The sequence below is a fragment of the Monodelphis domestica genome, chromosome 2 (assembly GCF_027887165.1).
Source record: "Monodelphis domestica isolate mMonDom1 chromosome 2, mMonDom1.pri, whole genome shotgun sequence".
Lineage (NCBI taxonomy): Eukaryota > Metazoa > Chordata > Mammalia > Didelphimorphia > Didelphidae > Monodelphis > Monodelphis domestica.
The window spans coordinates 337,462,595-337,534,683 of NC_077228.1; the positions used below are offsets into that span (position 1 = coordinate 337,462,595).

The window sequence follows — 72,089 nt, forward strand, 5'->3', positions numbered from 1 at the left end:
ATTCAGGGATGGCTCTTATTTGTATAAATTTGACCAAGTTCTCTATATATTTTAGATATGAGATAGCTATCTGAGAGGCTGCCTATAAACTTTTCCCTCAGTTTTCTGCTTTCCTTCCTGGCAAAATCCTGGCAAAATTTGTTTTATTAGTACAAAAACTTTTCAATTTAATTTCCTCAAAATTATCCACTTTACATTTGACAATCCTCTCCTTGAAATTTTTTTTTGTATAAAGCCTTTCTTAAGTTTTAAGGGTCTTTCAAGATAGTGACTCACTCCTAACCCTAAAGGCATCTCACTGGGTTGGTGTAAATAAGAACTGTCTTATGTAGAAGAAGTCAGCAAGTTCTAGCCACCATTTTGGATTATAGTGACCCAGTCTTGTGGCAAGGAGAAAGGGGATCTATTGGCATCTTCCAGGTCTTAACATGGACATTCCCCTTTCTATAACGAAGTCATAAGGTAGGGACTGAGGTCTCTAGGTCCATCTCCTCAGTGATTCTTTACTAATCAGAAATGTCTTAAGATCTCTAGGGAAGGGACTGAGTGATGAGGTCAGTATAAATTGATAATAGCAGTATACATTGGTCTGCACCACAGGAACTCTCTCTCTTCTCCCCTTCTTGAGCCTCTATCCCCCAGACCAAGTACTGTGCCTACCATCCCACCAAGTACTGGGCATGCCATGCCTCCCCTTTACCCCACACAGGGGAGGAGAGAGTACTCCCATTGGGCTGCTGGGAGGAGGGGTAGGTGAAGTAAGGAACATCCTTAGCAAGTGTAGAGAGGTGGGGGGGGAGTGGTCCAAGCACTCCTCCCCTCCAGCTCTGCCACCTATGCCCACCTTACCCTCTGTGCACTCCCATTGGTTACTGGACAGAGGAGCAGAGGAGGTGAAAAAATGTTATCAGGCACAGTGAAGAGGGGGAAGGGCGCAGCTCTGCATGAGTCCCTCTGCCTTTCTAGTAAGGAACTGGGGGGGGGGGGGAGGGTTAGCCATCTTTGGCGTCCATCCCATAGGTTCACCATCACTGCCCTAATCATTTATTTGGATGATAGAGGGAGTCTGCTGGATAGTTTAGATTTTCGTGAGCAGTCAGTTAATAAATAACTCTAATATTAAGAAATATTCACTCACAAGAATTTCAATTGTTACAGAAGTGGTATTGGGCTTGAATTATAGTTATCTGCTCACGTAAATATTAGTATAAGGAATGTAGTTTTCTTGTTCAAGTTCATTTATGATCCCTGTTGCATTAATTGGAGGGGAAGCAGGACCCCAGGCTTTTTATGCAAATATTGACTTCTTTCCCACCAAATTTTAGTTCCATAATGAACACGCATAGCCCTTAGCCAAGAAACATATTTATCCAAATTAGTAGCAAAAGAGAAGTCAGAGAAAGTATACATATTAGAATATATACCAGACAATACAAAGCAAAGGACCTTTCCTATTGGGAGTGAAGACACTCAGCACAAGCAAGAAAGAGAAGGTCCTAGATCTCACCCAAGTGGAAGTTCTCCAAAGTCTCAGGTGTGACAAGGTTAGGGACATGATGGAAACAGTTCCTCACCTGCCAGCTTTTTTCCCAGGTTCTTTTCCTTCCATAATCTGAAGTGCAGTTGCCAACTTCCACCTTCTCTCTCAAATCTGGGAGCCAGAAACACCGACAGAACTTGAAGAGACTCTCAAAGGAAACTCAAAGAAACTCAAAGAAAGTGTGAGGATAACTGAAGAGAGTGTGGGGCTCGCTCCTACTCTTACCAACTCTGCCCTGCCCCTGACACAGGCATATGGCATTGACTTCACCAATAGGGAGAAAGTTCTATAATAATAGGATTTGTGCCTGGAATTACATACTCACTTGAAATCAAAGGTGAATATCCATATATATACATTTGTCTTCTTCATTACAATGCATAATCTTTGAGAAAAGGAATTGTTGCATTCTTTTAATTTTTTATATAATAGTAGATATCACAATACCTTGTACTTAAATTCTTTTTTCCCACTGTTTGTTTATTGATTATTAAAAGCATTTGATAACAATCAAGAAAAAGGTGGCCTTTGTTCTTTCTTTTTTTTTTTTAAATTTTATTTAACTAGTCCATTTAGAACATCATTCCTTGGTTATGCAAATATTGACTTCTTTCCCTCCCCTTCCCCACCCCTTCCCATAGCTGATGTGCAATTCCACAGGGTTTTACATGTGTTCTTGATCAGAACCTATTTCCATGTTGTTGATGTTTGTAGTAGGATGATCATTTAAAGTCTACATCCCCAATCATATCCCCCTTGACCCATGTAATCAAATAGTTGTTTTTCTTCTGTGTTTCTACTCCCACAAATCTTCCTCTGAATGTGGATAGCTTTCTTTATCATAAGTCCTTCAGGATTGTCCTGGATCACTGCATTGCCACAAGTGGAGAAGTCCATTACATTCGATTATACCACAGTGTATCAGTCTCTGTATACAATGTTCTCCTGGTTCTGCTCCTTTCACTTTGCCACAGTTCCTGGAGGTCATTCCAGTTCACATGGAATTCCTCCAGTTTATTATTCCTTTGAGCACAATAGTATTCCACCCCCAACATATACCACAATTTGTTCAGTCATTCCCCAATTGAAGGGCATCCCCTCAATTTCCAATTTTTTGCCATCACAAAGAGCACAGCTATTAATATTATTGTGCAAGTCTTTTTCCTTATTATCTCTTTGGGGTATAATGGCATTGCTATGGCTGGATCAAAGGGCAGGCAGTCTTTTAGTTCCAGATTGCCCTCCAGAATGGCTGGATCAATTCACAACTCCACCAGCAATGCATTAATGTCCCAACTTTGCCACATCCCATTCAGCATTCATTACTTTCTATTGCTGTCATGTTACCCCAATATCTTCCTGTGAATGATTCTTCTAGTTACTATAATAATGAATATAATTTTTGAGAGTTATGAATAACATTTTCCCCATATGTTAATATAAACAATTTGATCTTATTGAAGCACTTAAAGAAGAAAGTTTGAATTAAAAAACCATTTTCCCACTTTCCACTCTCTTTCTCATTTTCCTTTTCATGTTTCTCTTGATTTTTGTGTTTTGATATCAAACTTTCCGCTTAGTTCTGGTCTTTTCTTCACAAACACTTGGAAATCTTCTATTTTGTTGAATGCCCATACTTTCCCCTGGAAGTATATAGTGAGTTTTGATGGGTAGGTAATCCTTGTTGAAGATCCAATTTTCTTAGTTTTCTGAACATCATATTCCAAGGCTTGTGGTCCTTTAGTGTGGAAGTTGTCAGATCTTCTGTAATCCTGTTTGGTGCTCCTTGATATCTGAATTGTCTCTTTTTGGCTTCTTGTAAAATTTTCTCCTTAGCTTGGAAGCTTTTGAATTGGCTAATTGCATTCCGGGGAGTTGTCTTTTGAGGATTTAATGTAAAGGGAGTTCTATAAACTCTTTCAATGTCTATTTTGCCCCCTTGTTCATGTATCGTGGCAGTTTTCTTGAATAATTTCTTGTAGTATGATGTCAAGATATCTGTTTATTTCTGGGTTTTCAGGTAGACCAATAATTCTCAAATTGTTTCTTTGTGATTGGTTTTCCTCATTCGTCACCTTGTCAGTGAGATATTTTATGTTTTCTTCTATTTTGTCAGTCTTTTGACTTTGCTTTATTAATTCTTGCTGTTTGGCAAAATCATTGGTTTCCAATTGTCCAGCTCTGGTCCTTAAGGCCTGGATTTCTGTTATAATCTTTTGATTTTCTGCTATAATCTTTTGATTTTTCCTTTTCAGTTTGGTCTATTCTATTTTTCATGGCTTCCAGCTGTTTCTCCAATTGAGAGTTCTTGTCCTTTAAACTGTTATTTTCTTTTTCAACTATTTCCCACTTTTCTTGCCAGAAGGCTTCCATCTTTATGATAAGCTCCAATTTAAATTCTTCAAGAGCTTATGGACAATTTCCATTTTTTTGGAAGGTTTTGGCTCATTTATTTGTATTTACTTCTGCTATTTCCTGTCTAGCCTGGAATTTTCCTCCATAAAAATTATTCAGGGTCAACTCCTTCTTTTTGTTTTTCTTGGTATTGGGAAGTTGTTCCTGGGCACTGTTTGTCATCACTATGGTGGTGTTTCCTTCCCTTTCCAGTCAAAAATCTGAGTGAGGAGGGCAGGCTCTCTGTGTATGTAGCTAACAAACAAGGATTTTGCCTGAGGCCAACTCTCTAGTCTCTGCAGCTTCTGTTTGCTGCCCTTCTCTGTGCTATCTCCCTGCACACGGGAGCCTACAGTCTGCACTCTTCAGACTGCTGGGGTTTTAGGTTTATTTGCTTTCAGGGGTAGGTCTTTGGTGGTCTTAGTCAGCTGCCCAGGACCTAGAGATGCCCCTCACTCACTCTAGTGCCCCTTGTGCACTCACTGATTCTAGTGCAAGTTAGCTCTGACTCTGGCTCCATAGGTAGGGTGGTAGGTAGGTAGGATCAGCTCACATTTTGGTAGAAGCTTTTTCAGCCCTTTATGGTGTGGAAATGCCCAAATCCCACATACCTTCAATGCTGAGTCCTACTGGAGGGTCTCTTTGTTCATATGAAATTTGGATTTTTGGCTTTTTGAGGTAGTCTGTATCAGTAGGTGTTAAAGAGAGGAAGAGTCCTGCATCTAGATTGCCACCATGTTTACCCAGAAAAACTGTACTTAAATTCTTTTTTTTTTAATATATTTTATTTGATCATTTCCAAGCATTATTCATTAAAGACATAGATCATTTTCTTTTCCTCCCCCCACCCCCCATAGCCGACGCGTAAGTCCACTGGGCATTAGATGTTTTCTTGATTTGAACCCATTGCTTTGTTGATAATATTTGCATTAGAGTGTTCATTTAAAGTCTATCCTCTGTCATGTCCCCTCAACCTCTGTATTCAGGCAGTTGCTTTTTCTCGGTGTTTCCACTCCCATAGTTTATCCTTTGCTTATGAATGGTGTTTTTTTCTCCTGGATCCCTGCAAGTTGTTCAGGGACATTACACCGCCCCTAATGTAGAAGTCCATTACATTCGATTATACCACAGTGTATTAGTCTCTGTGTACAATGTTCTCCTGGTTCTGCTCCTCTCGCTCTGCATCACTTCCTGGAGGTTGTTCCAGTCTCCATGGAACTTCTCCACTTTATTATTCCTTTGAGCACAATAGTATTCCATCACCAACATATACCACAGTTTGTTCAGCCATTCCCCAATTGATGGGCATCCCCTCGTTTTCCAGTTTTGGGCCACCACAAAGAGCGCAGCTATGAATATTTTTGTACAAGTCTTTGTGTCCATTATCTCTTTGGGGTACAGACCCAGCAGTGCTATGGCTGGGTCAAAGGGTAGATATTCTTTTGTCGCCCTTTGGGCATAGTTCCAAATTGCCCTCCAGAATGGTTGGATCAGTTCACAGCTCCACCAGCAATGAATTAATGTCCCTACTTTGCCACATCCCCTCCAGCATTCATTACTTTCCTTTGCTGTTATGTTAGCCAATCTGCTAGGTGTGAGGTGATACCTCAGAGTTGTTTTGATTTGCATCTCTCTGATTATAAGAGATGTAGAACACTTCTTCATGTGCTTGTTAATAGTTTTGATTTCTTTATCTGAGAACTGCCTATCCATTTCCCTTGCCCATTTATCAATTGGAGAATGGCTTGATTTTTTGTACCATTGATTTAGCTCATTATAAATATGAGTAATTAAACCTTTGTCAGAGGTTTCTATGAAGATTTTTTCCCAATTTGTTGTTTTCCTTCTGATTTTAGTTATATTGGTTTTGTTTGTACAAAAGCTTTTTAGTTTGATGTAGTCAAAATTATTTATTTTACATTTTGTGATTCTTTCTATATCTTGCTTGGTTTTAAAGCCTTTTCCCTCCCAAAGGTCTGACATGTATACTATTCTGTGTTTACCCAATTTACTTATGGTTTCCTTCTTTATGTTTAAGTCACTCACCCATTTTGAATTTATCTTGGTGTAGGGTGTGAGGTGTTGATCTATTCCTAGTCTCTCCCACACTGTCTTCCAATTTTCCCAGCAGTTTTTATCGAATAGTGGATTTTTGTCCCAAAAGCTGGGATCTTTGGGTTTATCGTATACTGTCTTGCTGAGGTCGTTTTCCCCCAGTCTATTCCACTGATCTTCCTTTCTGTTTCTTAGCCAGTACCAAATTGTTTTGATGACTGCTGCTTTGTAATATAGTTTGAGGTCTGGGACTGCAAGGCCCCCATCATATGTGTTTTTTTTCATTATTTCCCTGGATATCCTTGATCTTTTGTTCTTCCAAATGAACTTTGTTATGGTTTTTTCTAAATCAGTGAAGAAGTATTTTGGTAGTTCAATGGGTATGGCACTAAATAGATAAATAAGTTTGGGTAGGATGGTCATTTTTATTATATTGGCTCGTCCTATCCATGAGCAGTTAATGTTTTTCCAATTGTTCAAGTCTAGTTTTAGTTGTGTGGCGAGTGTTTTGTAGTTGTGTTCATATAGTTCCTGTGTTTGTCTTGGGAGATAGATTCCTAGGTATTTTATTTTGTCTAAGGTGATTTTGAATGGGATTTCTCTTTCTAGTTCTTGCTGCTGAGCTGTGTTGGAGATATATAGAAAAGCTGATGATTTATGTGGGTTTATTTTGTATCCTGCAACTTTGCTAAAGTTGTTGATTATTTCAATTAGCTTTTTGGTTGAATCTCTAGGATTCTTTAAGTAGACCATCATGTCATCCGCAAAGAGTGATAACTTGGTCTCCTCCTTGCCTATTCTGATGCCTTCAATTTCTTTATCTTCTCTAATTGCTACTGCTAGTGTTTCTAGTACAATGTCAAATAGTAGAGGTGATAATGGGCATCCTTGTTTCACTCCTGATCTTATTGGGAATGCATCTAGTTTATCCCCATTGCAGATGATATTAGCTGTTGGTTTTAGATATATACTGTTTATTATTTTTAGGAATGACCCTTCTATTCCTATGCTTTCTAGTGTTTTTAATAGGAATGGGTGTTGTATTTTATCAAAGGCTTTTTCTGCATCTATTGAGATAATCATGTGGTTCTTGCTAGTTTGCTTGTTGATGTGGTCAATTATGTGGATGGTTTTCCTAATGTTGAACCAGCCCTGCATCCCTGGTATGAATCCTACTTGATCATGGTGAATGATCCTTCTGATCACTTGCTGGAGTCTTTTTGCTAGTATCCTATTTAAAATTTTTGCATCTATATTCATTAGGGAGATTGGTCTATAGTTTTCTTTCTCTGTTTTTGACCTGCCTGGTTTTGGAATCAGTACCATGTTTGTGTCGTAAAAGGAGTTTGGTAGAACTCCCTCTTCGCTTATTATGTCAAATAGTTTGTATAGTATTGGGGTTAACTGTTCTCTGAATGTTTGATAGAATTCACAGGTGAATCCATCAGGCCCTGGGGATTTTTTCTTAGGAAGTTCTTTGATGGCTTGATGGATTTCAATTTCTGATATGGGATTATTTAAGAATTCTATTTCCTCTTCTGTTAGTCTAGGCAGTTTGTATTTTTGTATATATTCATCCATTTCTCCTAAATTGGTGTATTTATTGCCATATAATTGGGCAAAGTAATTTCTAATGATTGCCTTAATTTCCTCCTCATTGGAGGTGCTGTCCCCCTTTTCATCTTTAATGCTGTGAATTTGCTTTTCTTCCTTCCTTTTTTTAATTAGATTGACCAGTACTTTGTCTATTTTGTTTGTTTTTTCAAAGTACCAGCTTCTTGTCTTATTTATTAAATCAATAGTTCTATCACTTTCGATTTTATTAATTTCTCCCTTAATTTTTAGGATTTCTAATTTGGTTTTCTGCTGGGGGTTTTTAATTTGATCGCTTTCGAGTTTTTTCAATTGCATTTCCAATTGATTGATCTCTGCTCTCCCTTGTTTGTTAATATGAGCTTTCAGGGATATGAATTTGCCTCTGATTACCGCTTTGGCTGCATCCCAAAAGGTTTGAAAGGATGTTTCGCCATTGTCATTTTCCTTGATGAAATTATTAATTGTTTCTATGATTTCTTCTTTAGCTAAACGGTTTTGGAGTATCATATTGTTTAATTTCCAATTGGTTTTAGATTTGGTTTTCCATGTACCATTACTAATCATTATTTTTATTGCCTTGTGATCTGAGAAGGCTGCATTCATTATTTCTGCTTTTTTGCATTTGTGTGCTATGTTTCTGTGACCTAATGTATGGTCAATTTTTGTGAATGTGCCATGTGGTGCTGAGAAGAAGGTGTATTCCTTTTTATCCCTATTTATTTTTCTCCATATGTCTATTAATTCTAATTTTTCTAAGATTTCATTCACTTCTTTTACCTCTTTCTTATTTATTTTTTGATTTGATTTATCTAAATTTGATAATGGTTGGTTTAAGTCTCCCACTAGTATGGTTTTATTGTCTATTTCTTCCTTCAATTCTCCTAGTTTCTCCATTAGAAATTTGGGTGCTATATTATTTGGTGCATACATGTTGATTAATGATATTTCCTCATTGTCTAGAGTCCCTTTTAACAAAATATAATTACCTTCCCTATCCCTTTTGATCAGGTCTATTTTTGCATTGGCTTTATCAGATATCATGATTACCACACCTGCCTTCTTTCTATCAGTTGAGGCCCAGAAGGTCTTACTCCATCCTTTAATTCTGACCTTGTGGGTGTCAACCCGCCTCATGTGTGTTTCTTGAAGACAACATATGGTAGGGTTTTGGATTCTAATCCATTCAGCTATTCGTCTACGTTTTATGGGTGAGTTCATCCCATTCACGTTCAAAGTTATGATTGTCATTTGTGGACTCCCTGGCATTTTGATTGCCTTCCCTAATTCTAACCTTTTCTTCTTCGGCTCTACCTTTTAGTCCAGTGATTTACTTTGAATCAGTCCCCCTTGTCCCCTCCCTTGATGTTTCCCTTTTTAGTCCCTCCCTTTTTGTTCCCTCCCCCTCCCCCCTCTCTTTCCCTCCCTTTTTGTTCTCCCTCTCCCCCTCCCCCCCTTGGTTTTCCCTTCTCCTTACCCTTGTTGGGTAAGATAGAATTCAAGATCCCAATGGATCTGGATGTTTTTCCCTCTCAGAGTTGATTTCCCTGAGATTGAGGTTTAAGTAAACCCCCCCCCCTCTCTTCCTCTCCTTCTTATAGGAGTTTTCTTCCCCTCCCCTTCCCCTGTGAATCTTTGTGTGAGAACCATTATTCTATTTGGTCTTTCTTTACCCCCTATTTATACCTTACATTTTCCCCACATATTAGTATACATAGGTTGATATAAATGTAGTCCTTATAGAAGAGAGTTTGAGTAAAAGAAGATAACATTTTTCCCCTTTCCTTAATATTTACCTTTTCAGGTATTCCTTGCTCTTTGATTTTCGGTATCAAACTTTCCACAGAGCTCTGGTCTTTTCTTTGCAAAAAGTTGGAAGTCTTCTATTTTGTTGAATGCCCATACTTTCCCTTGGAAGTATATAGTCAGTTTTGCTGGGTAGCTGATTCTTGGTTGGAGACCCAGCTCTCTTGCCTTTCTGAAGATCATGTTCCATGCCTTACGATCATTCAGCGTAGAACTTGCAAGGTCTTGTGTGACCCTGATTGGCATTCCTTTATATCTAAATTGTCTTTTTCTGGCTTCCTGTAGAATTTTTTCTTTTGTTTGATAGCTTTGGAATTTGGCAATTACATTCCTGGGAGTTGTCTTTTGGGGGTTTAGTGTAGAAGGTGTTCTGTGAGCTCTGTCAGTGGCTGTATTGCCCCCTTGTTCTAGAATCTCTGGGCAATTTTCTTTGATTATATCTTGTATCACCATGTCCAGTTTGGTGTTTATTTCTGGCTTTTCTGGGAGTCCAATTATTCTTAAATTTTCTCTTCTCCCCCTGTTTTCCAGATCTATCACCTTGTCGGTGAGATATTTTATGTTCTCTTCTAATTTCTTGGTGTTTTGGCTTTGCTTTATTAGTTCTTGCTTTAAAGCCTGGTTTTCTTTTACAGTTTGGTCAAACTGGTTTTGTAGATGCGTGAATTTCTTTTGCATCATTTCCCACTTTTCCTCCCAGAGGGCTTCCATCTTTTTGGTCCTTTCTGATTCAAATTCTTCATGGGTTTGTGGAGAGTTTCTATTTCCTTTGGAAGATTTTGGAGAATTTTCTTGTATATCTTCTTCTATCTGCTCTGTATTTTGTATTTTGGCTCCATAGAATGTGTCCAGAGTCGCCCCTTTCTTCTTATTTTTCTTGGTATTTTGGGGCTTCTGTGCTTCTGTGGAGTTTGTCATCTCTGAACGTGGAGGATTGGCTTTTCTTGTCTTTGTCTGGTGATCAGAGGCTTTAGTCCTGGGCAGATGTTGGTTCTATGAGCGTTCCCTGGGTTAAACTGAATATGCCTCACTGGAACTGGAATGGAAGGGTCGGACCACGAGGCCACACTCTCCCCCTGGCTCGATTTCCGGAAGTTGCCTTCAGAATCCCTGGCCGTGAGGCTGTTTCGTCGGCCTGCGGGGGGATGGGCTGCCGCTTCCCCAAGCTCCGAGAGCACAGACTTTCACTGAGACTTGGATAGCAGGATCCAGCCGGTGAGGCTGTCTTGCCCGCCCTGAGGGTTGCTGTTGTTTTGACCAGCTCTTTGCAGCGGAGGCCCCAGGCAGTAACTTTCACCCAGACCGACCGGCTCTCTGCAGCGGAAGCCCCAGGCAGTAACTTTCACCCGGACTGGGACTTGGGTAGAAGACCCTGAGGGTTGTTGTTCCTCAGACCCTGCTCTCTGAGCCCGGCGCGGCTGCCGCTTCCGGGAGCCTTGGACTCTGCGCTCCTACCCCTGAGGTCCGAGGGATCTCGGGTTCTGGCTTTTAAGGGGAGCCGTACCTTTTGAACCGGGTCCAGGTCCAGGAGGAGGGTTCCCAGGGTCTGTGCTGTTGATCGTTTTGAATTTCGGCGCCTTAGGAGCTTCTAGTTTGAGATCGGTCGGGAAGGGTTTTCCGGAGATCTGAACTTCAGCTTTCTCTAAGCCGCCATCTTAACCGGAAGTAAGTGTACTTAAATTCTTGATGATTGATTGGTTGATTTATGTGCAAAAGCATTTTTCTAGGTTCTTGATTTATAAAGGCAAAACCCTATCAGTTTCTGCCCTCAAGGAATTTAAATTTCATGGGTTGATACAAGAGGAAGTCAAGTAAATACAAAGTAATTTTGAGAGAGAGAGAGAGAGAGAGAGAGAGAGAGAGAGAGAGAGAGAGAGAGAGAGACAGAGAGAGAGAGAGAGAGAGAGAACTAATAACTGGGGAGATTAGGGAAAGCTTCATGAGAAATCACTCTCCTTATTTGAAACCTCGAAGGAATCTGAGGGTTCTATAGAACTGGGGTAAGGAGGTAATGTTTTACTTACACAAAAGACTTCATATGTACATCACTGAAATAGAAGACAGAATATGATGTACAAGGAACAGCTAACATACTAGTGTAGATAGAAGTAGAGGGCATGAAGGAGAATATTAGGAAATACAGCTGAAGAGGTAAGTGGGAGCCAGTGTGACTGCCTTTAAATATCAAGCTAGAGATTGTATATTTTATCCTAGAGGTAAGGGAAGATGTTTAAGATCTTTGTGAAAGGATACAAGATTGACATGATCAATTCTATTTATTTTTAAAGAATATCAATTTGCCAGGAAGGAAGGAAACAAGCCTTTAGTAAGTACCTACTATATTTCAGACACTATGCTAAGTACTTTACAAATATTATCTCATTTGATCATTACAACAATACTGGGAAGTAGGTGTTTTTGTGATTTCCATTGCACAGTTCAGGAAGTTTAGGTAAAAGATAAGCAGAAGTCAAGTGACTTGCCCATGAATCATAAAGTTAAGTAAGTGTCTAAGGCCAGATTTGAACTCAAGAAGATGGGCATGAATCCAGGCCCAGCACTCTATGCCACTCTATATGGCCTTAGATAAATCATTTCATCTTTCAAAGTCTCAGTTTCCTCATCTGTAAAATGGCAGGAATAATATATGTGCACAGAATGGTTGGTAGCAAAGTGAGCTATACATCTATTATTATAATGCATTATATAAATATGAATTGTTACCTTTCAATATCTACAGTTCTCTATAATGAAAACCAGTATTTTTATAATATTTTATTTCCCCCCAGGTACACATAAAAACAATTTTAATTTGTTTTAACCTTTTTTTACATTTTGAGTTCCAAATTCTCTTTCCCTCTCTTCACTCCTTCCCTTTCTTCCTCCCCTTCTCCCTCCCTGAGACAATAAGCGATCTGATATAGATTTTATATGTGAAACCATGTTAAGCATTTTTCCATATTAGCCATCTTATAGAAGAGATCACCAAAAATAAATTAAGAAAGTGAAATAGAGTTATGTTTGGATCTCCATTCAGATTTCATCAGGAGAACTGGTATTCTCAATGAGGTCAGTGAGGCACTTCAAAATAGTGAAATGCCTTCTGACTCATCAGGTATTATTTGTTGCTAATTTTTGTAGATTTATAATCAACATGTAGTATAAATGGTAATTTACGAATTACCAGATTATTTCATTCCTCTAAACACTCCTGTCCCCTAACCAGTCATCATAAATTAAATGAGATGACTTGAAATGGCTTTAAAAAACCACTATAATATATCTTTTAACATTCTATGTCTATATAATGGTATTATCATAAATGCAACTTTTTATCACCGTTGTTACATTTAGCATAAAGCTGAGTACTCTAGTTGCTGGTAACCTTATCCCCTGAGCTTCTGATTCAAACAGATCTCAAGAGCCGAACAAGATAGAATCAGATGACACCGCCCCCACACCTTCAAGTAGGCCAACTGGATATCTCAGAAATCAGTACTGAAGACTTAGCAATTGGCCACCGACCAGCTGGTTCTCCATTGAGCCAATGCCCAGGCCTGCTGTTCGTGCTTGATTTCTCTTGCCAGTGAAAAGCAAAACCCAAAGTTCGTGACACTGACAGTCATGAAAGATTCCATGATAACTCTTCTCAACAGAAGAGGATTAATGCTGACTAAATTCCACCTCCACTCTTTTCATTGCATTCATTTAGATTTCAATTCAACAAAGGCCACCACCCAGATTTGCAAGCATCTTCATGTTCTAAGGTGCAAGAAAGTGAAGCTATGTATTCTCTGAGTTCTTCCATGCTCCACCAGGAAGTTGCTAACATGCTCTCTTTGGTATTAAGAATGATAACTCATCTCTCTTGGCATCAAATTCCTCCTCTAAAACTCAAGGGATGTTTACTAAATGGCCTCTGGGGTCCCTGCTAGTTTTGTGCTTTCAACAAATTATTGTGCCCATCTTATATATATATATATATATATATATATATATATATATATATATATATATATATATATATATATATATATAATGTAATATATATATATATATAATGTAATATATATATATATACATATATATATATATGTAATATATATATATATAATGTAATATATATATATATAATGTAGCAATTGAGGCTAAGACTGATCCAGGAGCTTAGAGTAAGTATTGAAGCCACTGACTTCAGATTCAGGGCTCCTTCTACAAACCATAATGACTCTAGTAATTAAAATTATAACAGTAATTATAATTAATATAATATAAAATTAATATAGTATTATATTAGTAGTGTAATTATAATATATTAATAGAATTGGTATAATTATATTAATATATTATAATTGTTATAATATAAATAAAAATAATATTAATTATAATAGGATCATAGATCTATTCCTGGAAAGGACCCCAGAGACCATCTGGTCCACTCCATTTCATTTTAGAGGTGAAAAAACTGAGGAAGAGAAAGTGACTTGCACAAGTCCCACAGAAAATAAACATAAGAAAATTATTTGAATCCAAGTCATTACTCTTTCTACTTTACCATGGCACTTTCCATGTGTGTATATGTGTGTGTGTGTGTGTGTGTGTGTGTGTGTGTGTGTGTTGGCCATAAAAGCATTTACTCCCTTGTCCTGATTAAAGACATGTTTTTTGTAACTGCTTTGGAGGTTCTGTGTATTCACAGATTAACAAGAAGGTATGGAAGATGCTCCCAGATGTTCACTACCTTTCATCCTCTCCAACCCAAGGGAGGAAGGTATCCAAGGAGCAGGGAGTGCTGAGGAGGTATAAAGTAGTTAGCACAGTGCCTGGCACATGATAGGGGCATAATAAATGCTGGTTCCCTTCCTTTTGTTCTCCTTATCTGGAAGTAAAGGCAGTGTCCAGTCTATCTGAATGAACTTCTGGGAATTATAGTCCAAGTTCCATTTGTTTGGAGAGGGAAGGACTTCATAAAAGTCTGGAAAAGAAAAGCCTAGAGTGAGAAGTGAGCATCAGCAGAATAATAATAGACTATGGACTGGCAGTTGGATGGAGATACACAGACTCTGGTGCTGAGTTCATTTGAACTCTTTCTCACCTTGCCTCTTCTACCTCCTCAATTTCACTGAGATCTGTGGAAAGATTGTAAGGTACTTCATTTCCTTCTTCGTCTTCTGACAAATAGCAGACATTTACTTACTCTAAGATTTTTTTGTTCTTTAAATTGTTCATTTGAAAGTTGCATTACCTTAGATATTAAACTATGGTAGGTCACAATTGGTTTATGACTTATGTATGTTCTCATTTTCAAGCCAATTATGTAAAAGATTTAAAATTTAGGGTTTTATGCTAATATGAAAGTTCCAAAGTAATATTGTGGTTGCCAATTTAAAAATATTATAGCTTAAATCAAAATGACTTTTAGTAGCTTTATTTACAAAGAGGTAGAAAAAGAAGTGGAAAAATGTAAGAAGAGAGAAAAGTAATGTCTAGCCTATCACCCAAAGTGTTGTTTGGGTGTCCAGCTCAGCCCTGAAAGGGCTCAGTAACCTTTAGCAAGGGGGGAAGTCTTGTGAGTATGGATTGTAGTGTTGCCTGAAAAAAAAAGGAGAAGGAAACAGGCACTCACTCTAGATTGCTGGATTGGTAGGGAGACAATTCTCCCTAGACCTCAATATTGGGGCTTAGAACTTTATGAAATAGATTCTTGTGAGTTTCAATTTGATATTTAAAAGATTCCTAATAAGATCCCCAATAATAGAGAAAATTTAACTGTCCTTAAATTTTCCCCTCCTTTCTAGATTAACTCCTCTAGGCAGGCTTAGGTGACAAAAGGAGGCTTAATAAAAAGCATGATATTTTCTCTTTGTTAAACTGCTTTGAGCAAGTTCTCCTCCTTTCATACAGAGTTCCTTTTCTTCTGAAAAGGTGCACTTCTAGTGTGCACTTGATAATTAAGCAGTGGAAATAGGGACAGCTCTGGGTCCTTTGCTATGGGGGAAGAGAGATCCTCATTCAGGAAGAGTCTACACCTAAGGCACCCCAATAAATTTAAAGAGATTTATTATTGAGATTGATGGCCAGGAGGCAGCTCCAGGGTAGAAGTCTGTTTCCCAGAAGTACAAAAGAAAGGCGCTTATAAGTGTTTCACAGGAGAGATGGTTACCTATATTAATAATATTTCTATATGAAGCATTATTTAAACCTTGCTGAAGGTCAGCCAGTTTTCAAGATGACTAATTCACCCCCAGGCCTGGAAGTATATAACTGGGCTGGATCCATTTGTCTTTTGTTAAAGGCAGGGTAGAGACCTACCTCTTATTTATCCTCAAGTTAGAACTCTCTGAAGCATTTGAAAGCAAAAGCCCTCTTTGTTCTAGGGGCAACCAAGTGCCATTTGGTTGAGGAAAACTTGTGCTAGTGGCTTCTTTGTATGGACAAAGACCTGCTTGCCCTGTGCAGAAGTAATAGGAGAGAAGTAGAGTCCCTAAATTCACCTCCTCTTTTGGAATATCCACCAAGGGGAACTGTCAAGGGAGGTCCTAAGATTGAGCTGTCAGGACAGCCTAAACGAGGATACAATTCCCTTTATTTAAAAAAAGAAGCAAAACTCACTTGAATTCTTTTTCATGGAAGGAAGCTAGACAAAGAGATCCATTCTTTGTTAGTGGGGATCACATGCCCCTATTAATAAACAATGTTATTCTTGGAGAAATAGCCTCATATTTGTTGGTTTAAATCCCATTGTTATACTTTCCTTTAGAGAGGGCAAAAACTGGACTCACTCTATTTTGATCTGCTCCTTGGAATGATTTCAACTCCACTGAATAAGATAACCCCCAGCCAGGTATCCTCTGCATACCCATCCTTACTTTCTTGCCTCCTTTTGTATGCTGTCCCTCCTTTAGATTGTAGGATCCTTGGGAACAGGAACTGTCTGTCTTTCTTTTTTTAATTGAATCCCCAGCACTTAGTACAATGTCTAGCATTAGTTTGGACTGAAGTTCTAGTCTTTCTTCTCACACACAACTATCTGGGTTACATTAAGCAAGTCAGCTAATTCCTCAATATCCCTGGCAACTTTCTTAAAATGATAAATTGCAGATTAAGTGCAGACAAAGTACAATGGAAAGGGAATTTTCTCACCCAGGAATTCTCTTTGCCACAGAAATCACAAGTCCACTCTCTCATCTATCCCTATACGAATTCCAGTTTTCTATATTTTTAGATTTTACTTACTCAATAAACACCACCTATCCAAAAAACTGGATCTTAAAAACAGTTCTTGAATTGTATCCACAGATCCCCAATAAGCTCATGTATAGATTTCAGTGGGGTATATAAACATGAATGGGGGAGGACAGCACATCTATTTTTTTTTCTTTTTCATTAACTTTTGGTTTCTTTTCTAATCCAATGTACTTGATTTCATTCTCATAAAAATATTATTCTAAGAGATACAAATGGACAAAGGAATCTAAAGGGAAGACACACACACATAATTTGAAAATTCCTGGCTTAGAAGGAAAGACATTCTAAATCTTAAAACTTTAGAAACAATAATCCAAATGCCTTCATTTTATAGATGAAGCCCTAGAAGCTTGTGACTTGCCCTGGTTCACGCAAATTGTAGTGAGTTAACATAATCAGATTTTGAACCTAGATCTTGGAATTCCAAATCTAATACTTGGCCTCCAACGGTTTCTCCCAGTAACATTCCAAAAAAAAATTCCAAATTCATTTGACTAACATGTCACCACTCAGCCACTGCTTCTGCCTCTTTCCATGCTTCCCAATTCCTCTCTTCAATAATTCCATACCTTGTTTCTTGTTTGTATATAAAATGGCATTTCTTTTTTTAAAAAAATATGATTTTTCCCTCAATTACATGAAAAAAACATTTATAACCTTCATTTTTTGTTAAAGTTTGAGCCAAATTCCATCCATCCCCTCCCATCTCCATGAAGTAGCAATATTAAATGTATAATAGTGTAAAGCATCTTTCCATATTAGTCATTTTGTGGGAAAGAATGTAAACAAGCAAAAGAAAAGTGAAGAAATAAAATGAAATACAAGATGTTTTGGTCTGCATTCAGAGTCCATCAGTTGTTTCTCTAGAGGAAGAAGACATTTTTCATCATGAATCCTTGAGGATTGTCCTGGATCGTTGTAGTGCTAAGAATAGCTAAATCATCCATAAATGTTCATCACATAATATTGCTGTTTCTGTGCACACTTTTCTCCAAGTTCTACTCATTCCATTTTACATCAGTTCATATAGGTTTTTCCAGATTTTTTAAAATCTTCATCCTCAAATCATTTTTAAAATCACCCTTCTTATAACACAATCATATACACAACTTTTTCAGTCACTTCCCAATTGATGGGCAACCCCTCCTTTTCCAATTCTTTGCCAACACAAAAAAGAGCTGCTATAAATATTTTTGTACAAATAGGTCCTTTCTCCCTTGGTAAAACTCTCTTTCAGATACAGACCTAGAAATGATATTGGATCAAAGGGTATATGAACAGTTTTAAAGCCCTTTAGGCATATTTCCAAATCACTCTCCAGAATGGTTGGATCAGTTCACAACTCCACTAGCAGTTCATTTTCCCACATCCCCACCCCCTAGCACTTACTATTTTCCTTTTCTGTCATATTATCCAATTAGGTAAGTATGAGGTGGTACCTCCGTCATTTTAATAAATTCTATTTCTTTTTTTTTAAACCCTTACCTTCTGTCTTGGAACCAATATTGGTTCCGAGACAGAAGAGTGGTAAGGGCTAGGCAATAGAGGTTAAGTGACTTGTCCAGGGTCATACAGCTGGGAAGTGTCAAGGTCAGATTTGAACCCAGGACCTCCCATCTCTAGGCCTGGCTCTCAATCGACTGAGCTACCCAGCTGCCCCCCAATAAATTCTATTTCTTGATGAATATTCTATCATTCATATTCCCCTCCTTCTGCCTTCCACACTGGAACAGAACTCTTGCCTAACACTCCCATATAGAACCAGGCTAAACCAGAGCTTTCTTTTTACAGCCTACCACCAAGCCTGGTTATGGGGCAGTGAAGGCTAATTCTAGAGATAGGGCACAATGTATAGGTCTAAATTAGCCTTTCTCCAGTCCCAGATCTCCCAGGAAATCATAATGTGAATCTTCTGTGTAGGATCTGGAAGTTTCTTTTCACGTATAGCTGGAACAGTCAGAAAGCATTCCTGCAGTGGCCAGAAGAGAATACCAAGAATTGTCTTCCCTGTTCTGTACACTGGGTACCTCAGCTTTTTTTTTTTTTGGTACAGCTTTCCATCTTATTCCTCCATCTCATACCCCAGGAGTAAACAACAGTCTAATCACAAACTGCAAGTGTTAATGAGGAAGAAATGGGAACACAAAGGCACAAGAGAGAAGAGTGATGGAAAGAGTTGAGACACAAAGCAATGATTGCCAAGGAGAAGGAAAGAATTTTTCATACTGTAAAGAACTCTTCCCACAGAAGTAAACTAATTCTGGCTGTATAATAAGCCTCCCACTGGCAAGCTGTTTAACTATATCCAACCTCCAGGGGGTCCCATCCAAATGAATTTCATTCCTTTGCCAGGATCCTCCCCTCTTACTAGTTATGCTATCTCCATCTGTCCTCTTCCAAGGGTCATTGCTGCACTCGGATTCAGTGGCATCCTTTCCAGCTGCCAAGGGCTCCTGAGTCCAATTTCTCATGTAGAAGCAGCTCAGCAAGTGACTTAGAAACAGAACTAATTGGCGAGGGCTGCATGCAACATGATCAAGAGAACCCCAAACAAATGGAAATATCTCCCTTTTTTTTAAATAAGAAGCTCTTTCTATAAGGCATCACTAATTCCATGATGGCTGTGTTCTGGAGCACTGACAATGCATCTTCAAAATTGTTTTATCTTCTCAAAAATTCTATTTTTAAGGAAGTGTTTAGACATATCCAAATGGCTTAGTAAATTAAACTCTATGAAATATTTTGGACTTCTTGCCTGCATTTTTCTGACATCCTTTTAAAAATCATTGCAAAATGACTTGTGACCTACCTCCACATCAATCTACAATTAGAAGGAAAAGAAGAACACATATTTCATTTGCAGTAAAAATTTGGTCATGAGATAGAGGCATAATTTTATCATAGAAATAGACTTGGATCAAAGAAGACCTCGGTTCAAATCCTTTCACCAGCATTTATTAGCAACGTGATCTTGGGTTTTTTGTTGCTGAGTTGTTTCAGTCTTGGTCAACTCTTGATGACTCCATTTGGGGTTTTCTTGACAAAGATACTGAAGTTATTTGACTTTTCTTTCTCCAACTCTATTTATAGATGAGGAAACTAAGGAACACACAGACAGTAAGTATCTGAGTCCAGATTTGGACTCCAGAAGATGAGTCTTCATCCAGCACTCTATTCATTTTACCACCTAACTGCCCTAGACCTTAGGCTAGTCACTCTGAGCAAATAATTTAACTTCTCAGACACTCAGACATTCCCCAAGACTAAAGTGTAGAGGGATAACAATCTGCATCAGTGAAGGAAGCTTATTCGCTGATGAATTTGCAGTTAAGTGACATTTATTTGTGGTCACACATCAAATTTTGAATTTTGAAATGACTCTCATGGAAATTTCTATAGCCCAAAAGATGCAGCTTAATTTTTCTATTAATTTTAGCAAAAATGTAATTAAGAATTAAATATACTACCAAAATAAACCATATAGGATGTCCTTCATATTCATTTTTAAATGAGTTTGGGATTATTCACATATTTCTAACCTATTAGCATGATCAAACAAGAGTTGATTATGATTTTAAAGAAAACTATGGCAGCTTATCCAAAGTCAATGTTTTTTTTTCATTCTAGATTTAGGAATGTTTTACTGGTAGCAATACTGGACTCTCCTGGTTCTTCTCCTGCATCTCTGAACATTCTTCCTCTTTCTTCTTGTTTCTCTTCCCTTCCTTCTCTATAAATCTATATTCCTCTGAAGACTCTGTCCTTAGTCCTTTCTTCTCTTGCAACACTTTTATTTATAGATATTTCATCTACTCTTAGTTAAACTCAAGTGCCAGCTCTGTTGATGTGTCCTTTGACAAGTCACTTTTTGACTTTTGGGGGGCTCAATTTCTGCATCTATAAAGAGACAGATTTAGATAAACTAATCTCTAATGTCCCTTCTAACACTAAGTCTTATAATCCTATATCTCTATCTTCTAAGCCACAGCCTTAAATCTCCAAATGAATGAAAGAAAAATTTATTAAAGATTTACTAATTCCAAGCATTCTACTAAGAATTGGAAACAGAAGAAAATAAAGTCCCTGCTCTCAAGAAACTGATACTCTAATTAGGGAGACAACACATAGAATGCAACTCAGCATCAAGTCAAAAAGAAAGACTCAGAAGTCTTAAAAGTACAATACTGATGAGCAGGGGAAAATCTTGGGTCCTTTTGGGGTATATCAACAGGTTATCTGGCAGAGGATGCTGTAGAGGCAGTCAGATAATAAAACCCAAAGAAACTTGGGACAATGGCATAGATTATAGTAGACATTCCCCACCAGACAGAATCTAAGTACCCATTGGCCAAGGTGGAACAGGAGGAAAAGAAAAGCCTAGGGAACTTCTGCTAGTTATTCTTCTAGCAAATGTCAAGTAGATATTTTCATTTAGATATTAAGATTAAGTTGTGGCAGTAAGAGAAAGAAGTCACTAACTCAGACGATTTGGAATACAGGATGCTTTAGAAAATAAGAAAAAACTCATATAGATTTCTAATCATAATAACTCATTTACATGATTTGACAATTTACAAAACACTTTAAAAACATTGTTCTATTTGACCCAAACAATAGCCCTGTGATACAAGCAATCAAAATATCCATTGTAAGAAAAAAAGATACCAAGCTTCAGGAATGAAGGAAATCATGTGTCTCGCATTTTGTGAAGCACTAGAAAAACAAATATAAGCAAAAATAAAGACAGGTTTTCTCTTTGACAAGCTTCTATTCTCATAAAGGAAGACAACAAACAAAAGTGAGCTGAAGTGGTTGGGGAGGGGATAGGCAGGTGTGGGTAGGAACTGGTATATGGTTTTAAAGTTCAGAAAGTCAGGAATTGGGCCAAGAAGAAAATGAAGGCTGGATGGCTTGTATTATTCCACAGAATGGTGGTTCCATGAAGAATTTACCAAAGGGAGAAGAGGGAGGTGGGTCTTGTGGAGCAATATTCCAGGATGTGCAGAGCAGAGGGGATAGACTGGTCCAAAGTGAGTCACCAGTAGAGAAGGGATAATTCTGAAAGTCAGGGACAGAGCCAAGAGGAATAAAGTAATTTATCAAAAGTGAATGGCTTTGACACTTCAAAAGATCTATGTGATTTTGTTAATATGGTTACTCCCTCCAAAGATGTGTGGGTGACAATTCATCTATATCTTCTCATTCTCTTCAACTCTATCTATGGTCCCCCACAAATCTTCCACAGGAGTTTCAAACATTTTGAAGTCTTTCCTATATTTCATTTGAAATTGGATTGTGTTAGATGTATTGATTGAAAGAAATGTCATCCTTTGCTCTCACCATATGATCAGTCCTTTTCATTTTCTAATCGTAAAACCCTCTGACAATATCCTTTATATCACTTCTCCCATGCTATTCTTATTTGCAAAATGTTGCAGTCAAGTCATGCTCAATAGGCACCTCTCCATTACTGTATGGATAACTCATACCTTTGATTCTTTGGAGCCTATAGCATAGCACTAAGACTAACTAACTAAAAAGACATTTGAGTCCATAATGAGTCCATAATCCACACCCACCAAAAGTTTCACAGAAAAGCTAGAGATTATTATCTTTCTTGATATAATTATTCTGTCATTAATTATATTAATGGTATGCGATCTTCCTGTTTCCTAGCTGATACAACTTGTGTTTGTATGTTGGACTTCTTTTCCACATATATAATGAGAAATTTTCTACATCCTTCTTCAAGGGTTGTCTCTATCCTCTAATGTCTCTGCTTCTTGAGATTCTATAATGTAGGGATTTTGTTGTTTTTTTATTTAATGGAGCTATTTATTTTATTTATTGTGAAGTTTTTAATAAATGATATCATCTTGACTTCTTGAGTTTTACTTTTTTGAGTTTTAATTATTGAATAATAATAAAAAGAAGAAATGATATACTTTTGTTTTCAGAATTCTTTGCTGCATGCTTCTTTTTCAGTGCTTTTAGAGTATTCCAGTTTTTAATTTCTCAAACCTGCTCGATATTGATAAAATCTTCTAATGTCTTTTCATATCTATCTTCAGTAATTTTCCTAAGTCATTTTGCCATGTTAGTATTTAATATCTGTGCTTAGGAGAATTCCTGGATAAGATTTTGTTCCTATGATCTTTGCTCTGACAAGAGTCACAACATGTACTGTCATGTCCAGTTGAAGAAAGAAGATATTCTCCATGATTTTGTGGAGAGCAACTTTTTAAAATTACTTTGTTTTATTATAGATTATTAGGTTCATGCCATTGAATTCAAATGGGTCTTTCCTTTCATTCATTTATTCCTACCCTGCATGAAGTCTTTTCTGGTTCATACTACCTCTAGTTGGAAGGTACTTCTCCTTTCCTTAAGTTCCCTTACATGATTATCAGAGTCCATCATATTTTACTTATTAATTTAATCATGTCCCTTATTAAATGTCAAGCTTCTTCTAGCCTTGAGTCTTAAGCATTATAAGAGGTTGTGTTTGATTCATCTTTATATACTCCTCTAAAGCCTAATATAGTACTTTATACATAGTGGGTGATTTGTATAACATTTGAAAAGGAATATTTAATTGACAGCCATATATTCTACTCTTTTACCAAGGCCATTCAAAATGGCACTTAAAGAACTATTTAACTATCTGAGTGTTGACTTGTAGATTGTATAAAGTGTTCAAGAAAATGCAGATGATTTTCAACTATTTATATTTCCTCCAGGAGGTGTCATAATCTAGTGGAGAAAGGGCAAGCTTAGAGATCAGGAAGGCCTGTCCTGCCTCTGACACATACTAGCTGTGTGACCCTGGACAAGTCACTTAACATCACTAAAGCCAATCAACTCTCTAAGATGATAAGTAATGAGTTGCAGATCTCTATCAAGGTTGAGAGCTTCTACTCAGCAGTCTGGACTCCTCAAAAATAGATAGAGAAATACCCACCACCATGTGGAGTCCAAATGCAGATTGAAACATACTAGTCTTCCTTTTATTATTACTCATTTCAATTCATTTTATTATTCATTTATTTCTGCCATTAATTTTTCTTTAGAGTAAGCAATCTGTCTTATTTCACAAATGATGAACTGGGAAATCTGTATTATATGATAATATATGTATGATAATATATGTACAACCTATATCATATTACCTGTAGAGAAAAAAAGAACAAGACAGATTCTTGGACATAGCTAATATGAGAATTTGTCTCTCTTGGATAAATATATGTATTATCACATAATACATATTAACAATAAATTATATGTATTATATTATTATGCTATATGCGATAAAGAAAAACAAAAATAAATTATAAGTTTAAAAAATTGATAGCTAAAGGGGACAGCTAGCCAGCACAATGGATAGAGTGCCAGACATAGAGTCAGAAGGACCTGAGTTCAAATCTGAACTCAGACACTTCCTTGCTGCCTGACCCTGGATAAGTCACTTAACCCCAATTGCTTAGTTCTTACTGCTCTACTGTCTTAAAATTGATAGTAAGACTGAAGGTAATATTTGTTTGTTTTTAAATAGATAGTTAAAGTAGGTCCTGGGATTTCATTGGTAGAGAGAACTGGCATGGAAAACTTCCTCTATTAATGCTGTTGGACAATTCCTTCACGAATTAGTTCCTCCGAATATTGCCCAGCATATTGAGAGTTTATATAACCTGCCCAGCATCCCACAGAAATTAATGCTTGAATCTAGTTCTTAAAAACCAGCTCTCTATCCCCAGATCATATTGCCTCTCCAACTATCCATCAATAAATTAACATTTAGTTAAGTACTTCCTCTTTGCAAGGCGTTGTGCGAAGTTTTAGGGATAGAAAAAAGAGGCAACTACATACCATTCCTACATATGCACTCATCTTCATTCACCTTCTCTATTTAAACTCTCCCCAATTTTTCTCTTGGGCAACATTTCTCCTCCATGTTTTCAGGATGAAAACCTAACAGCTTAGCCTTTCTTCAAGAAGATTCTTGTCTACACTAAGTGAAGGAAAGCATCTCAACAAAGCTCTTGGTGATTCAAGTAAATAAACTTAATGAGAGATAAAAGCCCAGTCCCTTGGCCCAGATCTGAATTATTTAGCTTAGTTGTCTACATTGATCGCATTCCCCAGATTACTGCTGGGCTCTTCAGTCTGTACACCCAGCTTTGTGGAGCTCCTGGCATTGTCCCTGTTAAGTACCATGCACCTGCTCCCTGGAAAGTGATAACAGCTGCAAAGCCTGACTCATTTCATGCTTCAGTTGGATAACGACAGAACCTCTTGTAAGCAACAAGCTGGAAATTCCTTTTACACTCTGCTTGGGGACAACACTGAACAGTGCAGGACAGAACCACAGGGGTGTATGTGGACACACATTGAGCCTTGTGAAAGGAAAGCAGTTCAAAAGTTTCAGAGCCAGAGAGCCCCAAAGAGGAACTGGATGATTCATTTGATGCCAAAACCATGAGCTACTAGCCCTCACCCTGCTTCCACCAAATCAAACAGTTTTCTTGGAGTTTCCTAAAGCAAATGACCTGCCTAAGATTCTCTTAGAAGTCTGGATTTGGGTGATCCTGGGCAAGTCATTTAATCATTTTCAGCCTCAGTTTCCTCATCTGTAAAACCTGGGTCATAATAGCACCCACCTCCCAGGGTCTCCTATTTCTCAAGAAGGAGATGACTAGGGAATTTTTATGTTTCTTTAGCTTCAAAAGTAACCACCAATAAGTCCTGAGCTCATGTGTTCCCTAGGTGTGTGTCCTCCATACATAGACACTGCCCACATGAGTTTCTGGCTCATGCTCCTTTTGGAATGTTCCCTGACCACACATATTTATTAGTTGTGTCTACTCTGGTCATTCATGGTCTCTCCCAAATCTACCTTTCTCCAGTTAGTGGCCCATGAGAGAGTGAACTCCATACAGGAAGAGGAGCATTTTAATGTTATTATGTTTAATTAAATATCCCTTATTTTGTATAATTATGTCCCTTGCTGGGCTGGTAAAAGTAAGCACCCCAGTGGGCACTCATGAGTCAGGATCCTAAGTGGGAGCCAACCTATAAAGTACCTCAGTGATACATTTTTTTCAGCCAGTCCCAAAGGCCACTTAGTAAGTTTTAGAGGGGAGGAGATCTATATTGGGGGGTAGAAGGAGGTAGAAAAATAGCTCACATATTTGGTCAGTCAATGGGCATCTGTTAAAATGCTGGTATATGATGGTGATGGAATAGTATTATGCTATAAGGAATGGTGAATTACTTGATTTCTATATTAATTGGAAAGACCACCATGAACTGATATGGAGCAAAATAACCAGAACCAAGATAATATTATACACAGTAACTGAAACTTTGTGGGATGATCAAATGTAATAGTCTTTGCTATTAGTAGCAATGCAATGATCCAGGACAATTCTGAGAGACTTAAGAGAAAGAATGTAATCCACATCTAGAAAAAGAACTGTGGGAGTAAAAATACAGAAGAAAAATATATGATTCATCACTTGTTTATATGGGTATGTGATGTGGGGTTTGGGTTTTAAAAGATTATGGAAAAAATGGATAATATGGAAACAGGTTTTGAATGATAATATATGAATAACCTACATGAATTACTTGTCAACTCTGGGAGGGAAGAGGGAAGAAGGGAAGGAGATAGCATGAATCATGTAACCATGGAAAAATATTTTTTTTAATTTAAACATTATTTTATTTGGTCGTTTTCATACATTGTTCATTGGAAACAAAGATCGTTTTCTTTTCCTCCCCTCCCCCCCCCCCCCCCCCCCCGCCTTTCCCTCTCCCATAGCCGACCGCACGATTCCACTGGTTATCACATGTGTTCTTGACTCGAACCCATTTCCCTGTTGTTGGAATTTGCATTATAGTGTTCATTTAGAGTCTCTCCTCAGTCTTATCTCCTCCAACCCTGTAGTCAAGCAGTTGTTTTTCATCGGTGTTTTTACTCCCACAGTTTATCCTCTGCTTGTGGGTAGTATTTTTTTTAGATCCCTGCGGATTGTTCAGGGAAATTGCATTGATACTAATGGAGAAGTCTATCACCTTCGATTGTACCACAATGTATCAGTCTCTGTGTACAATGTTTTCCTGGTTCTGCTCCTTTCGCTCTGCATCACTTCGTGGAGGTTGTTCCAGTCTCCATGGAATTCCTCCACTTTATTATTCCTTTGAGCACAATAGTATTCCATCACCAACATATACCACAATTTGTTCAGCCATTCCCCAATTGATGGGCATCCCCTCATTTTCCAATTTTTGGACACCACAAAGAGCGCAGCTATGAATATTCTTGTACAAGTCTTTTTGTCCATTATCTCTTTGGGGTACAGACCCAGCAGTGCTATGGCTGGATCAAAGGGCAAACAATCTTTTATCACCCTTTGGACATAGTTCCAAATTGCCCTCCAGAATGGTTGGATCAATTCACAACTCCACCAGCAATGAATTAATGTCCCCACTTTGCCACATCCCCTCCAGCATTCATTACTTTGCATAGCTGTCATGTTAGCCAATCTGCTAGGTGTGAGGTGATACCTCAGAGTTGTTTTGATTTGCATCTCTCTGATTATAAGAGATGTAGAGCACTTTTTCATGTGCTTATTAATAGTTTTGATTTCTTTGGCTGAGAACTGCCTGTTCATGTCCCTTGCCCATTTGTCAATTGGAGAATGGCTTGATTTTTTGTACAATTGATTTAGTTCTTTATAAATTTGAGTAATTAAACCTTTGTCAGAGGTTTTTATGAAGATTGTTTCCCAATTTGTTGCTACCCTTCTGATTTTAGTTACATTGGTTTTGTTTGTACAAAAACTTTTCAATTTGATGTAATCCAGATTATTTATTTTGCATTTCGTTACTCTTTCTAATTCTTGCTTGGTTTTGAAGTATTTCCCTTCCCAAAGGTCTGACATGTATACTATTCTGTGTTCGCCTAATTTTCTTATAGTTTCCTTCTTTATGTTCAAGTCATTCACCCATTTTGAATTTATCATGGTGTAGGGTGTGAGGTGTTGATCTAAGCCTAATCTTTCCCACACTGTCCTCCAATGGAAAAATATTTTTTAAATGAAATTGTATTTTTAAAATGCATTTGTTAAGCACCAACTATATGCCAGGCATAGTGCTAAGCAGTGACTACTAAAGAGGCACATGCTAAAATATGAGAATCCCCAAAACCCTGTGACTTTTTTCAGTGAAGAGAACACCTCTTGACTGAGCCACCTAGCTGCCTCAAGCTATCATTCTAAATTTGGAAAGGAAATATAAAAACACACAATAGGCTCTATAGATTGCCTAGCTCCCTCATTCATCTCAGAAGGTGGATAACATTTGCTTCCCAATAATATAGAAATAGGAATGGCATCCCTTAGAGTGTTATGCAAATTGCTGCCTCATTGCCAGTGTAACACTCAAAACCTTAAGTATCCCATTTGTTCTCCATTGGGTATGTTGAAGGACAATAGCAAAGTTCTCACTCCCATAGTCTAATGGCTAACACATGATTTCTGAAATCTACTGGGGCACCCTGAATTTGCTGAAGCACAGTAAAAAAGCTGGATTCAGCATTTCTCAAGGAATGATGCTGAAATGTGAATGCAACACTTTGGTGATCACTATCCTAGGTTGTCGGGTCTAACTCAACTAGAAGTCACTCATGAAAACAACATTTAATAGTCTGGAAAAAGGGAACTTCACTTCATTTGCATTTGAAAGTTAATATAAGATGAATCTATAATCAAAACTGTAGCTAAAGGTTTATTATTTCAGAAATCTAACCTACTCAAAAAGACAGAATTTAAGGAAAAAAGATTTTACTTAGAGAATTCAAATTTGTAGATGATACTGATGAGGAAAATTTTTATCTTCTTCAATGAAGAGGAATTCTGATAAATATTTGTCCTAAAACATTATTTCTCTATGAGATAGAAGTGGAGAGGCAAGATGGTTTACCAAAAAAAAAAAAAATCTCTGTGCCTATAATGGGAAAGAACATGCATCTGACACTTAGTAGTTATGTGGTCTGGGGCAACTTGCTATTTACCTTTTTTGTTTTTTGTTAAAAAATAAAAAGGAATTAATGATACCTTTAGTCATTATCCCATGGGGTCATTATGAAGCCCAAATGAGTTAATGTATGTAAATTGCTATGCCTATGTCAGCTAGTGTTATTAGGATTATATAAAACCTCTGTATACTTTATATAGCTTAGTATAAACCAGAACCCTAAAGGATATTCCTTTAAATCACTTATTTATTCTGTTAATCTTTACATTAAAACATTTATTAACCATATACTATGTGTAATGCATTGTTATAGGTGCTAAAAGATATATAAAATAAATAACATAAGTTTGGGGATCCATTACTCCCTGAAGAAAAATAAAAGGCTCAGATTTCTCAATTGAATCAATCAATCTAAGGTACAAAATAGGTGTAAACAAATACTTAATCTGTAGGGTTGGATTAGGTTTGCAGAGAACAAATCTAAGAATAAGAGATGTTAAGTGATTTTTCCAGGCATTTTAGGAGAAGTGAAGTACTTGGATCATTTAAGAGAAAAAATCAGATGATAGTATATTTAACAAATGTTAGGATTGGTTGAAAGAATCAGGTTTACCTCTCGACCTGTGTATAGTATATAACAAGCCAGTTCAGAATTAAGGATTCCATCAATAAGCCAGGTTAATGGTAATCAAGGAATTTTCTCTATAGAGGGAGTATAAGCAAATTTTTCTTCTCCTCCTTACTGAATAGGTGATGCCCTTGCAAATTTCTAGAATTCCATTTTCTGAGTTTCCCCTCAGAGCCAAATAATAGCCATACCAGAAACCAAAAGAAACATCAAGCAAAAGGCAGTTTTAGGATTCTGCAATGGCACCTTGAAACCTCCCAGAAAGCCATATCTTAAGTGAAATCCATAAGGATTCCTTAAAGGGAAAGAAATACTTCCATTAATTAGGAGCTCTGATCTTACCCATGAATTCTCTGAGTTTGAGATCACTTTCCCTAGGAATCTGTTATGTGAATCAAACAGAATCATGTCTCTGGTTTGAAAGGATTGTTTCTTTAACAACTGATTTTTATAATACTAATTTAATAAATATTAGTAATTTACTATTTATTTGATTTAAAAAATATTAAGTGCCTTGCTTGCTATTCAATTCTTAAGTACCTTAATAGCTTTTGTTGAAATTATATTATATTATATTATATTATATTATATTATATTATATTATATTATATTATATTATATTATATTATATTATATTATATTATATTATATTATATTATATTATATTATGCTATATTATGCTATGTTATGTTATGTTATGTTATGTTGTTATGTTATGTTATATTGTATTATATTGTATTATATTATGTTATGTCATGTCATATCATATCATATCATATTATATCATATCATGTCATGTCATGTCATATTATATTGTATTATATTATATTACATTACATTGTATTATATTATATTATATTATATTATATTATATTATATTATATTATATTATATTATATTATATTATATTATATTATATTTTATTTTATTTTATTTTATTTTATTTTATTTTATTTTATTTTATTTTATTTTATTTTATTATATTATATTAATCTCACTGTCTGATAATAAATTTGGAACACACCAGATAGGGGTTCAGGAGCAGTACCATAGAAACCTCAGCCTCTCAAGTTTTCTGGTAGAACTTTGAGGGGATAGAGACCCAACTTGTCAGTGCTAGTGGAAGTAGAGGAAGTAGCCAAATGGGGTAAAGTTACAATAAGGTAAGGTCCATGCCTTTAAAAAGTTTAAAATCTAGTTGTAGAATTTGTATATATACCTCAATAAGTATAATACCAATTAGAATGTGATACATGCATAACAGAAATACAAAAGTTATGTGTCCAGATAAGGAAATAATGTGAAGATGTTAATGGATATTTTTACTTTTAAAAATTATTTTCTAGGGGGCAGCTGGGTAGCTCAGTGGATTGAGAGTCAAGCATAGAGACGGGAGATCCTAGGTTCAAATGTGACTTCAGACACTTCCCAGCTGTGTGACCCTGGGCAAGTCACTTAACCCCCATTGCCTAGCTCTTCTGCCTTGGAATCAATACACAGTATTGTTAAGATTAAAATTTAGTGGGGAAACTGATAGATAGAAATTAGTTTCTCTCTGCAAGGAGTATTATATTTTTAGAGGTTTATTAAAGGTTAAAGATGAAAGAAAATACAGAATAAGAAAGCACGTGTCTAGGCCTCTGGCATAGACAACCTCACCTACATTATGAAAAGAGCCGCATCTGCTTGCAAGCAGAAACAGGAAAGAAAAAAAGACCCAAAAACTTTTCCAATCAGGTTTAATACCCCATCTCCATCTCAGCCCAGGTGAGGATACAAGGCATTCTGGGAAGTGAGCAAGGACTCCTGGGGATTGAAGTCCTGGATTCAAGTCTCCATTTTTTTTTTTACAGTACTGACTCCAAGACAGAAGGTAAGGGTTTAAAAAAAAAAACAACAATGGCAGCTGAGAAAAAGGCTAAAGCTGAGTTGGAAGATCTGAGGCAGAGGCTCAAAGACTTAGAGGATAAGGAGAAAAAGGAAAGCAAGAAAATGGCCGATGAGGATGCCCTGCGGAAGATCAAGGCAGTGGAGGAGCAGATAGAATACTTACAGAAGAAACTAGCTGTGGCTAAGCAGGAAGAAGATGCTCTACTCTCAGAGATGGATGTCACAGGGCAGGCCTTTGAAGACATGCAGGAACAGAATATTCGCTTAATGCAGCAATTGAGAGAAAAAGATGATGCCAATTTCAAGTTGATGTCAGAGCGCATCAAGTCTAATCAGATCCATAAATTACTCAAAGAGGAAAAAGAGGAGCTTGCAGACCAGGTTCTGACCCTGAAGACTCAGAAGGTGGATGCTCAGCTACAGGTAGTTAGGAAACTGGAAGAGAAGGAACATCTCTTACAAAGCAACATTGGCACAGGAGAGAAGGAGCTGGGTCTTCGGACACAGGCTTTAGAGATGAATAAGCGCAAGGCAATGGAAGCAGCCCAGCTTGCAGATGACCTCAAAGCACAACTAGAGTTGGCACAGAAGAAACTACATGATTTTCAAGATGAAATAGTAGAGAACAGTGTAACCAAGGAAAAGGATATGTTTAATTTTAAGCGGGCCCAGGAAGATATTTCTAGACTCCGAAGAAAATTAGAGACTACAAAGAAGCCAGATAATGTACCTAAATGTGATGAAATCCTAATGGAGGAGATCAAGGATTATAAGGCTCGCCTAACTTGTCCATGTTGCAACATGCGTAAGAAAGATGCTGTCCTTACCAAGTGCTTTCATGTCTTCTGCTTTGAGTGTGTGAAGACACGTTATGACACCCGCCAGCGCAAATGTCCAAAGTGTAATGCTGCCTTTGGTGCCAATGACTTCCATCGCATCTATATTGGTTGAAACTGGTTATGAGTAGAGGAACAGAAAGTCAGGATAGGCGCTTTTTCATGAACCATCAAATTGATACCTCTTCTTTCCTTAATGCTACTGGAAGGGCCATGTGTTGCATTCTCAGACTCCTACCTATGTTTTTCTCTGAAATAACTGGGTGACTCCAGTGAGAGAATTGAGTAAATTAAAGGGTTAGGTTTGTGGAAAGCAGTTAAAATAAGCAAACAGTTACTACCTTCCCTTCCAGTTTAAATTTCGTTAGGATCCCACTATATCATCATGGTTTATTGGCCCTTCTCCCAAAGGTGCTGAGTTGGTATTTTTGCTCTGGAATAGTATTGATTGTGTACTGATTGGAGAGCAGAGGGGAAGGAAGATTGGAGAGAAGAGGGAAAAGAGGCAGCTGGGGTCAGGCTGAAGAAAACAAGCTTCTTAGCATAAAATTGCTTTGGAGCATGATTTGGTTTGTAAACTTGTAGCACAAAAGTGTCCTAGTGGCACTCTTCCTTAGACAGCATGAGCTGATACCCTCAGATGTGGCCAGTTACAGAATGTCTGGTGGCACCTTTGTTGTTACAGAGTTTTTAATTGGTGGAAGATATACAAAGAAAAGCCTTTAATTCCTCCCAGGCTGGAATAGTTATATAAAAGCATAGCCCCTTTCTGACCTTCAGTATGGCTAGAATTGGAAGAGAAGTAAGAACAAGACTGAGGTGATGAGAACCTTTTGGGCTGGCATTCTACTGAAGGATGCTAATGAGGCCTTGGTGAGCTGTGAAATCCTTTTTGTTCACTTCTGGGGTGTTGTCAATCTTCGTTTTCCAGAGGACTGTGTAGCGTGTTCCAGCAGACTTTGTACTTGACAAATGCCAATTAAAACATAGGTCAATTTCTATTTTATTTTTTAAAATTTAAAAAAAAAAAAAAAACAACAACTATTTTCTCACTTAAGATTCATCAGAGAATTAACAAAATAAAACAAAGATCAAGAAGCTCTAAAGCTAAGAAAAGCAAGCCAAACACTCTATAGAATTAAACATACTACTATATTTTTCTCTTATTTACAATTATTAAAAAGAAAGGAAAGCCATGGTCATTTCCTTTTAAAATGTATGGTTTTGTTGGTATGTCATTTTTAACTCTTCTCTCTAATTTGAGCTCTCTTGTAAAAAAAAAAAGAAATTCAATTAAAGGGAAAAAAATCAATTTAATGATAATGTATACAATAGTCTTTCCTAGTAATCCCTTGATCTCTCTGGTGGTAGGAGAAAAGTATGGTTCTTTATCTGTTTTCTAAGACCTTCAATGTTTTTGGAGGTGTTTTTTTTCCAATTATTTAGACCTTTACTTCCAATGACTGATTTAATTTTCATTGTTGTAATCATGGTTAACATTTTCTTGATTCTATTTATTTCACTCTTCATAAGTTCACACAAATCTTCATTTCATATTCTTTATTTCTTATTGCATAATAATTTTATTTCATTCATGTGTCATAGTTTATTTTATTCATTCCTTAATCAGTAGACAACCACTTTGTTTCCACTTTACTATCACGTGTTACTACTGCTAATAATAACATAATAAAATTAAACCTTTAGATTTAGTCTTTAACTTCCCTGAGTTATTAACCTAATAATGGAATTATTGGGTCAAAAAGAATTGACAATTTAGTCACTTCACCTGCATAATTCTTAAATGAAATCTAAAATGGCTGGAACATCACAGTTCCACCAAGAGTAACTGGTATACCTATCTTGCCATATCTCTTCCAACACTATTTCTGTATTTTGCCATCTTTTTCAATTTGCATGGTGTCATGTGAAACATTGGAGTTGTTTTGATTTTAATTTCTCTTAATCATAGTTATTGGAATAATGTTTTCATGTGGTATTTATACTATTTAATGACTTATCTGTTGAGAAATGATTCTTGGCATATGTTTTTGTCAACTCAATATATTTTGGATAACTGACTTTTATCAATGAATGATATTTAATATAAATACTTTTCTGCTTTTTAAAAATTCTACATTGATTTTATTTGTGAATTTAGACTTTGTGCAGTCAAAAAATATCTATTTTATCTTTTTAATTATCTCTTCTATTCTCTCTTCTATGCATAGTTGTAAAAGATACAAGTTGTATCTCATCATATTCTCTTGTAAATTTTGTGAAGTGACACTTTATATTCAAGTCATATAAGTATTTGAGGCTCATTGTGGTATATAGTATAAGCTATTTTTATGAGCCTAATTTCTACCAAGCTTCTTCCCATTTTATAGTAATTGTGATAAGAGACAGAGTCTTTACACAACTGATTTGTACTCTTGAACTTACCAATTATAAGGATACTGTTTTCAATTTCTTCTGCTTCTGATTAATTTGGTCTCTTCCATGCATCTAATTTTCTGCTTTTTTTTTAGTCAGGGCCAAATAATTTTAGGCATATTGTTTTATAATATAGTTTATGGTCTAGCAATGCCATGGTTTCTTCACTCAAAGTTTTTCTTATTTCATTGAAGATTCTAGATCTTTTGTTCTTACAAAGTAATTTTGTTATTATTTCATCTGTATCTTTTCTTTTGAAGTGCATATTTATTGATTTATTTGGCATGGAAATGAAACCATAAAATAATTGAGGTAGCATGACCAAATTTATTTTATATTTATTATGGTCTATGTTTTTATGATATGACTTTTTTACATTTAGATGATTACGTATTTGAAATTTCTCATAGATACGTTATTAGGTGAGGATCTAATCTCATTTCCTGTGTGACTATTATCAAATTTTCCTAAGCTTTGGTGGAATTCCAAGTCCCTTGCCCAGCAATTTGTGTTTTGGTGTTTATTGAACTCTAAAATGCAGTTTACCCTTAATATTAAATACTATTTATTGTATCAGTTTAACTGTTCTACCTTTTTTATCCAGTCCCAAATATTCAGATTTGTGTATTCAATTGTTTACTGTTCTATTTTTCATTTAGTGTCAATTTTGAAAATTACTGTTTTGTAGTATAATTTGCAGAGATAAAACATCATAGTGGATAGAGTATTAACCTCAAAGTCTGGAAAACCTTGAATATCAAGTCCTGTCTCTGACAATAGCTTTGAGAGCTCAAACAAGTCACTTAACTCCTCAGTTTCCCAAGAAAACTTTTTAAATCTGTAAGTTACAGAGGAGTCCCTATAATGAAATCACAAATCTGAACCATGAAAAAAACTGCATAATTGGAGATCTAATGATTCCATCCCTTCTTTTGAATTCTCTTTTTTCTTTATTGCCCATGACATTCTTGATATTTGTTCTATTTGAATTTTACTATGATTTTGTCAAAAGCTACAAAGTATCTTGAAATTTTGATTGACATGTTAAATATGTAGATATTTTTCACAAGTATTAGTTCAGTACAATCATAAACACTACATATGCCTCCAAAATTTTAAATCTTCCTTTCTTTGCATAAAATATTCTACTTATATATCTTGCTCCTTAGTACAGTATTATAATAAATTTTAGACTTTAATTTATAATCCATCTATACTACTATTCTTCTAGGTAGTAGATTTTTTAAATGAACTGGTTGACAACATTAGTTAATCAGAGAATTTCTGTGAGTGTAACTGGTATGTGTAGTAGAGAAGAAAGCCATGTTAGAAAAGATCTTTCCTTGAAAATGAAGTTTATACCTAAATATTGTTAAATAATAATAATAAATACATACCTGTAATTAAACTATAAGTAATCTTATCAATCAATGTCTTATTCACCAGTAGAACAGTATGTTATATTTAGCTCTTTGTTTTCATTGATAGTCTAAGTGGCTAAAAATAAATTAATTTCCATTTCTCAGCAAAAGAACTCATAAAATTCTCATACTATTTTCTGCTACATATTTGTATCAGTGAACATTTTCACATTGTTTTAAATCAAAATACAGAAAAAACTCAATGGGGAGACAGATTTAAAACCAAATCTACCCAGTATTGAGCCATATTCTGCAAATGTTTGTTCAAATAAAAAGTATTGTAACAAAATGAAGTTTATATGTGATTATATTATATTAAACATCTTCTAAGTTATAAAATTTTTATTAAAATGTTATCATATTAAACAAATTTATGAAATAATGAAATAGCATATAGATTAAGAGATCTTCTTAGATTACTTTTTTTCAAAAATTCTTGGAGAATATTCTACATTAAATTGAATTTTTACAGTTAAAGCTATATAATTTATATTTTAGAGCTTTTACAATTATTGGTAGAATTTAGCTTTATATTTTATAGTTATAATTATAAAATGTAAATTTTAATCTAGAGTATCTATAGATAAGTTATCATTGTAGTTATAATAAAATATGTAATAAATAAATCTAAAAGAATATTATGAATAGTATTTTGAATTACCCTGAGAGTTCACAACACATTTTGTTATTTTGAAAAGAGTTTATAGAACAAAAAATATTGGAAATGACTGTTCTGTTATACAAACTTAATAGAAAATATTCCTATTTAAAAGATGGTCATTTCTGGGGGGAAATGGGTGTTATTAAAGAAGCTTTGCATTTTCTAAAAGGCAATTCAGACTCCCCTCCTCCTATTGTTTAATTCATGATCTAAATAACTGGCCAATTACAATATCTGTCCAAGATACATATGCTGATGCTCTTTCCGTTGTCCATCTGACTACATATTGCAGTCTGGTCTATAAGCAATCTTCATCCATTTTTTCCCTTGTGTATAAAGATGGATCTTAGTTCACATTCTACTTTCTTCCAATAGTCTTTGACTAGCAGCTGTATCTTCTTGGAACTGGTGTTGGTTTTCTGTTCAATGCTGAAAACATCTTCTGAATTGACCTTCACCTTGGCTAAATTCTTAGACGCCACCAAGAACAGGTTGTGCTCCTCATTGGAGAACTCAGCCCCCAATATATATGTGGTTATATCATCATAACTTGACTTGCTCCAGGCAGCTTGATGCTCTGGGTCATCTCCATCTTCTCCGTAGTGGAAAGGTTGCAGGTGGGAGTGGAAGCAATGGCAGCAGTGTTGGTGGCAGCAACAAGGTTCTAGGGTGAGGGAGAAGCAGCACCAACAGTTGGGAGCAGGAAAGAACCAAGATCAAGAAGAGCCCTTTACCATCTCTTATCACCCCTACTTTGATCTATTTTAAGGCTTTGGCAAAAGAGCCTCTCTATCTCATCCTACCCACAAGCACTAGGAGGTGGTCTGCAGTGAATGCTTGGTGGTTAGGCAGATGGTGCTTGGTTGGGTGAGATTCTTTGGCATGATTATGATCTGTGGCCAAAAGACTTATACAGGGTTCTGGGGCTGAACATAATGGCACTAGCAAATAGGGATATAAAGGTAATCTTACAATTGAAAGGGGATCCCTCTTCAACTTTCACTCTGTGATGTATATGCTCCAAGACAGTAGTGAACACATATGTTTAGCACATTACTCCCTATTTTATACCTCACCTGATATTAAAAATCAGAAGGTCAACAGATAAGGCTATTTTTCCAAAAATCTTACATACTGTTGATGTGAGTATGGGCAACACTTTTTTGGAAGAGACATTTTTGGTGACATTTTGTTCAACTGAATTAAAAGCTTTATATTTACAAACAATATCTATGATGGAATATCATATTCTCTAGTGAGGGTTTAGTATTAGATCAACTGATCCCACACAAACAGGAATTAGTCATCTATATATAGCCTACAAATCTTTGGCATTTCACATTCTTTATTCCTAATTAATATGTTACAGTATTTGTTTTTTACTATTCTTACCTATCACTACCCTTGAATTGAAACCACTAAGTACCATAATAAGTTTTGAATCAATTCCTCCTAAAATGTTTTTCAGACAACTTCTCTAATTCTTCATTCTCTTCAATAGATTTTGATGCATAAGCAGCAGTTATTTTCGTTGTGGCCATTGTGACCATTTGGCAAATACTTAGCATGAACACTGCAATATGAGATGACCAAATATTTGGTGAAATTATGTTTATTGCTGCCTTTGGACTCATTTTAAAAATCATCTCAAATAGCTCTTTATTTCTCTTTCCAAAGAAAACCCATTCCTCTACTTACTCTTTTTTTTAACCATCAGCATCACTTCTAGCAAGGCAATAAAACCAACCAACACATTGATCATATCTAACAATATATGGAATAAAACACATCTATAGTTCCTTACTTCTGCAGAAAAAAGAAAGGAGATGTGTTTTTTCAATCCTTTTTTTACAGGGCCAGATTTGATCATTATAATTTTACAGTGTTCAGTATAATTTTTTTTTGTTCATTCCATTAAGAATATTATAGTTAAACATGAGGTTCTTCTTCTTCAATTTACTTTCCTCTACATCAGTTAATATTGTTTTTTCTGTGATTCTATAAAATCATTTTATGCCATAGTAATAGCCACATTATTCATATCTACCATAATTTGTTTCTTTCCAAATCAATTAATAAATACTTTTCCAATCCTATACTAACATAAAAAGTGATACTATGGATATTTGGGTGGAATATTTTAAAAATTTTTGGCATCCTCAGTGTATATGTTTAGTGATGAGACTTGATTACAGAGATATGGACTTTTAAAATTTCTATTTAATTGTATTACCAAACTACTTTCCAAAATGACTAGACCAATCTATAGTACCATCAATGGTGTATCACTATTCCAGTCTTACAATAGTCTTTCCAAGATCATTTATTCTCTTGTTATTTTTGACAAGTTGTTGGTTGTGAGGTAAAAACTCGAGATTTATTTTGATTTGCATTTCTTTTATTATTAGTGATTTGGAGCAATCTTTCATATGGTTGTTTACTGCTTACAATTTTTTTGAGAATTTTTTTTCAAAGCTTTGGGTCACTGATTCATTGGGTATTGTTTTTTGGTCTAACATATATGTGTTAGTTCTCCATTTTCCTTGAATATTTTAACCTTATCAGATATATTTAATGCAAAGACTCCCTTCTTTTTAAGGTTATTTGTTATGAAAGAAGCATTTTCATTTCATATAATCTTAAAGATCTAATTTGTGTTTTATGATTACCTTACAAACACAGATGTATATCTGACTTTCATCACTTCTAATTTTAAAGGTATAGCAGAATCTTTTCTACTGAAATTACATATCTAGTTTGAGTTTATTGAGTATGTTACATAAAATGATTGTCTGGTACTGGTTTTTTGTTCATTGCTTTCCAGTTTTTCCAGCAGTTCTTGTTGAGTAACATATCCTTCCTCAAGTAATTTATGTTCTTTGGTTCATTAACTTCTAGGTTGCCGAGATCAATTGCTTCTAATTCTTGCTTACCTAGTCTCTTCCACTAACCTACTTTTCTTTTGTCTAAACAGTAACAAATAGTTTCAATGACTACAGCTTTATAAAGTAATTTGAAGTCTGTAAATTATATGTTCTCTACATTAATACTTTTTTCCATTTTTCCTCTTGAAATTCTAGATTTTTTTCCTTTAGATGAATTGTTGTTTTGTCCAACTCCATCAAGATTTTTGTGTTTTGATTGATGAGTACTAAATCTACAAATTTAAGTAGCATCATTTTTATTTGATTGTTGTAGACAAATCAAGAGAACTGGATATTCCTCTATTTGTCATTCTTTATTTCTCTAAAAATTATTTTCTGTGGTGTCCCTATGTCTTGCGTATGTCTTATTAGATAGACTCCCATGTATTTTATGCATTTTATAGCTATTTTGACTAAGACTTTCCTTTCTCTTCTTTACTATTTAGTAAGTCATTTTATGTCAAACAGGAAAGGGTATTTTGTATCTTGCTGCTTTATTAGAGCTATTAATTTACTTAATTAACTTTATTGCTGACTCTGGGGTTCTGTAAGTAAACCATCACTCAGGTCTATAAATAGGGATGCCTTTTCCTTCACTCTGTTACTATCTTTGCCTTATTTTCTTTCCTTTGTCTAATTGGTATTGTTATAACTAATGATCCTGTAGCTATGTCAAATAACAGTGAGGAAAGGAAGTATCCTTCCTTTATTCCTATATTAGGAAAGCTTCTATTATTTCCCTACTGAAAATAAGCCACCATTTTGTACTATATATGTATGTGAATATTGTTTATATCATATTTAAAATGACCTTTCTCTGCATATTCTTTTCCTCATAGTACCATAGATCTAGAGTTGGGAGGTATCTTAGAGGCAAACTAGTTCAAACTCATTATACAGTTGAAGAAACAGAGGCTTAATGAGATTAAATAATTTGCCCAAACAAATGTATGTAATAAGCATCAAAGGTAGGAATTTGATTTGGAGGTACTTTTTCTTTTAATATAATTAACTACTAATTTTTACAAATTATGATCTATCCTTGAATCCTTAAAATCCTTTTTTGATCATACTAAATAATTTGGAGAGTATATACTGTTCTTTTTGCTAACTATTTTATTAAAAATTTTAAATCAATAGTCCTTAGTGATATGTGTATAGTTCTCTTTCTATTCCATCCTTCGATGGCTAAGAAATTACCATTGTATCTCATAAAGAATTCAGTAAAGTGTTTTCTTCCTCAATTTCTGACAATAGTTTATAGAAACTAATTTGCTTTTTAAATATTTGACAGAATTTTCTTGTAAAACCATCCAGATCAGCTGTTTTTTCTTTAATATTTTAGGTTGTTTCTGTCCATTTTCTGATTTGTTTCTTCAAGATCTCTATTATAGGTTTGTTTAATTTAATTTTTTACGAAATCCTCTATTTCTTTTTAATTCTTGGTTCACTAACAAATAATTATGTCTACGATACGATTCTTTTTTGTCTTTTGCTTTTGTGATTTGAACTTTTCCATTTTTCATGTTGTTCATTTTATTTTCCTCCTTTTTAAGAATCATGCTTACTCCTTAGATAACACAACTTTGGAAGAACTGAAAACTTATAGATCCCTAGAGTGAGCTCTGAAAGTAGCTGCACAAAGAATCTAACGTTTGGATCAGTGCTCCCTTCACCACAAGAACAGGCTTTTTTTTTTTTAAGTTAAAAGAAAAGAAGAGGTCTGGGAAATGAACAAACAAAAAGAAATTCAACATAGAAAGGCACTTTGGTGATAGAGGAGACCAAAACCCAAAATCAAAGCCTCCAAGAAAATTATGAATTGCTCTCAAAACCAAAAAGAATTAATGGAGGAGTTCAAAAAGGATTTTATAAATCAAATAAGAGAGATGAGGAAAATTGGGAAAATAAATGAGAGTAATTCAGGAAAATCAAGAAAAAATGAGCCAATAGTAGTGAAGGAGGCACAAAAATAGAGAAGAAATGTCTTATTAAAGAGAATAGGCCAATTGGTTTTAAAAAGGCACAAAAATCCACTAAAGAGAATTCTTAAAAGGCAGAATTGGTCATGTGGGAAAAGAGCCATAAAAATTCACCGAGGGAAAAAAAACTCTTCAAAAAGTAGAATTAGGCAAATGTTAAAGGAGGTACAAAAGGAATTTAATGCAATTTGAGTCATTGTTTTTGAAGATATGATTTATTCCTTCCTTACGATTTGAAAGATCCTCTCTTTGTCACTAAATTCCTGGAGTTTGATAACTGTGTTGTTGGCAATTTGAATTTGGTGTACTTCTCTGTTGAAATCCTGTGTATTGTAATGATATAAACTCAGTCATCTGTTTATAACATTTTAGGAGGTGTTCTTGTATAATTTACAGAAATGTAATATTCAGGCCCTTTATTTGTTAACATTTTCATGGAATACCAGTAATTCTCTAGCTGCATGTATAATCTTTGTCCTCTATTTCTATTACTTTAATTTTTAATATTCTGACTTATTATTTTTGTTCAGTTAATTAATAAATTGTTCTGCCACCTCTTCCCCTTTTCCCATAGATTTTTATCATTTTAAAGGCACCTCAATACATTTTCTAGATTCAAATATCTCATAGCATTTGCTCTTTTATTGATATTAACTCTATAGATATTATAGTTCACTTTCTTTTTAAACTAAAAAATACTCTGAAGGATATTTTCCTTTACCAGCTATTTTCATTCCCTTCTTACTTCTTTTTTTCATTATTTTATCCCATAAAACATTACTTTTTTTGAAACCCTTACCTTATGTCAGTATCAATTCTAAAACAGAACAGCAGTGAATGGGCAATTGGGGTTAACTGACTTGCCAGGGGTCATATAGGGAAAGAATCTAGGGTCAAATTTGAACACAAGTCTTCCTGACTCCAGGCTTGGCATTCTATCTACTGTGCTACCTAGATGCCTTCTCCCTCCCACCCCCAATACATTATTAAAGGTTTAAACTGCACTAAGACTTTTGGGATTCCATATTTATTCATCGTATGGAGCCCTTTTTCTCCCTCCCTTTCTCATTTCTTCAGTTAATCTTGTTCCTCATCTGTTAGGCACTCTTCCTTTTTAAAGAAAAAATTTGTTATTCTTTTACTTTAGCATAGTTGGCATAAAAAGCAATGTGGCACAGTGGAAAGATAGCTGTCTTCAGAGATCTGGGTTCAAGTCTTTGAGATTCTGTTAACCTCTCAGTTTCTTAGTACCTCCCAAAGACCAAGAAGCAGAGAAAATATCCACCCTTATCTGTAGAAGGAGTTTTCTCACTGACAGTTATCTATGCCATTAAAATCACCCATTCAGTGTCCATTTCTTCACAGTGGCTCACTGGTCACTATTTTTAAGATACTATAAAGGACATAGGCTTCAAGTCCCTCCCTCTACCATCTTGTCCCTCCCTTCTCTTAACTATTCTTACTGTTTCCATTTTTTTCCTTTCTTTAGTTCACCCTTCCTATCACTTCATGGGTCTGATGAAGTCTGCATATTTTCCTAAATCACATATTGCATAACTCCTTCTAGAACTTTCAATAGATCCTTTTTGCCACTAGTTTTTTTTTTTCATTTAAAAGTTGTGTTTTCTTTGATGGGTCCATGTAGTGTTCTTTTTGAGGTGATTTAGGACAGAGGTGTCAAATCATGACTAGCAAGTAACAAGCAGCCTTCAATTCACCAAACCAGATGAAAATGTACCTGGCAAGTGTTTAGTAAAATCAATAGAAATCCACTACAACATAGATAAATTAATCAACAGTTTTCGAAGTCAACATGGAGCCAACAGAGATTCATTTCTATTTGAGAGGGACAATAATGATTTAAGCAATCCTTCCTTTTCCAAGCTCTTGATGGAATTATTAATTTTTGTGTTTATTGTTCAGTCATATCTGATTATTTGTGACCCCATTTGGGGGGTTTTCTTGGCAAAGATACTAGAATGGCTTGCCATTTCTTTCTCCAGGTCTTTTACAAATGAGAAAAATGGGGCAAATAGGGTACAGTGACTTCCCCAGGGTCACATAACTAGTAAATATCTGTCGCCAATTTAAACTTAGGTATTCCTGCCTTGAGGTCCAGAACTCTGTCCACTGTGCCATCTAGCTGACCCATTGATAGACACAAAACTCTTTCAAAATTCACTTTGAAGGTTTGGAGAAAAAGAAAAATAGAGGCATATAAAGGACTTATAATATCAGCCATGTTTTTATGTAGACAGAAGTTGGGTTATTTTTCTATTAGCAAAGACATGAAGGTAGGCAGAATAAATAAAAAGATGAAGGAAATCAGGACCTTTTGCCAAAATTCAGATTATTCTCTTCATTCAGTAGTTCTCTTACTTCAAAAAGATAGATTAAGGATGTTTGAATGGAACAGAGATTATAAAGTTCCCAGATGAATAGCACTTCATCAGTGCAAAGTGTCATCTTATACTTCATCTCAAAAGAGACTATTAAAATATTTTGAAGTTCTGGAAATGTGGATTATGGATTAGTGTTTTTGGTGTTTTTTAAATTACCAATATTGCCTTTAAAGGTCTCGCTTTGCAAAGCCAACTGCAAAGGTAGGCAATCTACTTTCTGCTTCCTTGTTGTATAAATTGTATTCTATATTTCAAAATCAAGCAGATTGCAATAGTCTTTTTGTCCTTGATTTTCTTAAACTCTAAAGTAGTAACAAGAATCAGAGCCTATACACATTTTCACGTAGCAGCAAACCTTGAGAAAAATTCAAATGGTCTTTGAGAGATGATGCATAAAATGTCTTCTGCTTTGGGTATGGAATATAGGTTCCACTATTGTTACCTTTGATATTTGTATCAAGGACATAGTTCTAGTAACTATAAGTTCTAGCTTTTGTAATAATACATCACTGATTATGAAATGATGACTATGAAAGAATATTTAATGTAATTCTGTGGGCTTTAGGGACCAATCAATAAACAAACCCTTATTAAATGCTTACTAAGTGCCAGGAACTCTGATAAATTCTGGGAATGCAAAAAAGAGGCAAAATATTCCTGCCTTCAAGAAGCCTACAATCTAATGGAAGGAACAACCAAAGACTCCACAAATTTAAGGGGTCTTTACATTAATTGGATCACCAACTTTCCAGGGAACTTATTAAGTTGGCTCAAGACTCCAATGACATTCAGACACTGAGAGATCATTTCTTTAACAGCACCTCTGAATCAAACTAGCCAATCCTCTAGAAAATTGATACCACATTTATATTTCTAGTATATACCTGCTAGGGGGGTTTCATGGAAACAAAAAATTGTTATAAGAAGTCATTAAAATAGATAAAAACATGAGACCTGAAATTTTCATTCCTTTGTAGAGATGAGTAGGTGGCAGAATGGACAGGGTGCTAGACTTGAAATCAAGAAGACTCAAGTTCAAATCCTGCCAGAGATACCACTTGTGTGATTCTAAAAAAGTCACTAATGTCTTTAATGTATATGAATATTTTCATGATTCTTCCTAAGACTAATCCACTGCCCCCATGTTTTGCCATGTTTATTCTTTTACCTTCCTTATATAGCAGTTATTTTTTTTTTCTTGTCTGGCTCTAGTTTTCAATGTTCTCAAAATATGGCACATATATGTTGAACATTGTATGCCATACATGGTCTGCCTTGTGAGGAATGAAATTTCCTTCTCTGAATGTATTCCAGCAGTAACTAGATCACCCTTGTAAAGAAGATTTCTGTGTTGGATTGACCTAAATGGTCTCTAAGGATTCTTCTCATTCTGATTCTATGAATTGTATGAATAAATTGTCAGCTAGTGTTCAAATAAGCAGAATTTCTAAATCTTATATGATGGCAACATGGCCATTATTAGAATGTTGCAAGAGATCCATGGAGTGGTAGAAATGGATTAAATTTGATAGAGAATGTTGGTGCTGCATTTTGTTGGCTACTGAGGATCACACTTTTCTCTACACAAGTATTTTCTCTGAGAGTCCCAGAAGGCTATTAGCAAAATCCAGAAAAAGATGAATCTTAAAGAATATGATCACAAGTGTGACAAATTCATCTTATCATCAAGCAAATGTATTGCCAGTTACAAAATCAATAAGATTCAAGATAGCTAAGTGATAAGAGGGTCATCAATTCCTTGTGCCCTTTATTATTTCATCAAGTGATAGTGTGTCCAATTATGACAACAAAAATTAATTAAAATTTCATCTTAAATTAGTTAGCTTGTAGCTTTCATAGACAGACCTGACATGTCCCTGATCCAAGGTCTCAGTGCTCTGATTATTCATTCAGAGGAGCTAACAAAGCCCTTATTACATCCTCTCATTGAACTCAGGCAAAATAAAATTAGAAATAAAGCAAGCATCAAGTAGACATTCATAACTAGTGTTCACAAAGGATGCTTTTACAAAATTCTCCTTGAAATGCAAACTCTAGTTCTTCTCTCCCTTCTAACCCCAATTCTTCCATTGTACATGGTCTGATTCAGTTCTCTTTAGAGATCAGATATGCATAAAAGTAATTTCCTTAAAATAAATAATTTTGACTACATCAAATTAAAAAGCTTTAGTACAAACAAAACCAATGTAACTAAAATCAGAAGGAAAACAACAAATTGGGGAAAAATCTTCATAGAAACTTCTGACAAAGATTTAATTACGCAAATTTATAAAGATCTAAATCAATTGTACAAAAAATCAAGCCATTCTCCAATTGATAAATGGGCAAGGGACATGGATAGGCAGTTCTCAGATAAAGAAATCAAAACTATTAATAAGCACATGAAGAAGTGTTCTAAATCTCTTATAATCAGAGAGATGCAAATCAAAACAACTCTGAGGTATCACCTCACACCAAGCAGATTGGCTAACATGATAGCAAAGGAAAGTAATGAATGCTGGAGGGGATGTGGCAAAGTAGAGACATTAAGACATTGCTGGTGGAGTTGTGAACTGATCCAACCATTCTGGAGGGCAACTTGGAACTATGCACAAAGGGCGACAAAAGAATATCTACCCTTTGATCCAGCCATAGCACTGCTGGGTCTGTACCCCAAAGAGATAAGGGACAAAAAGACTTGTACAAAAATATTCATAGCTGCTCTCTTTGTGGTGGCCAAAAACTGGAAAACGAGGGGATGCCCATCAATTGGGGAATGGCTGAGCAAATTGTGGTATATGTTGGTGATGGAATACTATTGTGCCAAAAGGAATAATAAAGTGGAGGAGTTCCATGGAGACGAGCGACCTCCAGGAAGTGATGCAGAGCGAGAGGAGCAGAACCAGGAGAACATTGTACACAGAGACTAATACACTGTGGTATAATCGAATGTAATGGACTTCTCCATTAGTGGCGGTGTAATGTCCCTGAACAATTTGCAGGGATCTAGGAGAAAAAAACACCATTCATAAGCAGAGGATAAACTGTGGGAGTAGAAACACCAAGGAAAAGCAACTGCCTGACTACAGCAGTTGATGGGACATGACAGAGGAGAGACTCTAAATGAACTCTCTAATGCAAATATTAACAACATAGCAATGGGTTCAAATCAAGAACACATGTAATACCCAGTGGAATCACGTGTCGGCTACGGGGGCTAGGGGGGGAGGAAAAGAAAATGATCTTTGTCTTTAATGAATAATACTTGGAAATGATCAAATAAAATATTATAAAATTTAAAAAAGTCATTTCCTGCACTTATGAAAGAGACAAGAACACACTTATAATTAACAGGAGTAATAATAACAGATCATAACAGAATGTTTTATAGACCATCTCTCTTCCCAATCCCCAACCAAATCCTTCAAGGGACACCATATCTCCCTAGTCCTAGTTTTTAATAAACAGTCCTTATAACCCACCTACCCTGATCTTCTTTCAAGTCCAGCATGCCACCTCCTGCCCCACATGTAATAGCCTCCAACTTACAAGCTCTTCAAGATCAAGGTCAGGTAGACTTCATAACTTGGCAATCTGTACAGATTACCCAATCAGCAAATTAGACTCACTCCAATATTCTCACTGTCCCCTGTAGATGTGGAGAAAAACAGGTTATATTAACACCAACCCTGCAAAATATGTAATACCTTATGATGGTGATGTATTGTTATCCTCATTTTGCAGAGGATGAAACTGAGGTTCAAAGTGAGGCAATTTGCCCAAAGTCAGATCTAATAAACATCACAAGCAAAATCTGAATTTTGTCATTGCTGACTCAAAGTCAGTTCCATGATCATTACAAACCAGTGCCTCTATCAAAGCTGCCAAGCAAACAAAAGGAAGCTTCTAAGTTATGCCTATTTGAGTTCAATAAACCAAGTGACTGTTCACTAGTGGGAGTCAGTGAAACCTGCCCCAGTGGACAAGGGTTTCTGTTCCTCTCCATGGAAGAAGTTGGGGAGAGTGTCAGAGGGAGGGGAAGTGGTCTATAACAGGTATATAATTGTAGCAAGGTGTCATAATACAATGTAAAATAAACTGAGTCACCTTGTCCACACATATTCTGGAAATTTCAGAACTGATAAAATAAATGAATGAAAATTTTATTAAGCACTTGCTATGCACTTACATTAAGGACACAAATGTAAAAGTAGGCAGTCCTTGCTTTTAACAAGCTCACAACCTATGGAATGTTTCAGCTACAAGCCAGATGATAAAGGCTCCATCATATATGGTCTTTAGAGCATAGTATCAAGATAGATGACAATACCTCTTTTGTAATGTTATCTGCTGATAGAATCATCACATTCTGATTTTAGACCATTTGACTTGTGCCTAGGAGTTGTATAGTTAGAAAATCTTGAACCCCTAAAACTACATTACCCAGAATGCTTTTTCCTTTGTACATGCTTGCGTGGTCACATTATGGCTTTATAAGTCCTGTGGCTCTTCCCTCTCGCTCTCTTCTCTCATGACCAGGCTAAGTTTAGGTAGTTCCATTACTTTAGTTATTATCAATAAAACTTAAAAAATAAAATACTTAGTTATTGAATATTAATTTTAATCTTTACAGACTTAGGAATCAAAAACTTTCTTTTTTATCCATAAGGTCTCACGGGCAACTACATGACAGAGTGGATAGAATGCTGGCTTGAAGTCAAGCAAGACTCATCTTCCTGAATTCAAATTTAGCCTCAGACATGTCCTCACTGTGTGATCCTGGACAAGTCATTTAACCCGGTTTGCCTCAGTTTCCTCATCTTTAAAATGAGCTGAAGAAGGAAATGGCAAACCACTCCAGCATCTTTGCTAAGAAAACCCCAAATGGAGATCGCAAAAAACTGAAGTCACCTGGCTGAAACAACTAAACCATAACCTGTATAAAGTCTACTTTATGAGGAGCTGTGGAGGTAGCCCCTGCAGGAGCATTTGCTTCCCAATACAAAGGAATGAAAGGATTTGTATTTCCATGACTCTTGGACTCATGGTGCTGTGCTGTTTCCACTGTAGTGTATAGGAGAGAATGCAGTCAAGATAGTGGTGGTGGTCTGACTTGCCTGGCCCATGATGCCTCCTCCCTCTCCTTCAGGGTCACTTGCTGCTTTAATAAGGCTGACTTGCCTGTCCCGTGGGTGGCTGTTGGTTGACATCTAGTGAGGGTGGCTGGTCTCTTTCCAACAGGAGTTGCTCCCCCAGATGATGACTGAAAGGTCTGAGCTGGAAATAGGAGCTGTGGTCTATAAAGGGCTGCCACTCCCAAGGATTCTGTGCTATCTCCCTGTTGAGAGCAGTTAGTCAGCAGCTATTATTGGGGGTGATGAGAAAGCTGGTAAGCCCCTCTCCTCAATGATTTCTCTTCTCAATGACAGCTGGAGGGGCTGGACTGGACCAGAAGACCAAGACACTAGGAAGGACATTTCCTTTACCTAGCTAGATAGTTCTGAGGAAGTCACTTAACTTCTCTAAACCTCAATTTCCTCCTCTGTACAATGAGGAAACTGGGTTGTGTGATCTCTAAAATTCTACAAGACTAAGGTACTGTTTTATTTTTATCTTCATGTCCTGGCACATAGCAGGAGCTTCATAATAATTGGGGGATAGAGTTGGTCTAGAAAGCCCTACTCTACAAAAATATTTATAGTTGTGCTCTTTGTGGTGGCAAAAAATTGGAAAATGAGGGGATGCCCTCCAATTGGGGAATGGCTGAATTAATTGTGGTATATGTTGGTGATGGAATACTATTGTGCTCAAAGGAAAAATGAACTGGAAGAATTCCATGTGAACTGGAAAGACCTGTAAGAACTGATGCAAAGTGAAAGGAGTAGAAACAGGAGAACCTTATACACAGAGATGGATACACTATGGCACAATGGAATGTAATGGATTTCTCTACTAGCAGCAATGCAATGAACCAGGAGAAGTCTGAGGGACTCATGAGAAAGAACGTGATCCACATCCAGAGAAAGAACTGTGGGAGTAGAACACAGAAGAAAAACAACTGCTTGATCCCATGGGTCGATGGGGACATGATTAGGGACGTAGACTCTAAAGGATCACCCTGGTGCAAATATCAATAATATGAAATAGGTCTTGATCAATGACACATGCAAAACCCAGTTGAATTACTCATTGGATATGGGGGAAGGAGGTGGGAGGAAAAGAACATGAATCATGTAACCATAGAAAACTATTCTAAATTAATTAATTAAATAAAAATTTTCAGATCCTAAAAATTATAAATGAATGAATAAATAAATTTGGTGACTTTAGATTACTTTCCATATCCTTACTTTCCTCTCATCTCTATAAATGACAGAATGAAGATCTCAAAATAATTCATTAGAATGCCTTCTCAGACTCAGGCAATGGAAGCTAGCAATAGGTCACACATCCTGTCTTTGACAGTTATTTGATGCTGTAGAGATGATTGCTACCCCAAAAATAATTGTTGCCATTCAATCATTTAAGTCGCATCCAAGTCTTCAGGACCCCATTTGAGATTTTCTTGCTGAAGATATTAGAGGGGGTTGCCATTTCCTTCTCCAATTCATTTTATAGAGAGAAGGAAACAGAGTAAACAGGGTTAATTGACTTGTCCAAATCACATAGATAATAAGTATCTGAGGCCAGATTTGAATTCTAGATGGTAAGTCTTCCTCAAACCAGTCCTGGCACTCTTAACTGCTGTATTGAATCACCTAGCTGCTCTAGAAAGAAAAAAAGTATTAAAAGTTAGAAAAAACAGGTTCCAATTCCTGTTCTAATAATCACTTCCTTGTGACTATAGGCAGGTAGTAACCTACATTACCTTGGTTCCTTCATCTGTAAAATGTAAGGCTTTGAAGGTCTCCTCTTGCTTTAGCAAGATAATACTATCATCTCTAAAGTTTCAGCACAAAATAAATTCCTTGAGAGCAGGGACCTAGCACAGTGCCTGGCATTTAAAAGGTGCTTAATAATTATTTGGGAACTTAAGCTGAGCCCTTTAGATCTGCAAAGTTCTTTGATTTGGGTAGTTTTGTCCATTGAGGATATATTGAAGTAGCTCACCTACATTTCCAAATGTAGCCCCATCCAAGTCATCCTTTATGACAAATAATCTTTTGTTAAAATGTAAGAATGGTCAATCAAATCAACCAATACATCAAAAGAGTCAGATACTCAGCTCAGGGAGGGGGGAGAGAAAAGGGGAGGGAAAGAACATGAATCCTGTAACCATAGAAAAATAGTCTAAATAAATTATTTTCTTTAAGTTAGACACTATAAACTGTATTACAAAGTATATTCTCCTATCTCTACAAGGAAACAAAGATACAGATAATTTATGTATATGTGTAATGAATATGATATATATTGCTTTCCAGAATGGTTGAACATTTCACAATTTCCTCTGCGATATTTTTTATTAAAATAAGACACAGTTTCTGGTTCCAGATTTTTAGAAATAAGTCTTAAACTTACTTTTTATTGACCCTGCCCACACCACAGAGAAATGATGCTTAAGAAATTCTACACTATTATTGGGTGGGGAGGACAAATTATACTGAAGCAATATAAGAAAGAAAGTCTCCTTTTGGCAACCAGCATTGAGCAAACAAAAAAGGCATACACAGCAAAACAGAAAGGTCATTATTGGCCCCATTTCTCCATGATGAAAGAGGAGGTTTTTTCAATACTTCTATTACACTTGTATTAATTAGGAATGCATTAGTGACTGAGAATTGAAGCAACTTTGTAACCAGATAGTCAGGGTAGGCGTCCTAGCGTGAAATTGTGCTACAAGAGTCAAAACGTGTCTTTGTGACCATCCATTAAACATTTAGTGCTAGTTCCTTAAGGCATTAACATCGTGTGGCAATTCTAACATAAACTCAGTAACCCAGTGAAAATACAGGATTCACCTTTTCTCTAAACAAGAATGGAAAAAAATAAACTATGCATCAGAAATAGTTCCATCTTAAGGACATTTTGTTTAGAACACTAAACGTTGGGGGTTTTTTTCCAATTGTGACCCTTGGACTCATGTTAGTCACACTCTCCCTCTCATCCATCAGTGAAGAATAAGTAGAAACATTTTTAGTAGCATTTACTGTCCCAGCCTGTCATGGTTTTCCTGTTCTTGCTTTCCTTGCCCATCAGCTTCACAATTTACTCAATTCATTCCATTTCTTGTAAGATGCAAAACTGGACAGTCAATATGCATTTACTAAGCACCTATTATGTGCCAAGCACTGTGCTAAATTCTGAATATATATGTATATATTTAGAATATTTTTAAAAGAATAATCCTTGCTTTAAGGAACTTAGTCTAATAAGTAGGATCCCTCTCTCTTAAGATGCTATTTCAAAAAATTAAATTAAAATTTTTAATGGATATCTAGATGGCTCAGTGGCTAGAGAGCCAGGCTTGGAGATGGGAGATAGGAGATGGGTTCAAATCTAACCTCAGACACTTCCTAGCTGTGTGACCCTGGACAAGTCACTTAATCACAATTGCCTAGTCCTTATCACTCTTCTGCTTTGAAACCAATACTTAGTATTGATTCTAAGATAGAAGATAAGAGTTAAAAAAAGAAAAAGATGTTATCTTCCTTTTCTATTCTTATATCCATCTTTAGATTCTCATCATTGTCCTCAAGATCAACAGAAAATGCCATTAATTTCCATTCAGCTATAGGAACAAACTGGTTGCAGCCTGCCTTTCTAAAATTGGTATACATTTCTGCCTTTCACATCCCCTATAATTCAGTCCAAAAAGCCTTTCCTGTACACATAGCATTCTGTATTTCTCCTACTTCTAAGCCTTTGCACAAGCTATCCCTCCTTCCACGAATGCATGCCTAGCTAACTCTGTCTCTTAGAATCCCTACTTTCCTTCAAAACTCCAGGCAATTTCTGCCTTTTAATTTAAGCCTTTCCTGACCCTGCCCTTTGCTAATTCTCCACTCCATTTCCAGATTACCTTGAATTTACCTTGAATCTTCAATACATATATACATATATATATATATACATATGTGTGTATGTATGTACATGTTGTTACTTCCCTTGGAATATAAGCTCCCTGATGGCAAGGAATGCTTGATTTTTGTCTTTGAATGTCCTAGGACTGACTCATAATACATACTCAAAAAATATCTGTTGAAGATTGATTGATTGACTGATTGGCCATTGTTAGATGGATAAAAGAATGGATCCAAGATAATAGTCACTAATGCATTAATGCTAAGAACCCCTGAACTGGGTGCATACAGCAATAAGGAAAGATTAAATCAATCTGTGTCAAGTGTTGTATAGAGTGTCTGCCTCATTGAGGAACTTCTGGGATCAAGTGTCACCTCTGACCCCTACTCTCATTCTGGGCAAATCATTTAACTTCTCAATGCCTTAGACAACTCTCTAAGACTCTATAAATAGCAGAAGAGTTGCTGATTTGTATCCTTAGCTGGAGTTTTCCCTTAATGAATAAAATCCCAAGTCCAAACCAAAAAGAAATTGAGGCAATATGTGTGTGTGTGTACATAGATAAAGATATAGATATATACCCCATATTGGTTCTATGTATGCCTTTAGTGACAGAAATAATAAGTTCCACTTCGAAGGAGGGAAATGGAACTTGCCGTGGGCATGGCCAAGGAACTGGAAGCGCCATTTCCTCCTTTGAACTTCAACCTATTATTTCTATCACCACAGATATGCATAGAACCAAGAAGGGAAGGAACTTGAGCTGAAACTCACAGGATTGGTAGGAATCAGAGATTGATTTCCACATGCTTGAATAGGAAAGTGCAAGATATGATCCACAGATTGTGAATCTACCTATTTGGCTGAAGAAAAGGAGTCAGACAGGGCAATAATAAGAGACAAAACCAGAAATTGAGATAAGGGTCACTTTGTGGACATCCTTGCATATCAAAGTAAGGAATTTCTACTTTTTCTTTTATTCAATAAGGAAGACGGAGTGGAAAGGAGTCAGTGAGCAACATAAAGAAAGTAGTACTTTGGCAAGATTCATGCATGATTAATGAGGCTGGGGAAAGATGATAGAGGTAGGGAGTTCAGTGAGAAGTCTACTGCAATAGTCCAAGCATAAGCTGATAATGACATGAACTGGGAGATTAGTCTTGAGAAAGAAGTAAAAAGTGACAGAAGAAATACTATAATGTGCAACTATATAGGTCTTGGAAATAGATGTAAATGGTTAAAAGGAGGGTTTTTTAGGGTTTAACTCCTAAAACTGAAGAGATGATACAATGTAGTGGCACCATTCTTGGGGGATGAGGGGGTGAAGGGAAGCCAAGGGAAGAGTCACTTTTAAGGTAAAGACAATGACCTTGGTTTAAGACATATTAAGTTCTAGGTGATAGTAGAAATTTCAAGTGAACATTGTACAAGAAATTGAAAGTTCAAGAGAGAGGTCAGTGCTACAGATATTGATTAAACAGTTAGAAACTAAAAGAATCAATGAGCTCTTTAAGGAACTGCTTATAGAGAGAAAAGCAGAAATTCGAAGACAGAATCTTTTATAATGTGAGCTTTGGCTTTAGTTCCTCATTAGCCACATTCATTCATGAAACATTTTATAAGCACCTACTGTGTGAGAGCAGGCAGCTGGGTGACTTGGATGCTGGTTCTGGAGTCCAGAAGGTTCCTCTTTCTGAGCTCAGGTCTGGCCTCAGGCATTTACTACCTGTGTGACTGGGCAAATCACTTAACCCTGTTTGCCTCAGTTTCCTCATCTGTAAGATGAACTGGGGAAGGAAATGGCAAACAATTCTAGTATCTTTGCCAAGAAAACCCCATATACAGTCATGAAGAGTTGGGCATGACTGAAAAAGACAAACAATAACAAGGCTGGGTGAGAGACACTCTGCTAGGTCTGGGAGTACAGTTTTAAGAATAATAATGATAACAGCTGACATTTAGAGCATTTTATATACAATTATCTCCTTTTATACAATCCACATATACAAAGGACCTTGCTCTCAAGAAGCATACAGTCTAAATGGAGGGAAGCTAAGCTAAGGGTAGACAGACAATTGTTAGAGCATCTGAGGCTTCTCTCATCTTTTATCTCTCTAGTAAGTTTCCCTCAATTCTAAGAATTTGCAGAGTTAGAATCCTCTCTAGGTCATAGCTAATAACTCCCAAATAAAGTCTATGTCTACCATTCAGCCATGGGACATTCTTAGTTCAGAATAAAGGCATTTATAAAAGTAACAAAGCCTTACTCCCCCCCCAAGTCTTGAGCTCCCCATATTGCAAATCCACTGATGGAAATATTGTTTCATCCATATACACATGGGGAACATGTGTGACCATATAAAGGACTACAATGCCAAAGAACGTGTATTACCCAGGTACATGAAAGGAGGAGTAGTTCACGCTCCCCAAACTGCAAAATTTCTTCTTTGTTACCATGCTGTTCTCTGCTGGACCTGATCCCCATCAGGCATTGAATCTCAGCTTTTTTTCCCACTGTCATCACATCTTGGCTACCCTTGGCAGGTGTCACTTCTCTAATCCAGCTGGTGTTCAGCTATTTCTAGAAATCTTCAGGGTCACCTGCCACCCTGTCCAATATCCACTAGGAATGATGTGGTTAGTAAGTCTTTCCCCTAAAGCGAAGACTACTATTAAGACTCTATTAAACACCTCTTTTTCTACATCCACCATCCACTGGGGAACACTATAGTTACTGTGATTCCTCTCTGCAAAAAACAAAAAGAACTCTGTCCATTTCAGACTGTTCTTTCAGCCTCCTGTTATACTTCAGTTATGGTTCCTAGCTGTGGAGTAACTTCAGGGCTACATACATTTTTTTCCTCTTTGGACTAAAAATTCTGTGATGACTAAAGCATAAACTCCTCTATTTTCTTTTCTACTCTCTCAACTCCATGCATTTCAATCAATCAATAAACTTCTATGAAGCACCTACTTGGACTAGAAATTCTGTGATTACTAAAGCAAAAACTCTATTTTCTTTTCTACTCTCTTAACTCCATGCACTTCAATCAATCAATAAAACTTCTATGAAGCACCTACTATGTGTCAGGCACTATATTAAATGCTGGGGATATTTAAAAAGACAAAAGACAGGTCTTCCCTCAAAGAACTTAAAATCTACTAGGGAGACAATATGGCAACAGATGTGCAAGATAATTAATATAAGGCACCAGAATTAGGAAGGCTTCCTGGAGAAGGTAGGATTTTAGTTAGGATTTAAAAGAAGGCAGAGTGATATCACAATTGATTGATTCATTGATACAGCCTTATACATAGCATCTCATTTCATATCTCCCTGCCCTTTCCACCATTCCCTTTGGAATTCTTGTTCTACAATATTGCCCACATGTGGTATGGTACCCCCAACTCTCCATCTTTGGACTAGCTGACTCACTTCGACTTGCCCTGGTATTGTCAGATCTAAGATTCCCAGAGAAGTGCCATCATCACAAGCTATAACTCACTGCTTCCTTTCAAGGTCCTAGGAGACAAAGCCACTGTGTCAAGGCTATAGTTCTATCACTTACCACTGAAGCACCTGAGTCCTTACTTGTTTTCTCTTCTTTCATGCAAAATCTGTCATCATAACATCATTAACTTTTAAATGTAAAACTTTGACTAAAAGATAAGAGAAAATAATAATAATTACATTTATTCATTAGAAGATAAAAGCAAGGACCATCTTAACAAATTCTGCCAAGATGGCAGTAGGGGATTGACTGCCCAGATCCCCTGTTCCAGTAGTATATGCCTACTCAGCAAAACTATGAAGTTGGCATCAACTTGAAAGAAGATCAAGAAACACAGTGAGAAAGTAGATTAAGTGATATGTTCTACCCAGAACCATAAGAAAGTCAAGCAAATTGGGTGCCTGTGAAATCAGAAATGGGTCACATGCAGCATGAAAGACTCTATGTCTGAAAACAACAGTCAAAGTCTCCTTTGAGAAAGGTCAAGAGTGGCCAGAAAGGTTTAGACCTTGGAAGCTTTGGAAAGTGGTAGCAGGCATCAATATAGCAAAAAGCATAGTGTCAGTCAGCTGGATATTGCTTCACCAGATCCAGGGGTTCAAAGATTTTTAGTGCTTTGTCACAAAATGCCAGAGAGGGTTCTGAAGATCCAGCAAGCTAAACCTCAAAAGATCTAGGATGCTGAAAAACAGTATGTGAAGGGTAACATAAGAACCCAGGGGATTCAGGACAAAACCATGTAGGGTCAGTCATCACACTCAATTTTTCTCCTGCCAGGTATCAAAGCAATGCCTCTCTTCAAATCAGCAGGATCCCCACAAACCAGGTGAAATGACTCCATTTCTGGGATAAGATTTGTCATTTTCTTTTCTAAGCTAATTGTCTACTCCTAACTTTTTTTCTTAAAAGCTTTTATTTACATTTTTATTTTTTCTTCATTTCTTCTAGCTATTTATATGATAAATAATTTTTTCTTTTAATATTTTCTTATAGTTGTTATGCAAGTAAAATTTTTTTAAAAAATAAAATGTGGCTAGGGGTTGTTTTATGTAGGTTTGGGGTGTTCATTTTTGTATGGGTTTTTTTTTTTGGCTTGGTTTGTTTCAATTTTGGTTTACCCATCTCTCTAGCTCTAGTTCCTGAATTAGGGCTCAGGCCCATGCTGTACTTTTGGGTGGAATTCATTTACCTTTCTTTCACTTCCCCTCAGTAACTTAGCAGATAGCCTGGTGCTTCCCAGGTTTCTATACTATGAAACAACGAGTGTGATAAATGTAAGGAAGGGGTTTCTACTGTTTTAGATAGTGGGAGTCCCTATATCAGCATGGATATAACTTGGGCAAAGGCATGAAGCCTGTAAAAGAGTAGCAACAGCACAAGAAAAGGAACAAAGAGAAGTTCCATTTTGATTGTTGGAATATTAATCATGACATTTAACTATCTGAATCCACCTAATTATATTAACATCTCTCTATAAAAGAAAAGCATGAAATATTCTACTCTGCTTTGCTAATATTGATTACCCTGGATCTACCCATTGAATGACTGCCCCCAAAAAAAAAATTTGAAGAGGAGAGAAATAAGTTTAATCTGTCATGGACTGCTCTTGCTAAAGCCATGCCAAATTTTTGTAATTGGAAATAATGCTAGTTAAGGTAAATCAAAAACAGATTATGGAGAGTCTTGAATACCAATATCTAAATTAATATTTTATTTGGTAGTCAGTGGGGAGCTACCAAAGATTTGCAGTATACGAGTGATGTAGAGCAGTCCATTACAAAAATTAGGCCACTTTAAGAAGTGGTAAAAAGGATGGAGTAGTAAAGGGACTCCCTGGGGGTCTGAAGACCTGCTGGAAAGTCATTAGAAGAGTAGAAGTGAAGTGAGAAGAAATGGGAACCTGAGCTCAGTTGGTTGTAACATCTATAAATCCACAGCAAAATGGTTTAAAAGCCATTTCCTTTCAGTACATCAAGGACTGCCAAACAATTATCTTCCTTGGTGGTCTCCTGGTCCTCCCCTGCAGTTAAACTTGAGATAATCTAATTAGATTCAAGAGATCTGCTCATCTTTAGCACTGATCCTCTTTCCTCTCCAAGCTTTAGTCCAAAGTCTCTATTAGGTGAGTTTAATAAGTCTGTTTGGAGCTATTACCAGCTGTCAGAACCAGCAAATAGCTGTCAAGGAAGTTCTTCAAATGTGTAATAGCAAGAGGGCTGGACCCACAAAGAGCTTATTGAAATAGGGAATGTGGACATGACAGGTTGTGACAGTTTCTCCCAAGCTATTACAGGCTGACATTTCAAGGCTCCTTTGGAGAATTTGTTTGAATCCTGGACCACTGACCTCATCAGCTTTGGAGGGCTCTCAATTCTTCAAACCAAATGCCGCAAATATACCCTAAGACCATAACAATGGTCACCTCTTCTCACATGCAGCTATATCTCAAGCTCCCTGTCATGACTAAAGTCCTCTTTGTAAGCTCTTACATTTCAAGGACACAGAGCCTACAAAGAATGAGCATTGCTGAGAGACGCTTTGGCTGCTAGTGATAATTGCTATTCTTACTCTGGGTGACTTTGAAAAAATGCATTCATTCTTTGCCACCACCCCTGCCTCTCCATTTGGGGATCTGATTCTTCTGGGAATGATCCCTGTCCTGAGCTGCAAAGGGCAATGGGTCACCGCCTCAGACTACCTGCTTCCTTCACTCTTCCCTTTGCCACACTTGCAGTACCCAAGATAAGTAGCAAATGGAGATCAAATAGTCATTTTCATGCCATGTACATATCCTATGTGTCTTGGGGAGGAAAAGAGGTTTACATGTAGACTGAGGGAAGCTGAAGCTACAATCCAGAACACAATGGAGTTATACATTCTTCAGTCCCATAATTAGCCAGTATTTCTCCCTTCTATTCTTCTTTGGTCATTTTTAGTCACATCTAACTCTTCATGATCCCTTTGGGGGTTTTCTTGGGATGCATGCTGGAGTGGTTTGCCATTTCCTTCTCCAACTCATTTTACAGATGAGGAAATAGAGGCAAATAGGGCTAAGTGTCTTGTTCAGGGTCACATAGCTAGTAAATGTCTGAGGCTAAAATGGAACTCGAGTCTTTCTAACCCCAGGACCAGTACTGTACCTACTGCCCCATTAATCTGCTACCACCTTGCTTCTCCCACTATGGGTACTAGCATATATTTGTGCATATACCCTTAGGAAATAGAGGGTCACAGGATTTAGAGTTGATAAGGGTTTTAAAGACCTTCCAGTTCCTCATTTTATAGATGGGAAAATTGAGGTAGAGAAGGTACCTGACTGCTATACTGCACTACTTCTTCTCTGGTTTTGTCCACCATTGTTCATCCTGCAGCTTCACTACCACCTTGGAATTCACACATTGTAAGTACCCTTAGCCCTACCCCCAGAAGCCTCTCTCTCTGATTAGATGGTTCCTCCCAGAAACTCCATTTAAGTAGAGTGCCCAAATCAGTCATTCTTCTGCTGGTTACATTAATTTTTCTGTCATATATCTGTGGAGAAGGGGACAATAGGAGGAGGAAGAGGAGAAGGGTTAAGTTTGTCTCCTGCCTAACCTTTTTCAGTTTATTTTATATATTATCTTCTTCCATTAAAATGTAAGTTCTTTGAGGGCAGGGACTCTCTCTATTTCTTATTGTCCTTCAGTTCTGCCCAACTTTTTGTGACCCATGGACTATAAAGGACAGTACTGTCCATGAGGTTTTCTTGGCAAAGATGCTGGAGTGGCTTATCATTTCCTTCTGAAGTAGATTAAGGCAAATAGAAATTAAATGACTTGTTCAGGGTCACACAGCTAGTGTTTCAGGTTGGAGTTTAACTCAGATCTTTCTGACTTAAGGAACAGTGATCTAGCCGCACTAAGATACCTAGCTGCCTTCATCTTTTTTTCTATTTATATTTCTATGCTTGGCTCAGTGCCAGTCCATATATGGGCTTAATAATGCTCGTTGACTGACTATCTTCCACTAAAACATATTTTAGCTTCCTGAAGCAATCTAGCTTAAGAGTCAACTTCATTGGCTTTTTCTAAGCTCATTCCTGTGTGCTCACTCTTGGCACTCTTCACCAAAAAAACAATCTGGAAAGCTTTAGTTCAAATGTGTCTTAATCTTGAGCAAGTCAAAGCCCCTTCCTTCTTTTCAAATACCACATTATCATTCAAGACACTCACTAAATTCAAATAAAAACACCAAGCATTTTCATATATTATCATATAATACATGTTTCTCTGTTCATCATGTTATGAAACAAGACATGTTGCTTATACTGGAGAAAAATTCACAGAAGAAAAAGTGAAGAATGGGATGTTTCAATCTTCATTCAGATCCAGTCTGCTCCTTCTATGGCAGTGGATAGTCTTTTTGTCCTGAGTCTCTTAGAGTTGTCCTGGATCCTTGCATTGTTTACAAATAGTTCAGTCATTCACAGCTGATATTCATGCATTATTATTGTTACCGTGTACAGCATTCTCCTGATTCTGCTCACTTCACTTTGCATCACTTCATATAAGTCTTTCCAGGTTTTTCTGTGATCATTTCATTTTCCATTGTAAGCATATATCACAACTTGTTCAACCATTCCCCAAATGATGGAGATCAATTAAAAAAATTTTTTTCACCAAGCATTTATCCAGCAAACATTATGTCAGGTCCCACATTAGACACTGAGGATAGTCTTCAAATCTTCAAAAAGCTTATGTTCTCCTAAGTCCATCTTGTGCAGACCTGGGCTATAGGAACAAATGGACTTCTGATCCCTAATTGTGTGATCTAAGACAGACAATAATGATGACAACTTCATTAATTCAGAACATGAAGAACAATAAACAAGCATTGAGCAAACATAACCAATAAAATACATCCTCACTTCCAAAGATCTGTTTTGTACTCAGCTTCTATCATTATAGATTGCATCCCCTCTATGTCTTTGAAAAAGGTCTGCATGAGTTGCTATGCTCACTCACTTACCCCATTACCATTTGGGATCAGTATTCTGAAGATGAGCCCATTTGAATGGAGGATGAGCCGGTCCTTGGATGACAAATGTAGAGTCTGCTGCTGTCTTTCTCATACTTTCTCATCTGTACAAAGAGAAAGCTAGATTTCAAGACCTTTTTGAGTCATGGGAGATAATAAGAATCTTGAAATGCCAGGGTAATGAAGACATTGCAAGTGCAGAAAGAGATTTGGGGAAAAGCTTAGAGCTAAGAATATATTTGACAAAGTAGACCATGAATAAACTTGCCTAAGAAGAAACAAAGTTCAAGTAATAGGAAGTCCAACCATAGTCCAAGTAATAGAAAGAGAACCAGAAATGAATCAGTTCAGAGAGACCTGGTAAGGAGGTTTTAAATTTATTTTAAAAATATAAATTCTTTAAATTAATCTGAATATAATTTTTTAAATTAATCTGAAGAAAATCAGAACTTCCTTTTATGTTAATAATGTTTAATTCTGCTGTAGAATATAAAGTTTTTTAAAGCTAGACAAAAAGCAAATTCCAGCAACCATTGCTAGGAACCACTGAACCAAAAGCTGATAATATTCTATTGCTGAATTCAGGAAGAAGGAAGGCTTTTGCTGAATGTAAAGGCCACTACTGAAAAGAGAGAGACAGAACAGAAGGTCAAAACATATCTCTCTTCCTTCCCTTCAATTTCTTCCCATTGGTAGCTGCCAAAGAGCTGTCAGGCTCCTTCTCTAGGCAGGAATAGCCACATAGTTGCATCTATCCTCTCAGGCCTTCCCTCCTTTTGTTAAAAATTAGTCTCTGTCCTGAGAACATTAAAACCATAATTTAAAAATAAGTTATAATAATTGTTTTATACTGATATAGACATTCAGTCTTTAACTATGGTATAACAGATATACAAAAAAAAATTTAAACATAACATATTTAATAAATCTATTATTTATTACATAATAAATATCTATTAATAAAATTAATAAAAATGATATATTTAATAAATAAACACAACATTTATTTAAACTATTCCAATATGCAAGACTTCTGACATGTGGGTTGTTTGACCTAGGCAAGTCACACAAGTCCTCTGTATCCTAGGCAACTCTTTAAAACTACAGATTGTAAATAATTGTCAGTCTTCACTAATAATGACAACTTCATCACTGAGAATGGAATCACCAATAAAATCACAGATATAGTACCAAATAAACATGCAAGACACTGGGTATAAATATAAAATCAATAAAACCCCTGCCTTCAAGGAGTTTACATTCTACTACTATTGCTATAAACAATAACAAGAAAATTACTACACTGAGTTTTTTAATTAAGTGCAATTCATTATGATTTTCCCAATCAAATTTTCCCAATGGATTCTCCATAGCAACATCTTGGTTTCATCATCTCTACGCCATTTCCCTATCCGTTCCCTCTAGCGTATCTTTCTCCTAAGACTTCTATCCAACTAGGCTTTTTAAAAAGAATAGTCCTCTGAATAACCCTTAGAGGCCATAACCTTACTAGTACCACTTGTAGTACCACAGGCTTACCAAGCCCTTCTTAGGTCTGTTTTTTCTCCTTCAATTTCTACCTGCTACCCAGCTCTCACCCGTGATGCCAAAAAGCTGTAGTATGCACAACAGCTACGCCAGGGTAAACCATTTTGGATGGCAGCTAAATCAGGTTCAGTTCAACAGTTTAAACCAGGTCAGGTAACTAAGAGGTCTCATTAGGAGGGTGTCTACCCCAGGGAGAACAATTTGTTTCAATGGCCATGAAGGCAGCAAAAGCTTCAGGTTGATAAGACATTGAAGAAACCAAGATCATCCACTACATCCTGAGTCATCATCGGTTGTCCTGAATTTTGTCTTGTCATTGGACTTTGATGACTATGGAAGTAAGAGTGAGGCCAACAAATTTGTGAAATTCTGCCTCACTTAAATCCAATTTATACACAAATTGAGACATCTTTCAGTGATGTCATTTTGGTTCTCTTCAAGTACAAAGAACAACAAATCTTGACCCCAACACCAGGCTCCACAATGACCAACAATAACCTTTGTTTTAAGGCAGCTATGTAGCTAAATGGAGACTCCCTAAATAAACTGCTAGTAAAGCTAAAATTTCTAGAATATCTATGATATTGCTATATGGGATACTATTCAGCATATCATGGGTTTGCAGACCATCTAAATCCCGCTTCATCAAAAGTTTTCAATTGGGGATTGAAGATTGAGAATATTGAGAATATATATTCAGTTCATGATTTAAATCAACAGATAAAAATGATTCAGTACATAAAATTTCATATAACACAACCAGAAATTAATAATTTGGAAACTGCATGCAGTTTTTTTATTCAAAGATGAAATAGCTGAGGATATCAAGATACAGCATTTTCCACAGTATTAAAGCACTTCCAGTGTCATCTACAATACACAAAATTAAAATTAAAGGGAAGAAAAGAATTAATAATTAAATACTTCTCTGAAGGTTAAGGGTGAAAAGTTTGCTTCAGATTTGCCAAGGGGGATGGATAACTTTTTTGTTAATTTCTAATTTTTACAAGCCACCTTTCCCATTCCTAATTGTAACATTTGTGAAGATGGACATGAGCTTCAACGATTGAGTGAAATCAGACAAGTTGAACTTCCTAGGTTTGGTAATTAATACCTTGTCAAATAAAAAGACACTGGGGGCACTCAAGAGGAAAGACCCAGGAGTAATTATATAATGGCCAGGTTACTGCTTTGCAAGTGACAATGACTTATTGAATTCAGGATTCTGACATTACCTGTCAAGATCGATTTATGATGGAAATGACTCATATACCCTTCTAGTTAAGATCAAGTGCATGTCCTCTGCCCAGGGAATTCTTACCTTCTTTGGCAGACTGATGGACTCGATATCTAATTAGCATGATGACAAATTACAGATAAGCTAGAGCCTATTGCTTGCCTCTTAAGTAATGTGTTATATTGCCCAGGATATTCACTTTTGTCCTCTGGAGGATTCAAGTACCAGACAATAATGCTTCTGGATTAGGAAGGGGGGAGCAATAGGGGGTGTCAAAGCTTCCTTGAAAATATTGTCAACTGTGTCATCCAAGATCTTTTAAAAAGGAATAACTTCAAGCCAGTAGCAAAGGATGCTTCTTCTCTTGACCCAAAAGTCTGCTCCCTAATTCAGTGGAAATACTGAGACTGATTCTTTTACTACTTTATCATAAGCACCTGGACCTCTGATGTCATTGGAATTATAATAACTAGCATTAATATAATACTTTATAATCACTTTATCCTTAGAACAACTCTGAGAGATATGGGCTATTATCAACTCCATTTTCCAGACTAGAAAAGTGAGGCAAAGAGTAGTTAAGTGATGGTAACAAAGCTGTTAAGTGTCTGAGGTATAATAAGAATTCTGATCCTACTGACTCCAAGTCGGGCAATCTATCCACTATGCCACAGTGCTGCCTCAATTGCCAGGTAATGAAATTAATTCTATCATTTCAGGTTGGTACCTTCCCTGATATTTCTAGTTTTAGAGAACTATCTCAAGAAGAAATGTCAAACATGCTACTATATGTAGCCCACAACACTCCAGAGTATCCAAACTAGATTGAAATGCTAGGAAAGAGTTAACAAAATATGTAAAAATAACATTGTATCATGTTTGAACCTCTGTGACCCCATTTGGAGTTTTCTTGGCAAAGATCTGGAGTGGCTTGCCAGTTCTTTCTCCAGTTTATTTTAAAGAAGAGGAAACCAAAGCAAACAAGGCTAAGTTACTTGCTTAGGGTAACATAGCTAGTAAGTGTCTGAGGTCAAATTTGAACTCAGGTCCTTCTAATTCCAGAGCCAGCACTCTATCCACTGTACCACCCAGCTACCAATGTAGGATAATAGTCACTAACTGCCTTTTTGATGTTAGGCAGGTCATTTATTCTCTCTGGACTGCAGTTTCTTCCTATGTAAAATGATGGGAATAAAGTAGAAGAAGATATGGCTCTGAAGGTCCCTTCTGACGCTTGCATTCTATGGTTCTATATTTACTAAAAAAAAAAAGGAGGGGGGGTGTGAGAATCATGTTACACTCCAAGTCAGTAAAGAGTAGTTTACTTGGTTTACTGATTTATATACATTAATCTCACTTGATATTCCAACAACTTTATAACATAAATAGGTCAAGTATTATTAGTCAGTGTTCTAATGAGTATTGGGGATCTTCTTGGTTTGGAAATTTCTTCCAATAATGCAAATTACAGCTCATCTCTTCCTGTCCATTTTGGGTGACTTTTGCAAATGTTCTCCCATAAATTCACCAAAGAGAATCTATCCAAAATGCTGTAGCCTCTCTTGATTTCTCCTGAAACCATAAGGGTATCAGTAAAACATTTTGACTATATGATTATACCTATTGCCCCATTCTTGCAATAAGACTTGTCCATCTTCTCTTCCTGTCACAATTCCTTGATGATGTTTTTTATTCCTGTTCTTCAGAATTCCTCATTGGTTATATGTTGCAACTTATTCACATTCATCATACAACTGTCCTTTGCTCCTCACTATGTTATTAAATTTTTATTCTTTGATTGCAGTTGTTTTCTATGTCTATCTTCTGCATAGCAATACTGGTAGAATGTTAACTGTTTTTAATAGTCCTTAGCTTGGGATCAAGAAAGGAGTTTTCTGATTTCCCAAAGACAACACAGCCTAGTCATCTGCTCAAATAAGCATTCAACCCTCTGTCTTCTGTTTTATTTGACCCAGGTTTATATGGTGATGGATGATCATGAGTTCAAATGTGCTCTCAAATATTTATTAGCTATGACCCTGGCCAAGTCACTTAACTCTGTTTGTCTTAGATTCCTCATCTATAAAATGAGTTGGAGAAGGAAATGGAAAACCACTGAGGTATCTTTGCCAAGAAAACCACAAATGGGATCACAAACAGTGAGACATGACTGAAAATGACTGAAAAAAAACATATAAGAAGATGATCCCTAAATGTATGTTGCAATCTAGGGGATAGGTGCTTCATCCACTTGATTTCTTCTATGTGCTTGAGCAGACCAATATTTTAATGTAATTACAGATCTCTCCTAGGAGACTATTCTACATTCCGGGGCTTATCCAAATATATCATCCAAAAATATCAAGAGGACCTCCCTATCCAGGGGAAACTCTCTTTAACCCAGACTACACTGAATCTCTTCCATCCCTGCAGCAAATACCTTTGGTCAGCATATTTCCCTTTGTTTCATGTCTCATTTTACAAGGATTCTTGAAAAAAATCATGGATAGACAGGAGACACCTTATTGAAAAGATTCTAGTAGGAACTGTTTTGTCTTAATGAATCAGCATTCGTAATCAAGCAGTTTTGTAATTGACAACACCAAAAAAGCACAAGATAAATTTTCCACATATTTCAATTAATTGTGAAATGATAAAGATTTGATCTATTACTAAAAGTCACTTAGGAAAGCCTACTTTCTCCTACTCGTACCTTCATTACAGATACTCTCACTTCATGTATAGATAGATAACTCATTAAAAAAATAAGCATCAAAGTAAGACACCTGATAGACAATACCTTGCCTATAGTCAGAAAGACATGAATTTAAATCTAGCCTCAGAAACTCACTAGCTGTGTAGTTCTGAGCAAGCCACTTAATCCTGTTTACCTCAATTTCCTTATCTGTAAAATGACCTAGAGATGGACATAGCAAACAAATCCAGTATCTTTGCCAAGAAAACCCCAAGTGGTGTCACAAATATGTGTGCCACCTAAAACTACTGATCAGGAGAGTAGGCATGTTGTACTAGTAGCTATTAATATTTACTGTCACTTTTTTACTATTAGTAAAGTCTGGGTTTTTCTCATGCTTTTGGTATATTCACCTCCTTCAGATATAAGTCTTGTCTATCAGTTCTTTGATGCCTTCACAACTATATTACCTTTAACATAGATTTCTTCTCTATCCACAGCTCCAATCCAGCTACTTTTCCTGTCTTCTTTCTCTTTAGTGCCGTTTCTGACTTCTCTATTAGTACTATATTTAGGGTTGTGATATTAGAATCCAAATGTAGGGCTTCCACTGTCCTTGAGAGGAAAAAAAAACATTATTAAATCATTTTTTTGCAAATATTTTCCATTTTTCTTCTCCTTGAAGTCCTCCTACCATTTTTATCCCAGGAAAGTATTGGGAAAATTTTGTTCAGCTGGTTGCCAAACTTTCTTTAAACTGATTTTATCCTATACTGCCTTTCTATGCTTTATGAAATGATACTGCACATAATTATCCATCATCCTTCTTTGTAAGATTTTACAAATGAGTTTATATGCTAACCTGATGTTGCCCTTGGCAGCCATTTCTCTCCATTTGGCAGGTAATATGTTTGCTTACTAAGGTACTTTCTTGACTCTTGACTGTGACAATTAATTTACATTGGTTAAATTTATGAATAGAAGTATTATATCTGTGCTCCCATTACTATTGTCCATTTGGCATTTTTGATTGTTTAGTTAAGAGTTAAGTTGCTTAAATTGTATGTCATTCATCATCATTTTTTCTATTGTTTTGGGATTTTTTATTCTTTATGAATTCTTATCTTAGTTGTGATAAAACAATAGCCTGACTGTGCACAAATAGCTAAGTTAAGAATCAATTGAACACCAAGAATAAGCCCTTCATTATTTTATAAAATCTAATTTATTTTTATCATGTTTTTAGTGCTTATATAACCCTGTGACTATGCATTATTTTTTCAGAGAAAATGTTCATCCTTTATAAATGAGGCTTCCATGTAAACTTATTCCTCTTTTTATTTAATGCTTTTTTCCTTCATACTTGTCCCAATTCTCACCTTTTTCTATCTGTGCATTGAAGTCACAAAGTATTAGGAATGTACGTTCATTCGATTTGAATGGTTTTAACAAAGTGTTCATAGAATTTTTCTAGGACTTTGCTCTCAGTAACTGATGCCAATGTATAAGCTATAATTGTTTTCATGGTAGTCTTTTTGCAAATACCTGCCATTAGTACTGCAAAATGTTTTGACCAAAAATGTCATGAATTAATTTTTTTGTTAGTTAAGGACAATCAATAAAATCTGTCAACTTCATTCTTTGCCACTCCAAGGTGAACTTGTGAGTCATCATTTCATTTAACTACAACTTGCTCCCCTTCTCCTTTTGTATTGTGCAAGAATGTCTATTGATATGATCCAGCTCCTGAAGAAATAGCTTATACATTGACGTCAGTTGTTGAGACCAAAGTCAAAACGAAATTCTATGAAGACATTGTTAATGACATATAGAGATGCTGATGATTTGTGTGGGCTTATTTTGTATCCTGCTACTCTGCTAAAATTGATAGTTTCAAATAATTTTAGTTTAATTTCTAGGATTTTCCATATATGCAATCATATTGTCTGTGAAAGGAGAGTTTTATTATCCTTTGCCCATTCCGACTCCAATTTCTTTTTCTTCTCTTATTGCTATTACCAGCATTTTAAAGTAGAATATCCAGAGATGCCTCTATCGTAGCCCTATACAAGAACAAAGGCTCATGAGCAGCCTGTGACAACTACAGAGGCATCTCACTACTCTCCACTGCTGGAAAGATCCTCACCCGTGTTATACTCAACAGACTCCTGTCATCTGTTTCAGAGCAGAACCTGCCTGAATCACAATGTGGCTTCCGACCAGATTGCAGCACCATCAACATGGTCTTCACAGTGAGGCAAATGCAGGAAAAATGCCTTGAGCAGAACCCGAGTCTCTACATTGTCTTCATAGACCTGACAAAGCCATTAGACACAGTGAACAGGAACGCATTGTGGGTGATCCTCAGCAAGCTCGGTTGCCCAGCAAAATTCGTCAAACTGATCCAGCTCTTTCATGTCGACATGACAGGGGAAGTCCTATCTGGTGGAGAGACTTCCAATCGCTTCAACATCTCCAATGGCGTGAAACAAGGCTGTGTCCTCGCTCCGGTACTATTCAACCTATTTTTCACCCAAGTATTACGACATGCTGTGATGGATCTAGACCTGGACGTCTACATCAAATACCGACTGAATGACTCACTATTCGACCTTCGCCGCCTGACTGCAAAAACAAAGACAACAGAGAGACTCATCCTGGAAGCTCTCTTCGCAGATGACTGTGCTCTCATGGTCCACCAAGAAAATCATCTCCAAACCATTGTGGACAGGTTCTCCACCGCAACAAAACTGTTTGACCTGACTATCAGCCTCAGCAAAACAGAGGTGCTGTTCCAACCTGCACCAGGGAGGCCAACAAACCAGCCGTGCATTACAATCAACAGCACGCAGCTTTCTAACGTCAACACTTTCAAGTACCTGGGCAGCATCATCGCCAACGACGGGTCCCCAGACCACGAGATCAATGCCAGGATCCAAAAGGCCAGCCAGGCACTTGGGCGGCTGCACTGCAAAGTCCTCCAACACAGCGGTGTAAGCACTGTGACGAAGCTCAAAGTGTACAACGCAGTGGTCCTCAGCTCACTCATTTACGGTTGTGAAACATGGACACTGTACCGGAAGCACATGAAACAGCTGGAGCAATTCCACCAACGCTCCCTCCGGTCAATCATGAGGATCCGATGGCAGGACCGAATCACCAATCAGGAAGTCCTCGACAGAGCCAACTCCACCAGCATCGAAGTATTGGTCCTCAAAACCCAGCTACGATGGTCTGGACACATCATCCGCATGGACCCACAGCGAATACCAAGACAGGTATTCTATGGTGAACTATCAGCTGGACTCAGGAAACAAGGCTGACCAAAGAAAAGATTCAAGGATCAGCTAAAGTCCAACTTGAAGTGGGCTGGCATTACCCCAAAGCAACTAGAACTCGCTGCTTCTGTCAGAAGCATCTGGCGAACCCACATTCACCATGCCACCACCACCTTTGAAGATGAGCGACGTCGACGTCTTGCCGCAGCGCATGAACGCCGACACCAGGCCACAACCGCACCTCCCGTAACAACTGGCGTCCCAGGCCCCATGTGCCACAAACTGTGCACCTCAGCCTTTAGACTTCAAAGTCATATGAGGGTACACCGTAGATGAAAACGCACAAAGACAATCGTCATTCTCGATCACGAGAGACTACCACTATACTATACTATACTATACTATACTATACTATACTATACTATACTATACTATACTATACTATACTATACTATACTATACTATACTATAAAGTAGAATATTAAATAATATTGATGATAGTGGGCACCCTTGTTTCTCCTGATCTTATAAGGAAAGCTTCTAATTTATCACCATTATAGATAATATTTGGTGGTGGTTTTAGGTATTTGCTTCTTGTCATCCTATAAAAATCCATTTATACCTATAATTTTCAATTATTTTTAAAAGGAATGAGTATTGTATTTTGTCAAAAGCTTTGTCTGCATCTCTTGATATACTCATGATTTTTATTACTTTTGTTGTTGATGTAATCATGTTAATCACTTTCCTTATATTAAATCATCTCTGCATTCCTGGTATAAATTCAGTGCGGTCATAATGTATACTCTTTCTGACATTGTTGTCATATCCTGGCTAATATTTTATTCAGGATTTTTGCAACTGCATTTATTAATGAAATTGTTCTATAATTTTCTTTCTCTTTTCTTTCTTCTCTGCCATTCCTATAATAGTAATTGTCAATAGTTGTCCAATCTAGTAACTTTCTTTAGGAAGAAAAATTCTGCTAAACCTTGCAATATTGTCAGTAATTCTTGTGAGCTAAAGATTTATCTTTCCATTCCCCGAGTTAGGCTAATTTTATAGTCTAGAAACATTACTATATGTATCCATGCATGCCCAAAAAACCCTCATAAATTCCATTAAATAAGGAGTTTATAAGACTTCTGGGTTGTAGTCATAACTTTCTCTCCTAAAATTTTAAATGTTTGTCAGACCTTCGTTTTACAATGTTCTCTAAGGGGTGCTGTTAGAGCTTTGAAAAAGGAAATGTTAAACAAGTCAGTTACTTTTCATTTAAAGTTTAAGGCTACCTAAAATAACTCAGTTTTCCAATGCACAATGAGACCTGATAATTCAATCTTATCCACAGAGCATGTAGCCAGCAAATCCACAGCAAGGGGCAGAAATAACAGCAATTAAAGTCATTTCCTTGACATGTATCTTTGAGATGGCATATCTAGTCAGTTATGATCCCTACAGCCATCTTCAATCAAAACGTTCTTGTATATGGCTCTTGGGCTTAGGCTACTGAGGTTTCAGAGCATCCTCTAGCCCAAGGGAGCAAAAACGATAATCAAAACTCCAGTAACTATGCAGAGGATTGGAATAGTCAGGGATTAGACAATAGAATCGAGTGGAATTTGAGCAGAATTGAATAAAACTAGTCATTATATCCTTCTCTAAGCCCAAAGATTTGAAATTTGGGATGGAGGGGTAGTTTATTTATAACACACACACACACACACACACACACACACACACACACACACACACACACACACACACACTATGCCCTATGCCCTCTCAACTCTGACTCTATGCCTCCACCTTTGCCACAAATTTTGCTAGGGTGTCAGAAGAAACTGAAACAGAGAAGAAAAAGCGATAAAGGTATCCTTTGATAATTTGTCATCAAAGATCAATAGATCTACATCTGAAATGAACC

General features: G+C 36.4%; 1 protein-coding gene across 1 annotated transcript; it reads left to right on the forward strand.

The window, feature by feature from the left end:
- Positions 1 to 31,199: 31,199 nt before the first annotated feature.
- On the forward strand, positions 31,200 to 33,025 carry LOC130457416 (E3 ubiquitin-protein ligase BRE1A-like). Its single transcript, XM_056818523.1, has one exon. The coding sequence runs from the start codon at positions 31,200 to 31,202 to the stop codon at positions 32,139 to 32,141; it is 942 nt and encodes a 313-aa protein (XP_056674501.1). The 3' UTR covers positions 32,142 to 33,025.
- The last annotated feature ends 39,064 nt before the right edge of the window (positions 33,026 to 72,089 follow it).

Excerpts from the sequence above, each read along its gene's own strand:
- LOC130457416 (XM_056818523.1), top strand. The coding sequence starts at position 31,200 with ATGGCAGCTGAGAAAAAGGCTAAAGCTGAGTTGGAAGATCTGAGGCAG.